This window comes from Lates calcarifer, linkage group LG19 (genome assembly GCF_001640805.2).
Source record: "Lates calcarifer isolate ASB-BC8 linkage group LG19, TLL_Latcal_v3, whole genome shotgun sequence".
Classification (NCBI taxonomy): Eukaryota; Metazoa; Chordata; class Actinopteri; family Centropomidae; genus Lates; species Lates calcarifer.
Window position 1 is genome coordinate 18,089,747 of NC_066851.1, and position 72,089 is coordinate 18,161,835.

The 72,089-nt window shown below is 39.7% G+C and overlaps 2 protein-coding genes across 3 annotated transcripts; both read left to right on the forward strand.

Moving 5' to 3' along the window:
• The first annotated feature begins 580 nt into the window (after window positions 1-580).
• On the forward strand, window positions 581-44,581 carry mta1 (metastasis associated 1). Of its 2 annotated transcripts, none has more exons than XM_018663427.2 (18): window positions 581-748; window positions 12,195-12,262; window positions 16,075-16,168; window positions 26,921-27,047; window positions 29,288-29,351; window positions 29,685-29,802; window positions 31,583-31,685; window positions 32,556-32,655; window positions 33,103-33,291; window positions 35,381-35,455; window positions 35,958-36,016; window positions 36,358-36,494; window positions 37,996-38,147; window positions 38,973-39,162; window positions 39,304-39,393; window positions 39,988-40,143; window positions 42,984-43,133; window positions 43,926-44,581. In XM_018663427.2, exons 1-17 carry the CDS (start codon window positions 721-723, stop codon window positions 43,091-43,093), a joined length of 1,860 nt encoding a protein of 619 aa, XP_018518943.2. In that variant the 5' UTR covers window positions 581-720; the 3' UTR covers window positions 43,094-43,133; window positions 43,926-44,581. The 2 variants fall into 2 exon arrangements, with proteins under 2 accessions (XP_018518943.2, XP_018518942.2); XM_018663426.2 differs by having other exon boundaries at window positions 43,929-44,581.
• A 3,412-nt stretch (window positions 44,582-47,993) lies between these two features.
• tmem229b (transmembrane protein 229B) lies at window positions 47,994-59,780 on the forward strand. Its single transcript, XM_018663728.2, has 2 exons — window positions 47,994-48,959; window positions 58,285-59,780. The coding sequence occupies exon 2, from the start codon at window positions 58,336-58,338 to the stop codon at window positions 58,930-58,932; it is 597 nt and encodes a 198-aa protein (XP_018519244.1). The 5' UTR covers window positions 47,994-48,959; window positions 58,285-58,335; the 3' UTR covers window positions 58,933-59,780.
• The last annotated feature ends 12,309 nt before the right edge of the window (window positions 59,781-72,089 follow it).

Consider the following 72,089-nt stretch of genomic DNA (forward strand, 5'->3'; position numbering starts at 1 on the left):
AATAATAATAAATCAGCCAAATAACTGACAACACTTGTGTGGGTATCCAGGACCTTTAAATCTATAATAATGCATTGTACTTGAAAAGTTGATTATATGTTCAAGATCAAACTGCAGCTTAAATGTAATTAAGTAACAAATGCAATATTTGCCTCTGAATTGTGGTAATGCTGTAGTATAAGGTAGTATTAAATGGAGATACTCAAGTAAAGTGCAAGTACCTGAAAATTATACTTAGTTACTTTTAACATAGTTGGATTTACCTTCTATGGGGGCCCTATTTTTCTTCATTTGTCATTTGAACCAGCTATTACACGAGAAAAAACAACTAGTTAACTAACTAGGTAATGTTAACTGAGAAAGTTAATGGCATAACGGTTGACTTCTGACGTGCCAGTAGCAGCAAACAATAGCGTCGTTAGATTTTGAAAACGCTAGTTATCAGTTAACGGTTATTACCGTTAACCATTAATTTAATTCTGCTAATTTGGTTAAATTAGCTGAATTAACGACTTCAGTTTTTAAATACTGCCGCCAAATTTCAGGGTGAAGCCATAAAGTGTACTGTCTCTTTAAGGTCTCTCGGCTAGTCTGTTTCGTATTGATCAATCCACCATTTTCCAACACACAGCGGCGGCAGTGCTAACACAGCTCCGGCAGCGAGCGAGAGAAGAGAGCCACCCCTCTACCTGGAGAGGAAGCCAGGGACCGGGGGCAGTCATGGCAGCGAACATGTACCGGGTTGGAGGTAAGGTGGTGCGGGGGGACAACATTTTAGGAGCTTCCCGTATTTTGTTTTATGGCGGACTCGCCATGGTTCGCCGCGGGTCTTTTATGTATTTACAGAGCGTGGTCCGTCTTTTCCTTCCCTTCTTTTATTTCCCTAAAGCTAAACAGCCTTGTGCTTCACAGATGATGATGGTGACTGTGTGAAGAGGAGGATGGTGATGAAGAGTAGTGGTTCGCTTACCGAACTGTTCCCGGTTTCCCCTCGTTTCTTTTGTGTATTTTTCGTAACTTAGCATAAACAAAAACAACTACTTCAATGTAAAGATGCATCTAAAGTAACGTGCATTGTGTTTCTGTGAATTTAAGGTAACTAATGCGAACATATCCTAAAAAGTTTTGCGTGCCATTCAACTATTGCCCGGGCTACTCTTTCATAATAATAAGTAACATTATTAGTATTTCACTTATAAACCTTCAGAAACCCCTAAGACTTGCAGGGAAGCAGAAAAGAGTGGATGCTTTTGCAGAGAAAGTCCAGGGATGAAAAAGTTAAAGGTTACTTCTTACCTCAATGAGCTGAGAAGGGGAGCATTGGAATAAAAAAATTTAAGCAATGCATGTATCCTTCCACATCTTTAACCAAGATTTGTGTAAGCAACTCCAGTTAAAACCTAATTAAGATTCCTGTTTTCCCCTCCCACTCATTTTCTGCCTATGTTGTTCTGATTCACATCCTGTAGGTACAGTGTAAAAATAGTACATTTAAGTTACTGCAGCTATAACTGAGATTAAATGATGTAGGGGCTAATTTTGGGGGTGGAGGTGTGGGGGGTTGGTTTCCCTGGATTAGTGAATATTAGAAATAAAGAAGAACTGGGAAAGTCTCAGGTTCCCAACGCTAAAACATAGATGCTGCAGAATTTTCACTCAACATGAGGTTTTGTTGGGATACTGCTAAAATGTTCACCGCCAAAAAGTGTCAGAAAGGCTATATTAAGTGTCCCCTGACAGGCATACTGTGTATGACAGGTGTAGCCATTCAGCAGCTAGTTTATTTTTTCATGTGCGCTGGTCAGTCTGTTTTTTATCAGCCTGATTTCTTTCATTCACGTTCCTTTTTTATGATCTCAGTCGGTAGCCTTCAGCTCCTGTTGAACTGTACCCAAGCGTATGTATGTAAAAGTGAGAGGGAGGGAATGTGAGAGTGATTGATTATGTTTCAAAGATATATTTACATGCGATGACTGACAATTGTCTAGTGAAGTAGGAATGCTGTGACTCTCCTTGGCTCTGTACCTGCATCAAAAATAGCCTGTAGTGAACGTCACAGCCCTCTTATTTAGTCAAATAAAACAAGGCCTACCTTAGTGAGAACAGGATTATGTTCAGAGCAGGGCAGGAAGTTAACGCTTCACCAGCCAAATGTTGCTGAATTTGTTATGTCCCTTTACTCTGTCAGCCTCTTATACTGAGATACCAACCAGCTTAGCTTGTTTGTCTTGTCTGTAGAAAACTTACTTGCTTGCAGAACAGTAACAATGAGTGATTTATTCTATTTTCCTGCCTTGGAGCTTTAAGATGGTGCATGCTGACCACAATACTGCAACACCCTGCAGTGTGAAATGAAACCTAATTAATCAAAATAATTAATTAAAGACATTAACATAGTTCTTTTTGATCACGATCATCATCCAAGTTATTGTTTGCCCTTGGAAGGCAAAATTGAAACATTACAAACAGGCCTCATTGTGTAATAACCTAAACTAATCTGAGAAAAAACAAAGCATGAAAATAAAATTACTGAATAAACCTACTATTAATTTGTCTTTCCACAGTCACACTAATAATTTAGATCAAAAACAAGCACAAGTTAGGCCAAAAATAAGCCTCATAATTGACTGAATCTTCTCTCGAGACCAATTCAGCCCACCATCAGAACAAAGCAGAACCCTTGGAAAGATGGCTGCTACTTTGCAAGACAATGCAGGATCATCTTGGAAAAGCAATGACTTCCCTTGTGAATGAACCCTGGACAAAAGCTGGCTTTGTAGGCCTTGATGTCTTTGTTTTTACCGTGCAGGCCACAAGCCACTCTTCCGGTGCCTGCAGCGCTTCTTCCTCCTACTTTATCCCATTCACAGGAAAGTATTGGTGACTAAGTATGGACTAAACCATAAGTCTTAAGATCTTAGTGGTGGGAAGGGAAGAGGAACTAGCTGAGAGTTTCTGTGAACAGGCAGCAGAAGTTTAAAAGACTAAACCTGTACAGTACGACCAAGATTTGCTGCAGATTTATTGCCCGGTCAAAATGACTCTCTCCTGAGACAATGTGAAAGGAAATAGTTTTAAGATTAAAGATCTCACAATAGTTGAATAGTCTGATCTCCATATGAGCATTGAAACAGGTTTTGCTCGCTGTAATTATTCCTCCTGTTCAGACTGGCCATTAAACAATCTCTCCCCAATTCACTTCCAATTTGCAGTTGTTGTTCGTGCAGATATGTATTTTTAAGTTTATCCAAAGCTATGATCAGGCTTCAGCAGGCATTGAGACTCGAAGTCAGCCCGTGTTAAAACAACGCAGGGGGCTGAGCTGGTGGGGGCGTGTTGCTTCAGGTACCTGTGAGATGTGAAATATGATCCAGGAGGTCCAGTTTGAGCAACAGATCTGTGAATTCTCAGATGGCTTCTCAGATGCCAAAACACTGCATAGAGTTTTGTAGTATGGTGAGACAGAATTTTACAAACTGTACTGTAAAGTTTTTATGGTGGCAGTTGTTTTTATTGTACATGCTTTGTATCGATGATCAGGAGGAACATGGTGACCATAACTTACCTTGCATGTATTTGGTTAGTAAATGCAGCGCTTTGTTGGATGACATTGTGTTGCGTTGCTTTTTGCTGGACGACCCTGTGTGTGTGTGTGTGTGTGTGTGTGTGTGTGTGTGTGTGTGTGTGTGTGTGTGTGTGTGTGTGTGTTTTTTTTTTTTTTTTTTTTTTTTTTTTTTTTTTGCTAGAGCCCTCTGCATTGGCACCTCAGCTGTACCAATGGCTTTTATTTCCCCAGTGAAGCTGCAATGGAGGACGGTGGAGGGAATTTTCTAAGAAAGACTATAACTTGGAAGATCTACTTTAAAGAGACTGTTATAGCTTGTTATAAGCTTCAGATGGATTTGCTAATGTACTTGTGTTCCCCATCATTTACACTGAAAGCACATAAGGAAAGGATCTCTCAATAGTCCGTAAAGGCAGGAGGAATGATTACAGCAAGCACTTTTTAAGTTTGACTTGAAAATTTGTGCACCTGTCCTTTAAATGAAAACTTGTACTGAGGCTGTTTTGGTGTGAAAGCTCTTGTGTAGAATGTGCTAAATGTATTGTAGTGTTTACTAACTCGAAAAGAGACAAACTTTGGTGTCAGTGCCCACATTTCTTTTGGCCGGTTCCTGGCGAGGATTTTCTCCACGCTGCCAGTTATGATTCAGAACCGGCTTAAAGGTGTTGCAGTGTTTACTAATCTACAAACTGACTAACTTACAAACTTTGACAGTGCCCACACTTTGTTTGGCTGGTGGCTGGTGTTAATTGCCCACGCTGGCAGTCGCCTCTCTCGCAGGTCTGGTGGGTGTACTCGCAGAGTGAAGATCTGAGGCTTGTTTCGCTGCCACGCTGCCAAATACAGGACAGCCAGTTGAACGGGTACATGACAGCTATTAGATTAATTCAACAAAGTGTCCCTATCATCACCAAACTGCACAGTGCACATACATCCATCACAATAAAATGGAATTTGCTATGAGCTAGCTGCCTTGTGGCATCTTGTGTAGGACCACAGTTATTTGGAATTGGTCTAAATTGCTCTAAAATAGTCACTTTTAGAGAGGAGTTTTGTGTAAAAACAACACACGTTTGCTGATTAATCACATTTAAACAAGAACAGGCAGCAGTGGTTGCTGCAGCGCAAGTTGCAAGACAGATGTGTGATGGGAATTAAGTTGCTGCTACTTTTTATTAGCACAAATCCCTCGCTGCTTAAACGTCATTAAACAGAACGTTAAACAGAGCAAACTGACATTTATGAAAAAGGCGTTTTTTATGTTTTACATTCTGGTGCCGCAGTAGATGTTCACTTTCTTTGTGCAGGAATGACAAGTGGAATTGGAAGGTTAGATAGAGAAATGCTTCAGTCTTACCCTGAACAGATGTGAGCAGCTGTTTCTGCGTTTGATCAGTGAATGTAAGTTGAAATCACCTGCCATTACCATAGGAACATCCATCTGAGCCATAATCTCCTCCTTGCTGCTCATGATGACAGACACACCTCTCATGTGAGAGTGTGTGAGTGTGTGAGTAAGCATTGGATGGGGTGTGGGCTGTCAAGGTCTTGTGCGCGTGGACAAGCGTAGGCGGATGTTCACGTTCTCCATTTCCTGCCTCTCTGTCTCCCTCCCCTCTTCTCTCTAGCCCAGCCCTCTTCATTACTGTCATATACAGTACACTGTTTATAGACACCACCTCTGTACTCACTAAAGCTGCATAACAAGCTTTGATAGTTTTTGAATCTCAAATTATTGTCTGTGTATTAAAAAAAATGTCACATGTATAAAATTGCCACTGAAAATTCTGATATGAATCTTAATTTTGTAGTGTAATACAGTATTTTATTTAGGCAAAGTTCTTTTTTTGTATCAAGATGACTGTAAACGCTGATGCATTTGGAAGGTTTGGCTTTATTTGGTGAGGTTTTTTTGGTAACAAAAAATGCTTATATCAACAAAATGAGGCAACCTAAAACTATTTTTGTACTAGTAACAAAGTCAGGTATTATAGTGGCAGCTGTAGGGAACCATTTCAAACCATACCCATTCTTAGTACTTACATTCTTAGTTTGATTCTGTTAGGGATGCTACATGTCTCTAGCACTGTGTGGTTTGGCAGCAAAGGTGGGTAAAACTGCTTTAATGAAGCCAGCAGCAGAAACTGTTGATTCTCTATCAGGTGATCAACAAATGTTGACAGATGCTGTAGCAGAGCTGCTTCTTGAGGATATACTGCATGGCTGCAACTGAAAACGATTTTCTTTATCAAGTTCTAGCTCTTCTAGTCATTTTCTCAGTTAGTTATTTTGTCAATAAAATGTCAGAAAACAGTGAAAAATCCATCACATCTTCCCCAGAGCCCAAGATGACGTCTTGAAATGTCTTTTTGTTCTAGCAACAGTTTAAAGCCCAAAAATGTTCAGTTTACAAAGATGTAAAACAGAGAGGAGCAGCAAATCCTCACAGAGGAGAAGCTACAAACAGAAATCAGCAGTAAAAACAATGACTAAAGTGATTAATCACTTATCAAGGTAGTTGCCAGTCTATTTTCCTTTGATTGACTGATTGATTAATCATAAAACAAATCTAATACACTATGTAAGATACAGTATAGTACACTAATGCACATTTTCCCAAGCATTTTGGTTTGTTGTACCTGCTCCAAACCCGTTATCACAGGTTATATATGTATATGAGCTATGAAAGTGATGCTCCTTTCTCAAACCATTTTTTAGAGTCATGAAGAGAACTCGTCAACATTTCACAAAAAAGCTGAACTTTGAGAGGAGTAAGAAAAAAATAAGCATTTTTGTATCCCGTGACTCGTTAGGGGATGGCTGACCACAAGGTTAGAAGCCACTGCATTGAGATGCAGTAGAAAAATGGAAATATCAGTATCAGCTATGACAACATATTAAACATGTTAAACCACAGTCTGTCAGGCAGTGAATCATTCAGACCAGACTTTAAATGAATCTTTAAACGACTTTCAAGTTTTGCCAGAGACAGAGTTTTCATGCTGGGCCATACAAAGATGTTTGTCTTAACAGCCTCTGCTGTTGTTTGTACATCGGGTACTGGTAGGCACAGGTGTCATGTACTGTTTTCTGTGCTGAATATAAATACTCTGGCAAAATGCTAGTTTGGTTTTTGAAAGCGCACTCTGTAATGTTGATCATTTTTAAACATTTTATGAACTGATGACATCTCAGATTACCCTAAATTGGGAAGTCAACACAGATAACATCACAACAAACTAATTAATGTATGAATCAGGTCAGTTTTACTGATAAGCTAAGTAGTTAAGATAGGAATCCATAATTAGGGTATGAGTATGTACCATGGCAGCAGGGCTGCAATCACAGATTGTTTCCCTTTATAATTTTGTCTGAAAAATGTCAGAAAATTGTGAAAAGTCCCCAAAATGGTGTATTCAAATTACTAGTTTTTAGAAGCCTGAAAATAGTCAGTTTACATTCATGTATGACAAAGACAAGCAGCAAATTATCTCATATTAAAAGCAAATGTTCTGGACTTTCTTTTGAAAAAATTGCAAAAAGTTGCAGACTAATTTTCTGGTTGGTATGATTTTCCAATCAGTCCTCCACTTCAGTGTTAATTAATATACCTTTCTTATTCTTTCGTTTCATTTTTACCCTTATTTGAAGTGTTTGCACGCTCCCATCTCTATTGGGCTGTGCACTTATCTGATAGCCTCCAGTCTCTCTTTCTGTCCATACCCAGACTCCATCAGTTATCTCATGTTTTCCCCTCTCTCATCATTGCGTCTCTCCGACTGTCTGTCTCTCTCTCTCCCTCTCTCTCTGGCCTGGTTTGAATCAGCCCAGCAGACTCTCTCTTTTGGGGCTCAGTAACATGCCTCGATTGGCTTGCACTAAATTCGACTGCACTGTGACATCATAGGCGCCGGAGACAGCCGATTGGCCGGCGCTGGGAGCGGGGGATGGAGAGCATGAGGGGTTGGGGGGGGTTATACGCGGGTTGAGGCGGCGGGAGGGCTGATGGGAAATGGAGAAACTGAGTGACGCTGTTCAGTGCCTACAGGCCCTCTCTCTTCTCTCTCTGTTGCTCTCATTTTGAGTTCCTCTCCAGCTCGCTCTCTACCAGGCTTCAGCTCCTCACATGGTGGAAACTCCAACACTCAAACCTCCCACTCCTCGCTGTCACTTAACCGTTTTCTTCCCGCTTTTTCTTGCTGGAGGGGACATGGGTTGAACTTTAAAGTGATTCCATTCTTGGTAACTTAAGTTCCCGAGCCAGGAAAAAGGAAGACGGAGATCTGTGCCCAATATCCCACCTTCACAGTGGCTCTTAAATGTACTGGGAGACATGTGCCATCATGAAACTCCCCCCACCAAAAAAAGTGTCTTAATGCGTGATGGCAATTCACACCCAATACCACACCAAAACTTGAATGTTCGACATGTGGTTCTGCTTCAGTTTGAAATGGTCATGACGCGTTTTGGCACTCGATAAATGGGTCCCTCAGAGCTGGCAAACGTTGAAGGCCGCAGTTAAACGTCAGCATGTCTCTCCGTGGTTTGTCATGAGACCCGTCCCTGTTTTTGGAGCTTTTTGATCAGGGACTCTTCTGAACGTTGACAGTTTTATTTACCTTTACGTCTCCAGGGAATGTTTTCTCTTTGAGCAGGCAAGTTTAAATAGAGCATCCCAGTATCCCAGGTACTGTACATGCAGTGCTGTTGATGTTGAATTAAAGCCCAAACTATTTTTATAATCGATCAACCATTGAAGTCATTTATCAAGTAAGTATTGTGCTGGTTCCAGCTTCTCAAATATAAGGATTTACTTTTCTTTGTGTGCATATCAATGTATATTGAATTAATTTGGATTTTGGATTTTGTCAGACAAAACGAGCAACAAAGACATCAGCATGAGCTCTGGGAACTTGTCACAGGCATTTTTCACACATATTATAGGCTGAATAATTACTTAAGTTTGAAGACAGCTTGGCTTTACCTTATAAGCCTGCTGTTTCCTATTAATTTCTTGAAACTTTCCTGGAAAGAACCAGATAATTTGACGCAAATTACAGGAAAAGGAGACAAAGTTCTGAATTTAAAAAAAAAAAATGTAGTTTAATTAATCGTGTTGAGTTTATCATTGAGATTAATTACCATAAAAAAATGCTAAATTTTAATCCCAGTGAATATTTATTTTGCTTGTTCTTTTATTAATTGAAAATGTATTCTTCATTTATTCTGCATTTTATGTTTGTAGACATATTTCATGTCTTACATGTGCAACTTAAGCTGTCCTTCTGATTAAAAGTCTTAAGGTTTTGCCGTTAAGCAGTTAGGAATAATTGGAATCATCTCAAACAATGTACCACTCTGTTTTACCTATAATAGGTATCACACTACATGGTTCTTTCCAGGAAACCTCCTACGTGATTATTTTGAAATAAATGGGAACCTATGAACTTGTAAAATAAGCGTTACCAACATCTCTTTGAACTTTGGAAAATTGTCATAGTTGGTTTTTGCTATTTTCAGACATCTTTCAGACTTAATTCAGAGGTAACCTGTGCAATATCTTTTACTCTGAGCCAGCAAGAGTTACTTTTAGGTCTGCTAAATGATTTCTTTCATTATCAGTTTAATTTATTCATTACTTGATCAATTGTTTGATTTGTAAAACATATGAGAATAATTTAAAATGTATATCATGTGACATTTTCATATTGCTTCTTCTGTAACTGTCCAAAACCCAAAGATACTCAATTTTCTAGCATTTTTGATCAAGAAAAGCAGCAAAATCTCATATTTGTAAAGCTAGAAGCATCAAAAATGTCACATTTTTGCTTGAAAACTGACAAACAAGTAAATATTTATTGAAATAGTTGCTGATTTGTTTGATCATTTCTGCTTATTAAACTGCCAAATTACAACCTGTGTGTTTGTTTTAAGATAAAACAAGAAAAAGAAAATTGCAGATTAATTATTTGGTGATTGACTTATCAATTAATCAGCTAATTATTTAGCTCTAAACCAGTTTGTTGCTTGAGGATGAGTCAACCTTGCTCAAGAAAAGGAGTCCGTCTCACTCACTCCTCGTCCACACTTTTCACAACTAGTCACAAGCCTGTCTCTTTAACCTCTGACCTCCAGGCTGCTGCCTCCCCTACACGTCAGAAAATGAGCAAGTCAGATGTCTTGTCTTCATTTTCTGTCTCAGCGCCGCTCAATTTCAAGTTGGCCTATTTGATATTCAGCAGCAGGACGAAGATGTCACAGTGGCAGTGGAGTCTAGTAACAAGCTGTTACGGGGTGAACAGTAGACAGGCACGACGTGATGATCTCTCCCCATCTCATAGCGATGTTGAGTTGTGAATGTGTTTCTGTGGTTGCCAGAAGAAGCTGTCATAGAAATTACACTCTACATGCTTTCTGAACTGCTGCTGCCGCTGCTGCTTTGGTTAACCCACAAGAGGAAGTGTTAAGTTCTTACGTCTTCATACGCATGATCATTCAGTGCATACAAAGTATTCAGGAATTAGTTCATTGAATTTACTTCTTACTGTGCCTACCTACTGTCAGCCTTAGCTGCTTCAAACAGCAGGGCATCTGCAGGTCTTGAAAAAGGGCCTTAGAAGGTTTTAAAAGTCTTGACTTTGACTCGCAAAGGCCTTGAATAGTTTTTCTTGCCCATTGTAGACAGGCACTGCACTTAATAAACAATTGTAGGCTTCACTTTTCCCACTGGTTTCACCATGAAACGAGCATTAAATGTCATCACATATAGTATTAAAATGGTCCTAAAAAGTCTTAAATTTATCTTGTTAAACACTGCAGAAGTCCTAAATGAGAGATTTTTTACATGTACAGTATCATTTGGAAAGCTCTAGAGAGGGGGTGTGAAGCTGTTTTTCAGTAGAAGTCAAAGGTGTGCCCCTTTACTCATCACCAAATCTCGTAGCTGCTTCGCATTATGATGTGTTTCAGATCAGTGTGGGCGGAGAGGTTAGTATATCTCCCTCCTCTGTCTCTGAGATACCAGATTGCTTGTTGTTTGACTCTCAAACTTATGTGCAGAATGTAGATGTCAACAGACATAACTTTTACTTGCTATTGTTTGGATGTGAAAGTAATTCAGCTATAAGAATATATTGTAATTAATGATAATGTCATGTGATGACCTTTTCTTGGATTAATTGTTTAGTCTAAAATGTTAAGAAATTGTAAAAAAAAAAAAAAAAAAGCCCACATGGTGCTTTATTTTTACAACAGGGCCGAAGTCAAGAAGTAGTCAAGAACACTTGAGTCAAGTCAAGAGACGAGTCCAAGCAATTTAGCGACAGTCAAGACCAAGTGCATAGAAGCTCCAACCAATCAATCAAGACAATCAGTTGATTAACCAAAAAAATAATCTGCAGCTTCTTAGACAATGAAAATAATTGTTAGTTGCAACCCTTATTGAAACTGATACCAGACTTGAGTGCTGTAGCCATGTCCACAAACTCAAAGATACTCCATCAATGATAAGAAAATCAGAAACACTTTGTTTGACAAGCTATCAAAAAAGCTGTCACAATAGTTCTATTAATTTCCTACCAAGTTTGTGAATTCTCTACTTGTTTTGATGTTATTTTATTATTCCCAGATGTATCAGTGTTTATATTCTGGAGCTGTCTGTGCCCAAAAGATACTCAGCCAAAAATACAAGATACATGACAGATAGATGCTGAAACAATGTTTAACAAAGAGTTTGTAGGTGGATCTTTCCTTTAACTCTGGCAGTGATAGAAATGCAAGATAGATTTGGATGTCAGTGCAGATCCTGGGTGTGCTAACATGATGGGTGCATGCCTAAACCAGTTAGTGTTGGACACAGGAGGTGGAGGAAATAAAAACAAGAGGCTTAGTTGGTCAAGAAGATGGGGGCCTGGGGGAGTGTGGGGGGATGGGAGGAGGGAGGGTTCAGGGTGAAGGGAGGATAGCTGTGGCTCCAGGCAGCCTACCAAGTGTGGGGTATAATCTGACAGCACTCAGCCAAGACACATGCAGGGCTAAGACCAGGCACCCTACCAAGACTGGGCCCTGTGGGGATATCCTGGTGAGAGCTAAACCTCCAATGGGCCTGGAGCGGCGCCAGGAACCACACACACACACACACACACACACACACACATATGCATAGTAAAGTCACACATGCGTGGTACATCTTGTGCAGTTTCTCCCACCCACACAAATACAAACACACCGTGTATGCAAACAACAACACACACACGCGGGGGGTGGGGGTTGGAACAAGACAAAGAAAGCGTGAGGGCCGAGGAAGTACAACACTGTAGACCGAATGGAGAGTTTGAAGAGCCAGATCTGGCGTGTGTGTGTGTGTGTTGGTCAGACCTCCCAACTACAACTGGATCTCCTGTGTATGAAATTAGCCTAATCGAATTAATTCAACATTTTGTGGATGTCTCTGTTGCACTTTTCCTGTTGACTAATTAAGCTGTCACAGAGTGGTCCAACTGGAAATCACCCTGAATATTTGGATGACCTTGTGATGCTGACTGACATTTATTTTCATTTTTCCCCTCTCCACTCTCTCTTTCTCCTCCTCCTCCTCCTCCTCCTCCTCCTCCTTGCTGTTCCTCTGCAGATTATGTTTATTTCGAGAACTCGTCCAGTAACCCTTTGCTGATCAGGAGGATAGAGGAGTTGAACAAGGTGAGTGTGAGGTCGAGTGTGTGCCCTTGCATGCAGCACAGATCTGACCACTGCACATTGGATTTCATGTCTCTGTCCCAAAGCTACAAACTCACCCTTCTTCAGTGTGATTTGTCAGATTGAACAGATGAAGTCAGTTTTATTCTTGATATTCATATAAATCTGATTACATCTATAAAGCAGAAATCTAAATTATCTTGTGGTGTAGAATAATTGCATCCTTTCTGTAGAATATTCTTATTTGTCAAATCTGTTTTCTCACATTTTTGGGTTGGTATCTGTGACAATTGGAGCCTTCTTTATGCTTTGTACACCATGGGTCGTTCAATAAAAAACCCTCTCTGTTGATGTAAAGGGGATTAGTGGATTTAAGTTATTTCAATTGAAGAAAATATCAATTTTCTTTAAAAATATGTTTATATAAATGGAAAATTTCTGGTTGAAATTTAAAATTCCGCTTTGTGTTTAGAAACATTCTGAATTTCGTCCAGCACAGGTCTAAAAAAGTTGATTAAATTATTTGTCAATTAAAGGCAATTAATAGGCAGCTATTTTGATAATCACTAATCATTTTAGTTGTTTTTGAGCAAAAATGCCAAAGAGTTGCTGGTTTCAGCTTTTGAAATGTCTCAAATCTTTGTCATATGTGATAGTAAACTAAATATCTTGAACACATCAGTTTGGGCTGTTTCAAATTATAATGGGGATTTGTTGTTTCCTTCTGTTTTAGATCATCGTAAACTGAATATATTTGGCTTTTGTACTGTTAGTTGGACAAAACGGACATTTGAAGGTGTGACCAAGAAAAACAGAAACAATTAATCAACATAAACATGGCTTGCAACTATTTTGCAGCTGCAACTAATTAGTAAAATCAATTAATTCTTTGTAATTTTTTAAGCAATAATACCAAAACTTCTGTGTTCCAGCTTCTGAAATGTTACGATTTGAAGATTTAATTCAGCCTATATGACAGTAAATGGGACATCATTTGGTTTTAGACAGTTGGTCTCACTGAAAAAGAAAAACCTTGGTTTTTATTAAATATTTTCTTTTCTGATGAGTTTATATACGGGAAAATAAGAATTAATAAAAATGAAATACACCATTTTAAATATATTGCTCTGAAAGCACTTAAAACAGTATTGTATTATCATGTCACAAATATGATGATAAAGTTATTGTGGAAGGTGTTGGGTAAATCCTAGCCTGCCATCTTGTACATTGTTCAGTCAAATAAGCAGAAAAAGAGTCCTGTCTCTGCAGACTGGTTACAGGTGCCCGCTGTCTGTCTCCTGTCCCAGTCCTGTGCTGGATAATATGGAGGCTGTTTAACATGATTGGCACAGAGCTCAGAGTGAGCCCTCTATTCTGCCTGTCACTGTCAGTCTCCCTGCTCCTCAGGGATCTTTGGATTTCTCTAACATAAGGTTTGAGATGCATGTCTAGAAAGTATAGAACAGTGTGGGAGAAAATCATGACAACCACCAGCTGCTCAAAAGTTTGGAGAAACACAGAAAATTAACAGTTTGGCTGAGTTGACAGTGCTCAATAGCCTGTGTATGTAATGCCAAGTAGTCTGAATTGTGTGACTTAGAAATCAGTGTCTTTCATTTATTGTTTAAAACTGAAATGTGCACAAATGATTTTATGTAAAAGTTAACAATTCTTTAAGAGAGCAAGATGATGGTCACAAATTATTTATTTTGTCCAACCAACATTTCAAGTTTATTATTATGTTAGACAAAGAAGAGCTTAAAATACTCACACTTGAGAAAGCAGGACTAGAAAATATTAGGATTATTTGGTTATCAAAATAATCTTTTAATCGATTGAAAGAAAAATGCAAAACATGTGACCTTAACTTACTTAAAATAGATCAGGAAATTGTTCATAGAAATAGAATTTCAGTCATTCTTCTCTCTTATCGTCCTCTGTTGTGCTGTTTCAGTTGGGCTGTGGACTGAGTTAGGTTTACGGTTTTAACTTGCACGAACATATAAATATTTATGAATTTATAATGGAAATGCTTAAAGGAATTATAACCTTAATCCTACTTTGCTTTGTCAGATCGCCTTGTGTTACTTAAAATCTCATCAGAATCAGCCGATGTAGTCAGCGTATCTATAGCCTGTGGAAAATCTTAAAAGGCATAGATTTCAGCTTCCTCAAAAAAGGTATTTGAAGGCATTAAGAAGTCTTAAAAATTAATTTACATGCCTGCCATAGACAGTAATGTTTGTGGTAAAAATGTTAATATATGTGATTTTTAGCAAAAACTGAAAACTGGAAAATCTCCTGTACTATATTCCAGCTCTCTGACCTCATGTAAAAATCACATGATATTTAAATGGTCCATCCATCCATTTTCTGCTGACTGTCCAGGTCATGTGTAATGATTAATTAATGATATTATTAGGAGTTATTGTTCCACTATGCTGAGACACACTGGCAAAAATGTGAGCTAACTGTAAGTGCTAATTCTTGGCCTCACCATTGCTCTTAGTTTTAATTGCTTGGGCTTAGGCCAGCGTGACTATAAAATGGGTAAGTTGCATTCAATGTAGTATTAAAAAGGTCTTAAATATAACTTTGTGAACACAGGAGAAACCCTGGTGTTGTTTGAGAAGATGTAAAGTTTATTTAAGTTTTTCATTTTGCTGCTTTGTTGCCATGTGTCTAGATTGTACCTTGATACTTCCTTATGATTGTATATTTCCTATATCCATACTCATCTCATAGGGCTGACTGTTAAATCTGTTTACCCCTCTCACTCTTATTATCCTCTGCTATGTTCTACTTCACTTTGCCTGTAGAGCAAGTAAGGTTTATTGTGGTTCCACACACAAAGAAATGCTAGAAGAATCTTAATTTTACACGTCCAGATTAGCTGCAACAAAAGAGCAAAAATCTAAACAGAAATTGGGAGCACAGGTCACTGTGGGAGTCCACCACATTTCATTAAAAACATGCTTCATTTGTTAAGAAAAGTGTTCATAGTTTTCTCTCTAAAACAATAAAAAACGAGCAAGTTATCTTTTTTTCTGTTCTGCAGCCTTTTTTCAAATATAGAACTGTGGGAAATTGGATTTTAATTATTTGATGATTGGCAAAGTAGCACGCCTGAAATAAGTGTCTGCAGATTGCGAAGAAAGAAATATGATGTGTTCACTCTGTTTGCTTATTCTCCATCATCTCTCCATTCATCTTCCTTTCACATTATACCTCACTGGGAGGATTCATGAGAGAGTTCCTAATCCAATATCTTTGGCCTATAATAGGGTACAAATGTGATTGTCAATGATATGTAACACTTTAAAGAATCAGAGTTTATCAATATTGTAATTTATACTCTGTTATGCCCTTTTCTTTTATGTGTGTGGAGTTAAAAAGCTACAAATCAATCTCTAAATGAGGCTTACTGTTTTCAGACTTGAAGATATTTTACAGAGTGGTCATTTTCCTTTTCCAGGTAGGACTCGATAAAAAAAAAAACGTTGTCATGCAGCTCCTAATTTAAAAACAGTGTTGCATCAACATACCAATGTAATATTACAGAGAGGCAAATGAATCTTAGGACTGCACAGGCAACCCCCAACATGCCTTTCCTGTCCTGATAACTGCAACACTTATTGTGATTTTGGAGAACTGCTGTAGTCTCACACTGCGTTTTCAGCCAAAGTTAAAAAACTAGCCTCATCTATTGGCTTTTTGTGTGTGTGTCTGTGTGTCTGTGTGTGCGTGCATGTGTGGGTGCTCTGTGTGCGGCACCACTTGTTGCCGTGGTAACGCCGATTGTCTCTGGTTTGCAGACAGCCAATGGGAACGTGGAGGCCAAAGTGGTGTGTTTTTACCGGCGTAGGGACATCTCCAGCACACTCATCGCCCTGGCAGACAAACATGCAAGTGAGTGACCGACCATAACCCATCCAGCAAACATCAGGCACGAAAAAACATGACAGCCAGGATTTAAAACACTACTTTTTGGCAATCCTCTGCAGTTACTTTCCACTGCAAAGTTGTAGTGCCTTCACATCCAATCGAAGAAGATCCCCCTGAACTGGAAAATACAACTCTATTTGTTATGAGGCTTGATTGTAAGGCTTGTTTGCACACCAGATTTTTATCAAAGGGTGATACAAAATTGAGTTGGTGTGCTCCTACCAAGCTGAGAGAAACGGCCCAGACTGCAGCCCCTCCTCTGATAGATCTGATTTCAGACAGCATTCGATCTGGTGGATGTATCAATATGACGACACCTATGTGTCTCTGTGTGTGCATGTGTGTGTGCCCATGCGTGTGCGCTTTTCCCGTTAAAAGCGTGGGTGTATAGCATGTATCTGAATCTGATGCTGTTCTCAAGAGCTTGGAGCGAGCCCTGCAGTATCTGGAACAGCTGGCAGACTTTGAATGGGCTCGAGCAGCATTGTGTGGCCTTTCAGTGTTCCGGGTACCAGGATGTTTTTCAGGGAGAAAGACAGTGAAACAATGGTTTAAAAAATGGTCATTAGAAAGAAAGAGAGGGGAAATACAGAGGCCAAGAGAGACTGAGATGGTCAGTTTAAAACGGTTAGTAGTTAAACAAAAAAGGGGAAGAGGACTGACTTGCAGGTAAGCAAGTGTGTCACTTAAAGATCAGGGCCATTCTCGACTGCCGGGGTTGCCTCCCTGGTGGTCAGTTGGAAATGATGCCTTCAGGGTACTGCTCCGGGTGTCTGAATTCAAAGAGCAAAGAGGCAGGGAGGGACGTTTTGTTTTATTCCCACTGTAGGATATTCATTTTCTCTTGAACATGAAGAAATTGTCTCTTTGACAGTTTAAAAAGTGTCTGTTTTGACACTGACCTCTCAATTCCTCTCAGCTGAAATTTGTTCACGTGGATGGTTGTAAGCATCATCTGCCAGCCAGACATGCATTAGAAGTTAATACAGCTTCTGAAATGAATGTATTTTAACATAAATTGATTCATTGTGGTTTAACTGTTGGATTTTCTTAGTGGGAAAATACCACCACCTACCACAGACATGGTGGCTGATTAGTTATTAAGTTAGTCATTCTTACCAGACACTTTTAATTTTTTTTTCTTTTTTTATCATTTTGAAAACCAAAAAAGAAGAGAAGAGAAAAGATAACAACCCTAGAGTGAATCCCGTCCTGAGTCTTTCATAACGCTTCATGATTTCCACTCTTCACAGACTCTCTTGTGTGCACGTCGAACTAAAAATAATGAATAATGGGTGTATTTAAATGTGTTGGATGACCTCTTACGTGTGGTGGGCATAGAATGTTTTCAGATCACTGGCAGATTTTTCCACTCGCTTTAAGGAAAAACATGAGTCAGTTCAAGACTGAAGGATTGTATAGGTGGATATTTTTTGGCAGTTTAGAGGCTAAGATGGTGAATTTCACTTTAAAATTGAATTGCTTGGTGTTGTGAGAATAAAGTTGAGGGTATCTTGAAGAGGAAGTAGTTTGAACAAAGTGTCTTGTGACCACGTCCAAAGGCAGAAGTGTTTTATTCCTGTTCTGATTGGCCACATTTTGAGGTAGTTTGAAAATAAGTGTCGTCACACAGAAGGGCAAGATGCAATGAATGGTACAAATGGGATTTATGGTGCTCACTTTCAAATGGTCTCTCCTGAAAGGCATTTATGGCACTGCACTTGCAGTTCTACACACAAAAAGTGGCATAAGTAGCTGTGTAGAAAATGAAAAAAGAGAGCTACAGAGAGCAGTTAAACTCTGTATTACTTCCTTTCTGCACACCTGGTCAGTCACTGTGTATACTGGGTGTGATTGTAACATTGCTGGTTTTAAAAAGTTGCAAATATCGTCAAACGCAAACACTTCATTTGAGGCTTTAACGGGACACATGAGCCACTGAACATGTTGATTTCTGTTTTACTTCCTTACATGGGGAGTGTTAAAAGACCACAGGTGCAAAAAGAAATAAGGCCTTTTAATTCGAGTTCACAGTGACACAATGGCGTGGACTGCGTCTTTTCCGCATCTGGTCTGAGATGACCTCCATGTCTCTTTCTCTGTCTGAGATGTGGTGCAGCATGAGTGATGTCAACAGTACCGGCAGACACAGTTTATGGTCATGTGGGCTTAAAGGGCACTTTTAAAAAGCGTGGTTAATCATGACTTCCTACCTGTGCACCTGTTGTCAGGAGTAGACTCACTCCCTGACACTTGACATTAACCATACGTACAAGCTTAATGACGGATCAATCAAATAAAGAATTGGTTAGTTTCAGCTCATTCTGATGAAACACTCTCCACTGGTCGTAGCAGCAGAGTTATCATACCAGAGCAGAAACACTGTCATCTTGTAGTTCAGGCTAGCAAACCAGCCACTGGACTTTGACTGGGTGTGGCCCGCTACATGTTGGCTCTTGGGGTGTGAAAGTGTGTGTGTGTGTGTGAGAGAGAGAGAGAGAGAGCTACCAAGTGTCCTGTTTGAATCTGTGTGTGTGTGTGTGTGTGTGTTTGAGTGTGTGTTTGACTCTTAACCACAAAGTCCACAGAGGTTGCCTGGGGGGGTGTATCCGTGGCAGAAGGGGATTGTTTGTTCTGTTGGACCACACAGCATCAGTTTCCCTGTGTGAGTGTGTGTGTGTGTCCCTTAAGAAAGTCTAAGCAGCTTTTGTGTTCGTGCACACATATGCTGTTTTATCTGCACGACTAAAAATTTTTTATTACAGGTTTTTGGGTTATTCTGCAGATTACAACCTCCCTTGGTTTGTCTGCTAAAAGAATGAAGCATTAGGACTTTTTAAAGACCCAATCATCAACTGAAATTTTTAAAGAAAACACATTAAGTGTTAGTAAACATGAATGTATCACCTTTAACCAAGGTTGCTTAACCAGATCTGCTTTTTGTTGCATTTGTGGTTAAACAAATGCAGATACAAAAACCCCAGCAGCATCATGATAGTATTGGCACACTGATAGATGTAGCAAGGCATTGTTTCTGAAACCTGGAGTAATGTTTGTGTTGGCTGTTCCTATGCAGGTTTCTTAGTTTTGGCTGCGATCTGCAAAGCTGCAGTTTGGTGAGGGGCTTCCAGACATTTGCAATATGTAAAAAATGCATGGCAGGAATGGCTGCACACCGCATGGGTGTGGGCTATATCCTGTCTGCATTTCTGTAGCTGCAGCCTCTTTGTGCCTTTCTCTGCGTATGTGTGTAGATGTGTTCCTATATGCATGATGGACTTGAGTTCTTAGCTCTGGGCCCTGTCACGGGAATTGCTGGAGGGGCACATTTAATTCAGTTTTGTTATGGATCAGTGGAGAATGGCAGTCGTGTGTGTGTGTGCGTGTATGAGGCTGTGTCTTTATGTGTGTCTGCTGTGAGTCATTGATCAAATATTTTTCTTGCTGAGATTCTGAGCACTCCCTCAATGGGGCCTCCAACTCCACTGTTAGCCCCTCCCCTGTGAGCGAAAGCAGCCTCCTGAGTGGTCAGCTTCTGTGGCGGACTTGGCATTTTACCTCCCTGGCCCCTCCCTTCAGATGTTTGAATTTGCCATGACTCAAACATTTTTCTATTTTTGAGATGTGGCTCCTAGTTCCCATAAACAATAGACAACAATGTTGTCAGTGAACTGATGCACAGAAGTAGAACCAGTTCAGCTGAAGTCAAGTTGGTTGTGGGCCTATGTGCAGTGTATTACAGCCACTGGTTTCTTTTTGCTCGGTCCTCAAAGTGGATCATGAACCTATGTTACTTGTGAGTTCGAGTTACACATCCGCTCTCTATTTGACAGCAGTCATGATATCTAATAATGGGACTAGGTCTTAACAGCGAGAGAACAAATTTCTCATTTGCATCCCTGGCTGCAGAGCTTTATGAGCCGTGGCCTTATCAGCTATAATGTGACAGCAGCATCCTCACCTCGTGACGCTTCACGTCACCTCCTGTTTTGAGTTGCTGTCCCTGTTACACATGGAGCACATGTAGATTTCATGTTGTAGTTAATAAACGTTAAGCAGCTAACATCTTGTTAGTTTTCAGTCTATAAGAATTGAATCAGGTGTTCAGTTTGTCAGGGAGGAAAGGGGAAAATTATGCCGAAAAAATACCTTTGTGTGCTGCATTTGTTGTTTGCAAACCATGAGAAAATTATGTTAAAAAATACCCTGGTGTGCTGCATACTGTACAGAGTGCTCAGCAATTAGGCCGTTCCGGCAGTTTTCAGCTTGTAAACTAAACTGCTGTTGCTTTTAATGACTAGCTATCTGTCTTATGGTTTTGACTACGTTTATGTGCACTTAAGAAACAAGATTACTGGGAGAAATCAGTAAATCTGACATCATGTTCACGCGCACTGCAGCAACCTGACTACTCTAAAACTCTTGTTTAGACTCCTCTACTTCCTAACACATTTTTCAACACTGACATGTGTGAAATTTATCAGTGATATGACGTGCCTAAGCACTCACACTGTCGCAGGGAACATGCTTTTAGATATTTTTATAGAGGGCACATATTCCCAATTTTTAATAAAATCTAGCTCTTGCTTCTACATGGTTTGATTGCACTTATAGTAAGTTGCTCTGGACAAAAGTGTCTGCCAAACTGATGTTATGTAATGCCCTAGGTCACACACACTATTGTAAAAGCCCGTTAGAAACCAGGTTAGATGTACACATAACAAAAGCCCTTACCCCACATTAGGAATTACCAGTTTTATAACTGAACGACACACTGGGAAGCTCTCTCTCCTCTGTGAATGCAGACCAGACTTGAGGTCCCGTTGTAGTCACATTAGGATAGACAAAATAAATGATCAGCACCACAGCACTACATTGTCCTGTTGCACTGTTGTTGTTTTCTCCTGACTGTGCTGGTCTTGTTCTTACTCTTGTCTGGAATGCGCTGAGAATGAAGAAAAACTGTTCAGGATGCTCTAGTGAGGTGGAATGACATTAAAATTGAAATACTTTTTCACACTTGTCCTTGACTGGGCAAACATGTAGTCTAGTCTACCTTATTTAATACAAGAGTTGGAGTCAGGCAGTATTAACGAAACCGGTATATCAATATTGATTATGTGGTGGTGGTTTTGGGTATGACTGTGGGTAATTTCAGATGCTTATTTTTTAATAGGTGTGGGTAATTTAGAGGAGAAAATAGTGCGAGTAATGGACGATGAGCTCATAAAATTGTATCACTTCACTGTAATGCAGCCTTAAAGACAAGGTTAAGACAATATTTATATTGTGTCATAATGTTGCCGTAACCGAAACCACATCACAATATTGATTTTATATTGATTGATCTCCCCTCTTTAGTGGGAATTATTAGTAAAAGCAGTTATTTTCCTTCTGACCAAGGATTTTTAAGCTACACATCTGTAGCTGTCTGCTTCTGTCTGCAGTCCCTCTACCACCATCTCAACAGCCACTGTATCATAGAGGTGTAGTCAGTTTGTTACGGTAATAACCGTCCACTGTGCTCTTCTCACTCACCTCCTCCTCTTCGCCCTCAGGCATGCTCTTTCCACTGCTTTCCCTCCCCTCGCTGTCTCTCAGCCCAGTAAGGCGACCCATTCATCAATAATTGATAATTGGCTGGGACAGGTGAGATGGAGAGGCAATTTGTAGAGAGTATGGTGTGGGTGCACTGCCAGGAGATTGGCTCGGAGGAGGAGAGGAGAGGGACTGAGGTTGGGGAGTTGACTTGCTACTCAAGGACGCACAGCCAGGGGCCGGTTGGAAGAGGCCAGACCACTGATGGACCACTACATAATCCTGCTTGTGTGTGTGTGTCTGTGTGTGTGCAAACAGATGCAGAGTATATTCAAGCACATTTTGAGGCATCTGACTCTCTCCCTCTGAGATAAAGTCAGTTTTTTAAACATCCCAAAATTGCAAATCACATTTTTACCTCAAAAGGCTTTACAGTTTGTTCAATACTTACCTCTATCCTTCAACTTTCAATTTGGATAAATAAAAAATCCACAAAAAAATCCTTTTAAATGTTAAAAAGGAAGAAACCTCAGGGTGAGCAACAGAGAGGTCTCCCTTCCAGAATCAGTATACATGCAATAGATGTCATATATGTAGACTGTCTCCAACAGAACATGTGCTTTGTTATTTTTTTTGAGGGCTAAAAATGAATTTCCTCGAGAGCAGCTGGTATACTGAATCATATCTCCTTTCATGTATCTTTCATCTCCTTGCTCTCTAATAAGGTCTTTTCTGGAAGTTAGACTAATATCCCTTCATCTCTCCAGCTTCAATTTGTCTCATTTTATGCAAGAGCACCTCACTCATATGGTCATTCAGAGGCTCATGTATATTTTCGGGGCTTGTTTGAACTATTGAACTGATGACCAGGTCACCTGCAGTGCGATGTAGTGTGGGCTCGTTGCATTGCCTGTAAAAAAAAAAAAAAAAAAGCACCTTATTACATTTTTATGAAATCTAATATTAGGCTTGTTAAGCTTCAGGTATAACGAGCAGAGGTGCTACATCAAACGGCAAAGGCCACATTTTTAATGAGTGAGCCAATTGTTTGATCTGTAATCTAGTGTGGTGGTTACAGCGCCAAGGGCAACATCACAAATTAGCATCTGAATGTCAAATCTTTACTATCAGCCGTCCAATAAAGACATGAAATACCCCCAGAAAACAAAATGTAGTCTTGTAGTTACATAAATATCGAGATGAGATGTCTGTAATTAGCTCAGCAGATGAGTGACTCATTTACCACATTAGAGCTGCAACTATTCATCTATTGTTTAGTTGATGGAAAGAAAATTAACCTGCAACTGTGTAATAATAGATTTATTGTTTCAGCCGCTTTCAAGCAAAAATGTCAAATCTTAGCAGAATTTGCTGCTTTTCTTTGAGATACGATAGTTTATGAAATATCTTGACTACTGAACTAATGGACAAATCAGTCACCTTGGACTGTCGAGGTTTGAATGCTACTTGTTGATATTTCATAGGCTGAATGAAAGACTAAACAATTAAAAAACTAGACTAAACTCCATTAACTGTGATAATCGGCAGATTAATCAATAAGAAAAATAATAGTTGATTAGTTGCAGCCCTAGGTCACATTATACATGTGTTAATTAATCAGAGCAGCGTGTTTCAGTGACGGAGAAGGAAAAAAAACCTTTGTTTTTACAGGCAGGGACAAGTAGAAACAAAGAGCCTAATCAGTCTTAATCAGGTGCTGATGTGTGAGAAAAAAGTGGGCAGCACTTACACACTGTCTGCTAACCAGTTTCCTGGGGGAAACCCTCAGTGACTGTCAGTGATGTATGAAAGTCTTTGCCCCGCAATTGCATATGTGTCCATGCGGTTTGCTTGGGAGCCTTTGTGGAAATTGTTTTTAAAAATTAACACAAACAGCTTCTCTTCTAGGACTAGACAGATAAATGGGCTGATATAAGCTTAACACAGATATATTAGAATCTGTGTGTACGCTGGCTTGTAAGTAACAAAAAATGCTGAACTAGGTTTGAGGTAATTTAGAAACAGAGTCATTGTTACAGTTTGTCCAACGGAGAACTCTTAACAAGTTGACTTTTTCTCTGGAAAAGGTCCAGCTTATTATCTTTCTTGGTTGCAGTTTTGTAAAAACAAATGTAAAGAATCTGCATCAAGACTGGTTATGTTATGTGTTTGTTCATTATTCTTTATATTATAAAATATTATCAGCCAATGTATGGTTTAGATTTGTGTCAGATTTGTCTCAAAAATCCAGTCAGGAGGGTTGTTACCTTCAAACGCACATCATGCCGTTATTCTTCTAAGGCACTTCTTGTAATTCTTCTCCTGCATAATTTACGCATTGTTGTCATTCATTTTTCTTGAAGTTCATTTTCCTTCTTTTATCCTTTCAACCCACCTGCTGTGAAAAAAGTGCAGAAAAATATTCACATCTTGGTTTAGATGAATTCTTGTTTTGCAGTGAGTCTTGTATATGACACATGCCTTTTTCTCTCCCTCACAGTAAAAGCAAGTTTTGTCAAAACTAATACACTCCTTGTGTAATTAAAATTTGATTCAGTATAGCTATTGTTATACATTTTTATGCTAATGTAGGGGAAACACTACCAGCACTACCGGTCTTGAGCTCATTATGAGCTGCCTGGCTGAATACTATAACTACTGGAACATCAGTAAAAGTAAAATGTAAAGTAAATGTAAAACATATGTACATGGCACACCACGTAGGGATGAGGTACCCACAAAACACATGTTCTAGTCATGTTAACACATGCGTCATATAGTAACACACACACCACAGTCGATGTTCACACACATTTTACCTCCTCGCTTACCTTCCTACAAGTTCTCACCTTGTTTCTTATTCCCTTTAAACTTGTTTTTCTTTTATTAATAATCTCAGTCTATATTTTGTTGCTTTTATGTGGCAGAAGATGGAGCGAGGCTCATGCTGTGTGTGTGTGTATGTGTGTGTGTGCGTATGCGTATGCTCCGCCTGGGCACTGAGAGTGTGTCTGCTGGGTGCTGAGTGCTGGGCAGAGTGAGGGAGTGAAGGAGTACTTATTGATTTTGGCCACACATCTCTTCTCCTGAAAATCCCTTGATTGCTTTTGTTCTGCTCCCCGTCTCCCTCTTTCTGTCTCGCTTCCTCTAATGAAACTCCAAATGAATTGGAGCACGTACTGACTGCTCTCTCCCTCTCTCTCCCTCTGCCCATTTAACTTCTGTTCTCCCATTGTCCTCTTTACTCTCTCCACCACTTTCTCTCTCTCTCTGCCTGTCTTTGTCTCCCTTTTGCCTAGCTCTCCCTGCTGATTTCTCTATTGCTCCCCTTCCTCCTCTCCCTCTCTCTTCCTCGCTGTCTTTGCGTCTCTCTGTCCTCATCTCATGCTCCCTTGCTCTTTATCACTTTTGTCACACTTTCCTCCCTTCTGTGCTCTTCTTGCCTATTTTATCTGTCTCTCAGTTTATCTATTTTCCTGTCCATCTCACCTTTATTTCTTCCTTATCTACAGATGAGGGAGCGCATGTGGAGTGGAGGTGTTGCAAACCAGCAGCAGCTAAATCTGTTCTTATAGGATGACTCAGGCACATGACCTACTCAAATGGGCTGATGGCCCCTCAGTTGCTCTGTTGATTTGTTCTTAGACTGTTTTTCACCCTGGTGCTTTGAATTCTTGCCTCTTCTGGGCGTAATCTATGTGTTTGTGTTTGTGTGTGTGTAGTTCAGGGAATCTCCCAAGATTTTCCTTTTAATCCACGGCGCCAGGAGCCTGCGAGGTTAGACGTAAGATTAAACTCTGACCGCTCTGTAGAGTGCGGTACCTGCAGAAGGTGACTCGAGAGATATTAGCTCAATCAACAACACAAGCCGAAAGTGAAACTCCACCACTTTTGCACATAAAGGTCAGTTTACTAGTCAAGTGGTGTTCTACTCAGGCTGCGAAAACAGCTGTATAATGTCTTCTGTGGTTCTGGAGGCACTTTGTCAAGTCTTGAGAAAATAACCCCAATGATGTTTTCATTATGGCACAAGGCCTGCGTTACAATACCTGTGTATGGAGTTTTAAAGACACAGCTGTTTAACAGGCAGGGAGGGTCTAACAAAAAGATCATTTTGGAAATGAAGGATCCAGTATTTTTAGAGCTAGGCTTGTACTAGGAGTCAGGATATCTCTATATCACACACTAATGACAATTCTCTCAATTAGTTGATTAGCTGTTATGCCTATAAAATATTAAAAAAAAATAATCAAAAATGCCTGTCATGGTTTCCCAGAGCCAAAGTCTTCAAATTTCAAAATTTCAAATGTCCAAACAGCATTCCAAATCCAAAACACATTCACTTTGCATTTGCATGAGACAAAAAAAACTTGAAACTAGTGAATTTTTGGCATTTTTATTCTCAACTCAGTTGAATTGACCATGGCGGCACGGTGGTGCCTCACAGCAAAAAGGTTCTGGGTTTGAACCCTGGTTTGAGCCTGGGGCTTTTCTGTGTGGAGTTTGTATGTTCTCCCTGTACCTGCGTGGGTTCTCTCAGAGTACAGCTTCCTCCCAGGTGTGAATGTGAGTGTGATGGGTTGTTTGTCTGTATGTGTTGGCCCTGTGATGGACTGGTGATCGTAGAGGGTGTAGCCCGCCTCTTGCCCAATGTCAGCTTGGATTGATAATGAATGAATGAATGAATAAATTGATCATCAAAATAGTCGATACTTAATTTTCTGGCAGTCGACTCATCGGTTTATTAACTGATCGAGGAGTGTGAACCACTGTGATACTTTTGTAATAAGGGTTGAAACACAGATTTGGAGGACAGATCAGCCTGGTGTAGTTGGATTCACACTACATGCTCTACATATACAGTATAATCAGTAAGATTTTATGTGTGTGTGTGTTTGTGTGTGTGTATATGCAAGTCCCCCTCTCTCTGGGGACTTCATTGTTCTGGCTCATCAAGTTTGCATCCTCGCGCTTTATGACCGCTTGTTGTGCACCTCAGTGTGTGTGTGTGTGTGTGTGTGGTGTGTGTGTGTGTGTGTGGTGTGTGTGGTGTGTGTGTGTGTGTGTGTGTGTGGCTGCAGCCAATACGTTTGCCAGTTTTCCCTGTGGACGCCATTGTTCCGCCTCATCTGATGTGCGTATGTTTGACCTTTGCCCTCTTTTTTTCTCCCCACCCAGGGGAGCTGGAGGAGGAGATGGAGAATCCAGAGATGGCGGACCTCCCTGAGAAACAGAAACACCAGCTCAGACACAGAGAGCTTTTCTTGTCCCGCCAACTGGAGTCTTTACCTGCCACACACATCAGGTACGCTGCCATTCACCTCACAGGTCTTACACCACTAAATGATGTGTTGAAGTTTTTAGTCTTTCCTTTTATTTCAGCTTCTGTGCGAGGATAGAGAAGGATATACCACACAACAAAGGTGCCTGGCTGAATTATGTGATATGCACCTTGACCACTCAGCTATCAAGATGCCTGAGTGAATAGTTCTAAAACAGAGAACAACCAATCAACCTTACCTTGTTTTAATAAAGAAGTCAGTGAAAAATAATTGCACACAATGCGACTAGTTTTCCACACGACAGCAGGGCACAGTGAAAGGAGTTAGTTACCCTGCTGAGGAGTTGGAGGTGTGCAGCCTGTTGCCTGAAACTCATCTAACAGCTCACTGTGGCTGCTCCTTCTTGTTCCATGACTCCCCTGCAAAAATTAAAAAATTAAAAGTGACATTTTTTTCTTGCTTTGTAGAATTTTTGGTGAGCCATCATAGTCAGCGCTAACCGAGGTGACAAACATACTGCACATGATAAAGCTGCTTCACAATAAAAGCTACTCTATATTTTAATGTGAAGTAGCATGAGGAAATGTTCTGTTTACAATCGCAGTAAGTAAATACTGATAAGATATAAACAGTAAATACTAAACAGTGAGGCTGGTATCAGATGAAATTGAGATGTATTATGTGCTACATTGTTTCCTGTGAGGTTTACAAAGGCAATGCGATAAAACTCTGTGCACATTGAATGACTATTACAGAAATGCAGACGATAAATAATATCAGTTATATAACAGTTGAATTTAATTTCTTTAAAATGTTAAAAATTACACCTGAATGCAATCCAATACAACAGCCTTGTCATAACATCCATTTCCACAAAGCTCATAATATCACACTGTCACTATTTTAGTGACATTGTCAAAATGTCTGAACTCAATTATGTATTTATTATTGAGGTCATGGTGGTTAAAGGTGAGCTACATTATACTGAGAGGTGTTTTCAGTTTTTTGTCTTTTCAATTTACTTATTTACACACATACATAATATTAGAAATACCCCTGAATATAATGGAGTCCTGCACAACACCATCACTATGAACTAAATCACTATTATAACACTCTGTCAGTTTCAACAAAAATTGAACATTAAAACTGAAAATTACAGACATAAAAGTAATCTTTTTTAGAAGAACAGTTGTAATAGATTGCATTAGAATGTATGGATGTACCTAACAAAGTGAATAGCTTTGACCCAAGATATTTAAGGTGCATCTAAAATTGCAGCGTTTCACATCTAATAAACGTAGACTTATTCAAATGCTGTGACTAAGTAACCCTTTAACCCACCTTCAGTTTTACAGAGCTAATTTCTACCTCTTGGATTCTGTACATGTGGCTGTAAAAACTAGTTTCCTGACTAATTTGGTGAATGACGACAGAGTGATCATTTATTAATTCCTTCACCCTCAGCATCTGCTGCACATGACGGCTGAAACATGGTTTGAAGCAGCCATCTCTCAGGAATCAGCTTTCACTTGGTTTCAACAACTCAGACATAAAACAACCTGCTCATATCCAGTGTGCACATCAAGCACTAAATGTCAACAGAAAGCTGTTTCTACATATAGAACTACCTTTTGCTCATCAGTAAGCTCCAGGCAAACCCACCTAATCATTACCACATTATTACTTGACATTTCAGAAGAGTCGCAAGGAAGAGGAAACTGACAACTGCTCAAATAAAAATACCCTGATGAGTTGTTTGTTTTAGCGAGAATTCAAGCTCAGCGAAGTTTTCTAACTTAACATCAGTGAGTAGCGAGGTTACACGAGGTGGTTGAGTTTATAACTGCCAGGTTGTATTTGCTTCATGCTAGAGAGGTTTGAGTAATTAGCTGGTAAATAATTAGAAATCAGACAGTAGCAGATAAGGGACGGAGAGAAGGTGCTGGACCGTGATTTGTCAAATAAAAGGCAGCGCCAACTGGAACTAAATCAATATCACGGTTTTGAGATGCTCTCACATCAAAGTATCCTCTTAGACAGTTTCCCTTGCAGAGGGGAGTTTGGTCCAGGCTTGCAGCTTTCATCTTCCACTTATGTAACCAGTTATCCCATGGACTTTAATGCATGTCTGTTATTCTCTTTCACGTTAAATATTCCCTCTTTCTGGCCTCCTCTGTGTCCTCTTCCTCCAGTGTTTCCTTCTTAACTTCTTACCAATCATTTGTCCTCTTCTCCTTTCTTTTTTTTCACTGGACTCCAGGGGGAAGTGCTGTGTGACACTGCTGAATGAAACAGAAGCCCTGAAGTCCTACCTGGACAGAGAGGTATTTACTCAAGCTCTTAATGTCGTAACAGCGTGATGTGGTCTCCTAAACTGTGATTAGGTGTGTTAGACTTCAGGATGCGTGTAAGACAATGTGTGTGTGAGACTTATGAGTTTAGAGATTCTTGTTTCCAGATGAATTATTCAGCGTGTTGACCCAGAATGTTCTCCTCACATACAGTAATGAGGAGACGAGAGACTAGCAGAGGGGAAACACACACACACACACACACGCAGAGACACATACACTCCTCTTTTGCCTCTCCGTTTGCCCGTCTCGCTTCCTGTTCCTTTCATTGCATCCTCATGCTTTCCTGCCATCTGTATTTCCCAGGATGCCTTCTTCTACTCGCTGGTGTATGACCCTCAGCAAAAGACTCTCCTGGCTGATAAGGGGGAGATCCGCGTCGGGAACAAGTACCAGGCCGACATCACCGACCTCCTGAAAGAAGGTACATCGTACTTCAGTCTTGTTTTAATTGATACAGTTTTCAAGAGACATGTATTCTCAGAGTAGCACTTGAAAGTTTTCCTACAGGGGACTTTTTACTTTTCTTTAAAACAATTTTTTAGCATTAATAGGGCAGTCAGAGCCATAATAAACTATTTAACTTTTCATGTTTTTGTCAGTGCTCAATTCTCAGGAACACGTTATGAACCTTAAACAGGGTTTTTCCACCCCGAGCCAGAGGTTACTTTTGTTTTTTACAAGTAAAGTTATAAAAAAAAAAAAAAAAACTAACCAAAGTTTCCATGGCAGTCATAGTGTGGCAGCATGATTATACATAATCAGAGCATTTAAAATAAAAGATTACTGTCTATGTCCTGCACAACTGATGATTTAACAGTCACCCAGAGAGTATGGAAAGAATGAGGTGCATGATGTTACTTGACAAGAATTTAGTTTTAATGTTCAATGTGTTCGGCCATGTTCACAACACAGTATGACAACGAAGCTTCCTGTTTCTTGACAATAAAATCTCACATTTCCACCAAAAACAGGATCAAATGTAAAGTAGCATACAGGCGGTAATTTGAGCGACTGAATATAATGTGAACTGTACAAAAATAATGTAAGCATATGTCTTTATGTATGAATAAATATACACCTAACAGTTGTTTAGTTTCTGTCCAAACCAAGAAATGTGGCCCTTATTTTAAAGGATAGGGCTGGTATTTTTCTCATTGCCAACAATTCTAATAAAACAGACCAAATCCAATAATGTGTTGGTCCATCTCTCAATACTTTAAGACTTTGCTACACATTATATGGCACTCATTTGATCCTAAAGTAGACATAACTCTTCAAAAATGGGTCACGAATACATACTGTCATTTTAAAAAAAGATGAAATAATTTCCTGAAACAGCAGGGCACTGTAGTGTTTAGCAAACATCACTCAAACAGGAGGAAATAGATCCTCTGTTGGGAACTATTTTCAGTGCTCTAATTCATGGTAGTGGAAGCTACAGTGCCCAGGTTCACTGTAATGCAGGAGCATGTCAACCATGTGGCTCACTGACATGTTTTTAATGATTTTTGGACATCGCTGGAGGCCGGTGGCAAGAGGATCAAGTTATGTCAGACTTCGGCTACACAGACGATATTTGTTAGTGGGATCAGTTGTTTGTTTGTTTTTCGTGGTATTTGTTGACAATAAGACAAATATGAAATATCACCAGACTTGTCCTGTAAACTCTCTTAATGTCAGCGTACACACTATACATTGCACAGAGGTTTGTTTTTACTTCACAGCTCATCTATAATATTAAAAGCCAGGATTGTTTTCATTCAAGCACTCTGAATGATATTTCTCAGACATTTTATGACCATATTTTGTGCCTATATTCAGTACAAATGTGACTATTTTTCTGCCAGATTTCAGCTTCAGTGTTTTGCCAGAATTTTATTCTTAGCAGGTGGGAGAGCCTCTGAAACTCCAATTAGGGCACCATGGGATGCTAAGCTCTCTAATTAAACCCATGTTAATGAAATTCTTTTACATGTGTTAGAAGCTCAGGCAGGTTGGCTGGTTGGTTGCAGGCAGACTGCACCTTTTCAACTCTGGATTTCATTAAGGCTTCACATGAGGGAGTTATTTTACAAAAGAAAAATCAGGAAGAAAATCAAATTTGATTGTGGATTTAACAAAATGTTCACAACTGGGAACCACATTTGGATGACTTAAGAAAATGAAATGATTGCATCTGTGGAACTTCTGGGTCCATGTAGGTGAGGAGGATGGCAGAGACTTGGAGAAACTAGAGGAGAAGGTCTGGGACCCCAACAGCTTACTGACGGAGAAACAGATCGACCAGTTCTTAGTAGTAGCTCGGTAAGTCAACACAGAAAACATACAAATATTAAAAAATAAAAAATATTTAATATTTAAAGGAACAGTTTGGCATTTTGGGAAATTTGCTTTTTTGCTTTCTTGACAAGAGTTAGTTCTTGAAGATTGATATGTCTCTCTGGTAAATATGAATTATATGAATTCAGACAGGAATGTACATATACCAACATATATTGCATGTATATATGAACACACTCTTGCCTACGTCTACTCAGATTTACATGAATCTAACGTAAACAGACACATGCACAAGAGAGGTAGGAAGCAAAATGTTAAATGCTAAAAACTCAAGCCAAGATGAACAGAATTACATTGAATAAAAAAAATTAAAAGAACGTGTATTGCTGAGCTTTAGGGGTGCTGGTGGGTGTCCAGAGCCAGGCTAGCTGTTTCACTTGTTTCCAGTCTTTATGCTAAGCAAAGCTAACCATGTCCTAGCTCTTGCTTCATATTTAATGGACAGTCACAGGAGTGGTATTGTGCTATTTGACTAATTCTCAGCACAAGAGCGAATATGTGTATTCACTAGTCAAACTTTCCCTAACATCTGGCAATTCTAGTATTTTTTGGAGAGCTTTTTTTCTAGAGCTGTTATTGCGTAGCAGTTTTGCCTTTGTGCTAACTGGCTGGAGGTGTATCATAGCAAAGCTACATTACTGAATATTTTATCAGGAAGCAGTGGATTTTGGACTTCAGCTGAATCGTCTTTCAATTCTTTTGTGAATAAATAGTTTAGAAAAAGACCAGATGGAACTATATCAAACACCAACGCCCAGTTGGTTCCCAAGTTTGTCTCCTCTCTCTTCATATATATTTTACCTTCATCTTTTGCATCATGTTTGTGTTTCATAGGTCAGTAGGTACATTTGCCAGAGCCCTGGACTGCAGTAGTTCTGTCCGGCAGCCCAGTCTTCACATGAGCGCTGCTGCAGCCTCCAGAGACATCACCTTGGTGAGATAAACACATATGCACACACATGAAAGCAGCCTTGGGTTAAATCAGCATCACTCCATAGGTGAAAAGTGTAGGAGAGAAGCAAGGCTGTTAATCAAAGAAAATGCCTGTTGTGCACATGTGAGTGTGTGTTTGTGTGTCTGTTTGTGATTGTTGAGGTCTGTGTCTGGTTATCCTTAACAAGCACTTGGCCCCAGAAGCCTGGTGTGGGTCTATTCTGCCCTAGATCTTATCCTCATATATAAAACATAGACGAGAGGCCTTCTAGCTAGCCACATGCACACACAAACACACACACACAAACATCGCCCAAAGCCTTGCACAAGGGGCTGCACACTGTGGACTGAACAAATAAAAGTGTGTCATCCCAAGAAGTCAGCAGAATATTGCAGAACTTCATCATATGATTAGTCCAGATTCACGTGTTTCTATTTTATGTTTTAGTTTCACGCCATGGACACCCTCCACACCACGGGCTATGACATGACTCGAGCCATCGCAGCGCTGGTGCCTCAGGGTGGGCCCGTCCTCTGCAGGGATGAAATGGAGGAGTGGAGTGCCTCCGAGGCCAACCTGTTCGAGGAGGCTCTAGAGAAATATGGCAAAGATTTCACCGATATCCAGCAGGATTTTGTGAGTAACAAAACCCGTAAAAAAAAAGAGCTTAGTTAGGCTTAGATGAGAGGATTGATACCACTCTCATTTCTGTCTGTTAGCCAAGGGACAGTTAGCTTAGCATAAAGAGTAGAGAGAAACACTGAAGCCTTCTGTTAAGTAGAAAAATACACCCATACGCGCTTTTATCTGGTAACTTTTAAAGAGTCCAGGGTTTCACATTGTGTCATTTTTACACTTTGGCTCTTCACAAATTAAACAAATGAGACACATTGTGTTAATTAGTGAGCTTTAAAGGTGCTACTATGCATATTTTCCTTCATGAAATCTCATTAATAATTTAAAAATCTCATATCCGAATTACCCATTAATTAGTTAGTTGCTTGATAAGATATGTTGAGGAAGATCTTTCATTACCGTTTTTTTTTTTCATCTTATATTTTGCCCATTTTTAACTACAACAGACATTTTAATTTAATCAGATGAAATGTTTTCTAAGTGTTTTACTATTTTAAGAGAATAGCAGAAGAGTGGTATCAATTTCAAGAAATTTGAATAAGCACATTTCCAACACGTCAAACTACTCCTTTAATTGTGGAGAGGTGTCACGACATATTTTATAGCTTATATCTCTGTGCGGTTTGGGTTTTTAAAAAAAAAAAAATTCAAAGATATTTCTGCTGAATTAAATAGTATAGCAAAGTTATACATGGAGAACATCCTGAGCACTTGGTATGCTGGTCATCAGCCACCCTGCTTGTATGTGGGATGCCTGAAATCTAATTTAGAGATGTGTACAGTAAGTATTCAGTGTGCACCCATAATTGCTGCTTGTGAGTGCAGAAACCACAGAATTAGAGCTGAACTTCTGCAGACATTTGGGCTTCATTTAGGCATTTAGCTGATGTAGCTTTTATACAACGTTTAAGCACAGTAGTAGTCTTGTAAGGTAATGCTGCAACCAGCTCGTACTTCAGAGTGGAAATGCTAAAGCTGAGAACAATGATCATTTATCCCCTAAAAGCATTCCAGAGGAATATTTATTTATTTATTTATTTATTTTAAAACTAGGCGTGAGTGTTAGTTAAAAACCAGGAGAAAGCTGCCTCTCTGCTGTAGCTCCTCGCCGTCCTCTGGTGTTTTCAGCTTGAGAAGAATGGTGCTGCCGTTTGTGTGGACCTTTTCTACTTCACACTGTGCTCGGCTCTCACTGTGTGCATCACTCCACCACCTGGTGGCTGGCTGCTGTCGGTGCCGCTCGCTCTTGTTTCCACCCAGGCCTTCTCTCAAACAACAGGACTACACCACCATTATGGGTGGGGCCACCACTTGACAGCTCATTTTCCTTTCAAACTTCTTAGAGGGAAGTTTACAGAGCAACTCCAGTAGGTTTTGTGGCCACTTGTGTTGTTTTTGTCGTATATACAAAGAATCTGTATTCATGCCTATAATTTCTAAAAACGTTTAAAACACCACCAGACTGGAACAATCTGTTACTTCTTTGCTTTTTTACCTCAAATGTTCTTGTTCTTGTTTTCGTCTCCAGTTTATAGGTAGGCTCTGTGCTGTTGACATAGTGTTATTTAGTCTGGTAGTACGAGTTTGTTTTACTTGTTAGTTCTGTGCAGATGATGCTTGTAACAGAGATGTAGTGTTGTGGTTTGGGATTGTGGGAGAGCCTTTATGTGTGTGTTTCTGATGTTATTATTATTATTTATTGACTTATCAGTTGTCTGTTTCCTTAAAATTGTTTTGAAATAACCATTCTCTTGGTACAAAGTGTATTTTTGTCACAGACGAGTAGTCAGTTTAATTCATTTATGCCCAATTCTGTAAAGTTCACACAAAGTTTAGTTACGAAACACACTTTTTGAAGGTTTTAGGGTGGTCACAGTGCTGTTGAAAACTTCCCAGCTGCCTTGAAAAATGTTACAGCTCTTTATTGTCAAGCGTGTGTAGCAAATATTTTGTGCTGTTTCAAATAATTTTTTTTGAACCAGCTGGTAGTCTGGAGATTGAAACCCGGTGACCTGTCAGTGATCTCTGCTGCCACCACTTTAACTGAAATAATAATAAATCATATTTTGTCCTCTCTCTGCTCCTATAGTTGCCCTGGAAGTCCCTGACGAGTATTATTGAGTATTACTACATGTGGAAGACCACAGACAGATATGTTCAGCAGGTAAAAACATCCAGTATACATCAGGGAATTAAATTAAAGTTTCCTAATGTCATTTAACACTGGCTGTATTTTTTTTCACGATAACATTACTTTCCAATATCTGTAACAAATTGATCTTTTTATGAAGGCTTGATCAGATTTACTGCACATCCTGAGTTAATAACCAAAATATTGTTGCTCTCCATTGATTTGTTTATACTTGATCTCCTTTTCTGTCAGATGATGAGCCCAAACATCAGCCTGTCCCTTTTTTTTTCTTTTGTTCTCCTTTTTCTACATTTGGGTCAGTGTTAGTTTGACTAAAGTACACATTTACATTCTCTTTTCAAAAACACTCTGTAATTTAAAATAAGAAATATCATGCTAAAAATCATCCCAAACGTATTTATTCTTATTGAAAATGGCAATATATCTGTCTTATTCCATGATCCTTTTTCAAATCAAGTAGTTTAATGACTTTTTTTTTCTCCTCCTGCCTCCTCTGCCTCTGTCTCTGCTCCAGAAACGATTAAAAGCAGCCGAGGCAGAAAGCAAGTTGAAGCAGGTCTACATCCCTAACTAGTGAGTATTTTGAAGCCAGTTTCTGTGTGGAATATTGGGTTTAATCATATTCATCAAAGGTCATTTGTGCAGCACTCTCTTCATACAACTACACTGAGATATGAAAAGTTTGGAGATGTTCTGACCTTCTTAGCATCATTTCAAAGCTGGAAATCTGCTGCTGTTGTCAGAGCACAGACCCTTCTTTCTCTCCATTAGTATTCATGTCAGCTCTCAGTACAGTATCAGTGTCTGTGGCAGTGGGCTGATGAATGTGATCTATTCTCTCAGTGACTGTACACTGAGCAGGCCTGTCTTATCTTTGTTGCTCTGACCCTGTCTCTGTTTCTGTGCCCCAACAGTAACAAGCCAAACCCTAACCAGCTGAGTAACAATGTAAAGCCAGCTCTGGTGAATGGAGCAGCGGGTGCAGGGGTCCCGGGACCTCCGGGCTCGGGACAGACCCCCGGCCTGGGCAGGGCCTGTGAAAGCTGCTACAGTAAGTCACTCTTGAAACAAGAAGTCATCTAGTATTGACCAGATTCAATAAAATATCATTCAGTCTTGCTCAATTGTACAGGATGAACTTGGAGTAATTGCTTTGACCTACAACAAAGCTGTTGTGTGTTTAATATGCTTTTGACTTAAGATGTCATACATTTAAATGCCTCTTTCAGAGTCATTTCATTGATCAGTTTATCAATTCTCAAGCCTCCTCTTCACCCTGAGGCCCAGTCTAAGATGCAAAGGTGTTCAGACAGCAAGAAAGCAAAGGCAATTCTGTGGCATCTTGTGGCCTAATTGTTAAGGCGTGTACCACATAAGTGCAGTGTCCACGGTTCAACTCCCAGCTAGAGCTGTCAACTGTTAAAGAAAGGCAAAGAAAACAGTGAATTTTTAACTTTGCCTTATTTGACCACTGAACCATTTGTGTTTATTTGCCCCCAACAGCCAGTGCACTGCATTAACTGTACAACCATTAGCTGTAAGCTGCTTAACAATGGACGCATTGACTATGCCTATGGGAATGTGTCTCTCTGTTATTTCCCTCCGGTCTGTCCCTTTTTCCTCTCATCTCTGTACTTGTATGAAGCAGATTCATAAAGCCCCAGGAAAGGCATGAATTTTCTGATCAAGCTGAAACATTTTCAACTTATTCAGACCTGCCTTAGCATCGATTTGCAACAACCTCAATGAATTCACTTCTAATTGTGTTGACTTAGTATGCAGTCATGCTGCCTCTGAAATTCACTCCATGTTCCTCATTCTAGGCTTATTTCATTGTTTGGCAATAGCTCAGTTTCCCATGTACACACTAAAACATAAGCCACTAAGCCATATGTATCCACTATGGAAGCCATTTTTGGAAACGTGTAGTATTTAGATGAGAAAATCTCTGGCTTAGTGTATATGAAAGGCTGAAACAGGGAATAATGTGGACGTACTCTACTACTGAATTATTAATGTGATAATCTGGTGCTGTTCAAGGTTTGTTTGCATCATTAAAAACAAGAATAAAACAGGCTTAGATCTTAAGTGCTATGTGTATTTGTGATTTAGTATACATCACAACAGTATCCTTTTGTACTGATTTTACTCTTGTGTCATTGTAAGATCTCAGCTAACAACAAACTTTAAAATCTGTGTTTTTATCAACACATCTCTGCAGAAAACCACTCACTAACTCACTAAGAGCTCAAGTCAACCCTGCTGTCTCTATGTGGCACACATTCGATATTTGATTTACAAAATGGAGAGGAGAGATAATAGCGTTACTTGCCCTCCAGCAAAGTATTGTTTGAGTTATTTTAGTGGTTGTAGTTAATTTGGTGATGAATGATTAAAGGTTGTGCTCTCGCTCGCACGCACATGAGAATGTCTTCATGGTTATATGTGGATTATGAATCACAATGTGCACGTGTGTGTGTGTGTGTGTGTGTGTGTGTGTGTGTGTGTGTGTGTGTGTGTGTGTGTGTGTGTGTGTGTGTGTGTGTGTGTAGCCAGCAGCTCCTACCAGTGGTACTCGTGGGGACCTCCCAACATGCAGTGTCGCCTGTGCGCCTCCTGCTGGACCTACTGGAAGAAGTATGGAGGGCTGAAGATGCCCACAAGACTGGATGGAGAAAGGCCTGGACCCAACCGCAACAACATGGTACACACTAACTATTATTTTCTTGACTGATCAGTTGATTATTTTGCCTGTGATAGTGCAAAATAATAAGGTGACTTCTTGAACTGCTTGAAAACCCAAAGATTTTCAGTTTACTATCATATATGACATTTAAGAAGCTGGAAGCAGCGGATATTTTGTATTTTTGCCATTAAAAGTAGCCAAAACAATTAATTTATCATCAAAGTAGTTGAAGGTAAATTTTCTGTTGATCCACATGCAAATTAAATGAAAAATCCTTTCAGTTCTAATGTACATAAAATTGGATATTTTATGTTACAGAAAAAAAAAAGTAAAGAAAAAAACTGCAAAAAATGACCATGATTCAGACACCTTAAACAGGGTAATCCAAATGTTTGTAATCTCTGCCTGAAATGTCTCTATAATCCCTGACTGTGACTCAAAACTATACTTTTCAAAGTAAGTGTATACTAATGTCCAAATACTTTAAACGTGTGTATTATGTCGATATATCAGGTTAGTTACCACATACACAGGATATTTGCCAACTTAATGAAGTGCACATATAGTTCCACAGTGAATTCAACTAAGTATAAATAGCTGTTAAATAACTTTGGTTGTCTGCATTAGCTGGGCCCATGTGTTAAATGGATGGTACATTTTGGGAAGCATCCATTTAGCCAGCCTTTATCAATACATCCAAGTGATTAAATCCAATTCAACGATTTGCTCCAAATGTTTTCTTTGCCATCAGTCAGGTGATAATTTGACCTGTCTGTAGTCCAAGTGTAAACTGTATGTTAATTTAATCTAACAGAGATATTGTTGTGCTGTTTGTACCTCCAGAGCCCCCACAGCCTGCCCCTGCGGCACAGCGGCAGCCCCAAGTTCGCAGTGAAGACACGACAGGCTTTTTACCTGCAGACCACTGGGCTGACACGGATGACCCGCCGCCTCTGCCAGGACATCATCAGGCCACGATATCTGGCCAGGCACCCCTACCTCCCTGTCAACACAGCAGCCATCAAGGCAGAATGTAAGGACCCTGTCACCCTCACTGTACATTCTGAAACAGCTTGAACACTGCAGCAATGACAGGTTTTCTTTTTCCTCTCAGCTCTACTGCATCACCCATTAAGCTTTTATTGAACTTTATTCTTGTGATGAATTTCTACAGGTGCCCTGCGGCTGCCAGATAGGCCGAAAAAGCCTTTGCCACTGAAACCTGTGGAACGTAAACCTCTGGAGTCTGTGGTTCGATATTTAGGTGAGAAGAACCTGGAACTTAGTTCAGTTGTTTTTTTTCCCGTCAGTCAGGTTTAACTGCTTTGCTTTTGGTTGCTTTTATATTATGACACTTTGTTCCTGAAATGGATACACATTACTTTGCAGAAAAGTATTATGTTTTCTCTTATAAAAGAAGTAAAGTTATAGTTAACCCACCATATTTTAGCAGCCTTTAGCATCCAGACATGTTTACAGTTGTTGAGAATCTTGTGTTCATGTTGAATCATTTATTACGTTAACACTGTCTCAGTGTCTGCTGCTTGCAAATCACCGATAAATTTGTAGGACTTTCTGCTGCTCATGCATGGTCACAAATATGGCGTTTGTTTTTATTCATAAAAATGTCAGCAACAAATCAGCATCAGAGGCAGTGATTTCATGTCATAAAACACTGCTTTCATGTGCAAATTTGCTGAAAATCTCACCTCGTTTCAGGTAAACAGTTGAAAATAATGTTGACTCTATTCTGTTTTTGAATTCCTCTATTGCTCTTTGTTGTCCTCTCTACTTAAAAACCTGTTTTCTGCCTCTCGTCTTCTCTCCCTCCATCCCTCCATGTCTCTTAACATTTCAGAAGCGCATCCCTGTCCAGCCAAGCCTGACCCGCCAGCTCGCGGAGGGTCCATCTCTACAGGCAGCCTGACGCCCATAAAATCCTCTCCCATCCTCAACAATGGCTCACCCACCATCCTGGGAAAACGCACCTATGAACAGCACAACGGACTGGATGGTGAGTAGACAGCAGCAGACGCTCAACACAGTCTCTGTGTGTGTGTTTGTGTCTGGATTTGTATCTTTGTGTCTGTGTTTGCTTTGTCATTGGACTCCTTATGTTAAAGGAGCACTCCCCCAATTTTACACACAAAGTTGAATAACATCCTTTGTGGCACTGGAGGAGGCTTTCCAGCGTAATCTCTGTCATGTCATCAGGGTTATGTTGGCTTGGGACAGAAAACCTGCATTAAAAACCAGATTATTGGAGATGCAGGAACCAGTATTTTGACCTATAATTTAACCCCCCAAAAGACCTCAAACATTATTGAAGGGAGATGCTAAATTGCTGGAGTACTGGTTTAAAACTACATCATTATTTGCATTATGATCGCAGAGCTTTTTGGCTGCTAGTATCTTGTAAATCATTGCAGATATTCACAAACATTAAACTTGATCAAATATGCACTGTAATTTAAAGTGAACATGATATAAGATGTAAAATGACAGTTTTCCTCTTCAAATCTGATGATCATGATCACCTAACCAAATTTACAAATTATTTGGTAGATTTAATGTGAGACTTTTAATGAGATGTGAGACTTTATGAAGGAAATAACTTGAATTAGCCCCAGTAGTGTCAGTTTATGTGCAAATGTGGCTCTGAAAGCAGATCCTTGTATGTACAACATTATTAGGATAGAGTAATGCTGCCATCGTTACCGTTTAAACTCATTTAGATGGCATTCTTTTAATTATTACAGCAAAATTTTAATTGTTTTAACTGTATTGACAAAAACTAAACTATGTCTTATGTTAAACATAAATGTTGAAGCTTTAATATCTCTGCTAGACAGTGGTAATTTTAATGTTTAGGAGAGTGTAAAGGTACATCTGAGCTCTGTGGCTGCAACGCACAGTTAAGATCCATTGCCGACGGGTTAAGAGTTTGTGTGGGGCTCTTATTTTTTTGGGTTATGTCCCACTTTCCTGCTCCCCTGTGAAACGAGACAGGGGAAGAGACAGACTGAGAGATCAAGAGAGTGAGAGTATGCCAGAGGAAGACAGAGAGAAGAGGGAGAGGGAGAGAGAGAGGGAGGGAGATTTCGAGAGGATCGCATCGGCCTTGCTGCTTTAGCTGGAGGCTATGGTCTATGTTGTCATGGTAACAGCGGAGAGGAGGAGGAGGAGGAGGAGGGCTTGGTAAGTGTATCCTGAGGGAGAGCATCTCCACTGGTCTGTGATCCCACCTCAGGCCCAGGCTGGGATAACACACCAGGAGGAGATTTGGGTTGGAAATGAGCCAGGCTCCAGGATTAGGGATTAGTTTTTTTATTTTTTTTATTTTAACACAAACTTATCAACTTAGTCTTTCATATTATGGTAATTTGACAGAGGGTGAAAACGTTGCTGCAAGCATATTTATTTTTCACAAACTGTTAATCATAACAATCTTGCATTATTTCCTTTGTTTTAGTTGGTAAGTCAGATGTTACATTGTTGTTTCACTAAGCTGCGCAGAGCTGCAACTAACGATTAGTTTCATCACTGTTAATCAGATTATTAAGTGTTTGGCCTATATAACGTCAGAAAACACAGAAAAAGGGCTGAAGGTGATGCTATCAAAAGTCTGAAACCCTGAACAAAACCCCAAAATATTAATTTTATATTCAATTTACCAGGCAGCTCTCGCCTTTGAGAGCCTGAAAAATAATTTTTTTTTGGCATTATTGCTTGAAAAATTACTTTAAGGAACACCAAAATAGTTGCAGATTTGTTTTATGTATAGAGTAATATGTATAAGAGTACATTCACAAGTATCAATGCCAGTCTCCTTTTATTTTCTTATTCATTTAGATTTTGATCAATCTTATTTATACTAATTCTGCTGGGCAAAGGCTGAAAGTTAAAGGAATCATTCCATATTTTGGGAAATATGTTCATTTGCTTTCTTTGTCAGTTACTTAAAGAATGATTCGCATATCTGTTAGCTTAGCTTAGCATAAATACTGGAAGCAGGGGGAAACAGCTAGCCTGGCTTTGTCCAGAGTTCAGAAATCCACTGACTAGTACCTCTATAGTTAATACAACGTTATCTTGTTTATTTAATCTGTTCAAAAACAGAAATATTAAAAACGCCAGTTTGTGGTTTTACAGTGAGTTTTTTGTTCTAATGATTCTACTTTTTAAATGTTGACCTTCACCTTTAAGTTGAAGATTTGGCCCTGGAACATTCAATCACTGTTATTTATGAATCTATCTTTGTAATTTGACATTTGTGTAGCAAAGCTCACAGTGGTTTACACAGCAGACCTCACTGAACTTTGAGAAATATTACTTAAATACATTACTAAAATTCTTGGTTTGAGTCAGATTGTCAACAATATGATAATGAATATTTATGAGAATTATTTGCTGAATATTTTATTCTTAACTGGTATTTGACAAATACAGGCTGCTGTTTGTTCCTGTAGAAAACAAGTGAAAGACAGAGCGTATTTACTGTTTGAGCTGTTGATAATGGACCATTGAGGGGAGTGTGGGAATTGGGTGAAGGTTACAAGACAAATTTTACATCAGTTGAATTTGTGCTTATTTCTATGAATCACATATTACTTTTTTTGTTTTTTTCAAATAACACAGCACCAGAGTGAATGTAAAAGAAGTGCAGATCCATAGATACTAATAAAGTATTTAATGTAGCCACTAGAGGGCAGAAGATTTTATCCTTAATATCTGGTAGTAGCAGTGGACTGAGTTTCTGTGTGTGTGTGTGTGTGTGTGTGTGTGTGTGTGTGTGTGTGTGTGTGTGTGTATGTGTGTATGTGTGTGTCTTGTGCTCTTCTTCCTCCTCTGTAGGCTCTAAGTCCAAAGCCCTGGCTCCACAGTGGGACATCATGGCCAAACGGATGAGCGAGGCGGCGCGACCCTCGGCCTCCCTGCAGGACGAGGTACATGAACTGGACTGAGTGCTCTGTGGGAACAACCTCTACTGCGAACCCCAGTGAGGTGAGACATTGACACTGCAGGGCTGTATGAAGACAATCTTTGTCAGGTTTATAAATCTGACAGCAGTTAGTAGTTAGTTTTTTTTTTCACTTTTTCTTTGTCATCATTTTATTTTACATAGGAAAATGTGCCTTTTTTATTTTTGATTGATTGATTATTATTTATTCACTGCTTGTTTTGATCAAGCAACCGTTAACAGTTAAAAACATTCAATTTACAATGATGTAAAACAGATATACAGTATATAATCACAATGGAAGAGCAGGAACCAGTGACCTTTTACACCACAAACAAACCAAACTAGAACTTCCTTGGAAGTCGACCTGTCCAGTTGTTTAGTTCTCACACTAGCCTAAAAATCCACAGACAAACAGAGCAGAGTTTCTTTTATAGCTACAACAATTAGTTAATTAATCAATTAGTGAATTGAAAGAAGATTAAACTGCAACTATTTTGATAATCAATTATTCATTTAAGGTCTTTTTGTCAAAAACACCCCAAGTTTGATGCTTTAAGATTTTCAGATGTGAGAATTTGCTTTTTGTTTTACATCATATTAAACTGAATATCTTTGAGTTTTGTGTTGGTCAAACAAAACAAGATATTTAATGATGTCTCAGGGACATATGATGGGTATTTTTCACAGTTTTTTTTATATTTACTTTATAGAAATTATGAAATACAGTAGATATCACGTGTAGAGTAGCTGTGAGTTGGATATTACACTGACAGAAATGAAAACCCTGAACAATGTTGTTTGATGAACTCTTCATAATCACATCTCCTTCACAGCAGAGGGGGATGAAATGGAAAAGGCGTTTTCCAATAATCCACAGTCGAGGGCAGCTGAGGGAGAATGAAGCTGAGCGGAGACGACAAAATTGGCCACCTTTCTTCAGTCAGTACGGGTCTGTCAGGCGGCTGAAGACCAATCGATAATCGATCAGTTTGGCTGTGGTCAATCAGAAGACTGACTGTACAGGACTGTGTTTATTACTTACATTTCTTGTCATTACTGTCATTGTAATTATTGTTATTGTTATTATAATTTTTTTTACCAACTATAACTCAGCTTATTGTTTGTCGATCAAACGATGGAACTTTTGAAGTTTCATAAAAAATGCTTGCAAAACCCTGTGGAAAAGGGTGGAAGGACTGTAACATAAGCCACTTGCATCTTCTATGTTTGTTTTGTTTTGGTTTTTTTTTTTTAACAAGTTAAATTCAACAAGGAGACGCACTTTTATTTCAGCGACACGAGTTAACTCCTTGTCTTCTGTTTCAATGAATTCGAATGCTTTACGGGAAATCTTCTGTTTTGTGAGCCGGCCCCGCTCTTCGGCCAGAGAGGTTTAACTTATTGAGAAAGACTTGCTGTTTTTTCTACCTTTTTCACAAGTAATGCATCTATGCTTCGATAATGTAATTAAAAAAGACAATTGATTTTCCCTCTTCTTTTGGTGTCTCTGCACAGAGGTCAGCGGTGTCAAAACTTGCACTCTGTGTTCTTTTTCTAGCTGGTGTTGACTCATTTTTCTGACTCACACGGGTTATGCAAACAGGGTATATGCAAAATGACTGAAGATCTTCATTCCTAATTATATATATATATATATATATTGTGCCTAAAAAATATCAGTATTAGAAAAGATTTAATGCACAAACAAACATACTTTATAAGGAAAGGAATGTACTTATCCAGTCATTTTGTGAATGTGTTTATTCTGTGTTCACCACTAGCTTTGTGTTTACTGCACAACTCTTCAGTTGCACGACTGATAACAAACATCAGTCACAATGGATCCATCAGTTTTTATGAGAAAATATACCAATATCCAACACATCTGCTGCTGACAGTTATTTTTGTTTTATCCATTTCAGTGCATTTAGATGTTGAGTTTAATAGTTTGTTCTTGATCTTAGAAACAGCAGTTATAAATGAAAAATCATGATAATATATAAAGCTTTTTTTAATGGTTACAAAGTGCTTTACGTGAGAAAGTCAAGATAAAACAATTTGGCACAATAAATTCAATACAGTAAGAGCATTAAAAGAAAGAATGAAATGATAAAGATAAAAAGGATGAAAGATACAAAAAAAAACAAAAAAACAAATCAGTAAAACAAAAAGTAAAACCAGTGGATTTTTAAGAATGAAATATGATTTGAAAGACATTACTGAAATTAAACAACAAAACAAAGTTTTCTAGACATTTTGCCCGTTTTGGCTGAGAGACGTGTCGGTGCATATCAGAGGTTAAAAACCCTGTAATCTACTGGCCCCAGTTTTAAGACCAGTGTCTTAGTTCAGAGCAGTGGTTGGAGTATTTTCATTACGCAACATGTCGGCTTTTGGGTGGGAGACAGCTGCTCTAACATCTGTGTGAGATGGACTTATAGTTCTTGAGGAGTTTTATCAGCTTAGTATCATTCCTGTGTCTTATAAAAGCAGAAAGTCCAGGCTTGAACTCCAGTTTGATCTTTGGGGTCATTGTGCTCTTCACCTCTGCCTGAAGTCATTTGTGCACTGGAGAAACTCAATATTTATCGTCTCTTCAAGTTCACCCCCCTACTTATCATAGAGGAATGGTCTGTTCCAGTCCACTCATCTGTGGGACGAGGTCAATGCTGATTGCCAGCGTGAGCGCCCGTCTTGTGTTTACGAGGCCTTGTGGAAAGTGGAGTCTGTATGGTATTTTAGTATCTGACATTAATGTCCAATTGAAATCATATCTGGTTTGTGATACAGCCTGAGCAAACAGATAACGTCATTACAGCGCTCTTAAAGTCACTGAGTGAACGTTCGTGTCTTGATGTGGACATTTCCCTTTAGAGTACCATTTGAAACTGGAAGGAATTGATGCAGTTATTAGAGTTTATTTCAGTTACATCCTGAGTTACATTATCATATGTCACCAGGTTTAATGATTTTACACAATATGCCCTTTACTGCTGCATACTGTATCAAAATGGGGAGAGCTGTTGTTACTGGAAATCCACCATCTACTGCACAGAAACCACTACAGCTCTGTGCTGTTATCAAACCTTTAGTATTGTAATTTACCTTATTTTGACAAAATCATGTACAGCTGATGATCCTTGGACAGTGAACAGTTTGTCTTAAACTTGAGTTAAATCCACCTCTAACTTCCTCCACAAAACAAACACAACCATGCTCGACACTGCTCAGAAAATATTGCCCTTCTCCCGACTCTTTGCCCCCTGGAGCAGTGTTTCCCAATTTCCCAAGTATGTGTACCGTAGGGGGTACTTCTCCAGTTGCCGGGGGTACATGGAAATATTGTGGGGTGGCTCAGTTATTATGAAAAATAGAGATTAAAAATCTTTAGTATGTTTGTCACAATAACCAACCTCATGTTAAAAAAAGGAAAAAATAAAAAGCTCTACAGCTAAGTAAAATCAGGCAAATAACAGTTAAGAATGAAACAGAAACCGAATAAATAAAATATACACAACAATAAAATGAGATAAAAAGGAGTGAAATAAAACCGGTAAGACGTTAGAACTTGAAAAATAAAACTTTAAATTGCTGGCAAGTCCTAACCTAAGTACTAGTTGTGGGCGATCACAGCAGCTACATCTTGTCATGTGACTGAACCACCTGACCTTACTTTACTGAAGGAGGTAGTTTAAGAGTAAATTACAGTGATGTCAAGAAGTGTATGACAATAACAATGGTGTATGGGTTTCAGCCTGTTACACACCCAACAAACACCACTCCTGACTCTTTCTAAAAACAAACACACAGAGAAAGAGACTTTACTATTGGTGTGTGAGAGGGTTCACACCTCTTCAAACTCCTAAAATATTCATTCCGCTGGAAGCCCAGAGTGAAAAAGCAAGGTAACTACAAAGATCTAACAGTGTGGGAAAACAACAGGACCAAGTCTTTGAAACTTTTAGAACAAAAGTCTGAACAGGAATGAGGAACAATGGATGTTCGGACATGATGCACATGTTTGTGTATTCTGAGTTTTCTGAGAATTACATGTATTTTAGCTGGAAACCCAGGTTCAGCTACCTGGAAAGTGTGGCACACTGGCTTCACAAACTGTGGGAATGAGAGTAGCAATTACCTCACCTTACAGGAAAATGTGTTTGAACTAAGATACGTGAAGTTGTGTTTCAGTTAATCTGAAGAGGTACGTACACAAGAGGTTACTGCTAAAATAGGCTAATCCCGTGTTAGCGGTACTATTTTGGCTGTTTCCACTCGCCATAACTGACATATCTTATTTACATGGGATACCTAACTAAATTACTAAGATGAGAGTTTATCATCATCAATATATTTTCATGACAGGAAACGCCTAGGGGGTGAAGTAAGTAAATGTATCTTTAGCCAAGGGTAGCTGTGGCTAACTCAAACTCCCTTTAACTGGATTTGTCTCTCGTGCGTTGACTCTGGTTTGGTTTTTAGCTTTGCAGTGAGTTAAATTGCCGTTTTTACACTTCGGGTTTTAAACAAATGATACAACTAAAGAACTAAAGATACAACGATTTCTAAAATCTAAACACAACTTTGCTGGTTTTGGACTGAACTAAGCTAACTTAGCCTTTTATTTTGAGCTAAAATAACTTAGCTAGCATCACATAATCATCAAAGGATAGATCGTTGTTTCTTCTCATCTAATTTTACTTGGCTGTAGGACATCAAACTTAATTACCAAGATGTTCGTTCATCATCTTTGACATATATCAATTACAGGGAACAACTAGGAAGGAAGTAGGTAAACTTTAGCCAAGGCTAGCTGTGGCTATCTCACCAGCTAGCCTTTATTTGGCTTACTTTACTCTTGTTTTAACTTGGTTTTTAGCTAATGTTTCCCGTAATTGCAAGTATAACGTTCCATTTTCTTTGATTAATATAGAATCAGACATATGTATTAGATGAGAAAATCAGTTGGTTGAGGAAAATGGTAATACTGTCTCATCTGTGTGCTTGATATGAAGCTACTGTCATCAGCCCATTAGCTTAGCTGGGAGACCTCCGGTTGCCTAGCAACCCTACCAAGACGAAATTAACCGCCTGTGTCCCATTAGCTGTCATAAAACCACCAATTGTTATTTCTACATAATTAGTTTTGTACATAATAAACAGAGGAGATATGACATTGTAATCATTAAGCCTTGAACATGCTACTAGGCAGATTCTGTAACTTTTGGACAGACACTGCTTTTTTCAACTAGGCTAGCAGTTTCCTCTGTTTCCAGTCTTTATGCTAAGCTAACCGGCTACTGTCTATAGCTCAATATTTAGATAATCTTCGCATCTGGATAACTCGTGACAATCTTACAATTAATAATTAATGTCATCATATCTGCCTACAGCCAAATTCTAGTGTGTGCATTAAGAGCATACTGCATGTAAATGATGAATGGGAGTGTTTAGTGTCATGCATTCTCCACTAGGCGCACAGTATAATGGTTTGGGATGACCTCTGCGTTTAAATATTAACGACTGTAAGCCTGTTTACATCCTGCGGATCCACACAGGCTGACTGAGGAGACTTCCACTCCAGTAACTATCCGTCCGGCGATCTGAACTCTGAGCTGCGGTGCAGAAATGGTTAACCAGAGATGCAAGAACTGCGCGAGTCTGTCTGAGCATGTGCTGCCGCTGCTGCTGCAGTGAAGTAAAATGGTCAATTTCCATCCGAGAGCAGAGACACCGTGGAGAAGAAGCCGGGGACAACAGACAAGCAGCTGACGGCGAACCGAGACATCCTGGACAACCTGACTCGCTGTTGAATTTGATCGGCTGGTCTGTGTGCTGAGGGAGACACCGCAGAGCCCTATCTGAGGGTAAGAGAAAAAAAAACCTGCACTGAGGATGATTCATGTCCGTCTGCAGGAGCCGACTGCTCAGCGACATGTAGTCAACATGTTAGGCTATAGGAAGCATGTCTGTTTATGATAAGAACATATGTGTTTGTGAAGCTTCTGAGTGATTTAATTTTGTCGGTTTTCTTAATGTACCCAGCCTTTGACTGGGGGCTGCGTACGGCTATCCTTAATGAGTGTTTGCTTGCAAGTTGGCAGCTGTGCAAGCGTGTTTTTTTTTAACTGTGTCCCAAATTTAATGCAGTGTAACTTATGCGAAGAAGCCAGCTGGGCATTTTGTTTTAAAATAAGATGTATTCCCCTTCATTCGGCATGTGTCTATGCACAGTTGGGCACCTGTTAAAATATGGATAACTTGCGATGTAATCTTTGATGAGGACACTAGCAGCAGCCTATGTATCTAACTGAGTCTTGTGGATTTCAGTGATGCTTTATGGGGGATTTGAAAGTGTTTTAGCGTCCTCTACGTTAGATTTTATGGGGGTATTTTTATTATTATTTGTAGAGCATAAGCGTACCGCACTGCTCAGCGGGAAGGAGGCGTGATGCTGCAGCGGAGTCCCAGCAGCCGGGCCTGCGCACTGGCCCGTAGTTTCCAGGGACAAAATAAGATGACTTTGGCCATCCAGTGTAATTACATCCCGTAAAAAAGTATCTACAGAACCGATTCATCGCTGTCATTATGTCACTTCTGCAATGTGGACACATCCGTTGATGCTTTTTGCAGAGAGATGGGGCTTCATGGGGACTGGGGGGGCTGGATTTCCAAAATCCCTCATCGATTTATTCCATATAAGGCCTGCACTTCACTATCATTTGGGGTGAGATAATCCCTGCTGCTGCCTTTGTAGCCTATATTACTCCTCAGCCTTACACTGACTGTATTGACATTTTGGACCTATTTATAACCCTTGCACCAGCCTTCACAGCAAGGAATTCCAGAATGACCCATGACAGAAACACTGGTTAAAATAACATTCAGGCCACCTCAGCTGTGTGGACACTTGGTCCACGATGGACTTAAACAGGTTTTACAGCTCCTGCTTTATGTTTTAGAAGACATACAGCACAGTGCCTGTAAAAAGCATTTATCCGCCTTGGAAGAGTTCATGTTTTATTCCTACAACACTCAATTAAAGTAGATTTAATGTGGCTTTTTAGACAATAATCATCAAAGAGAGTTGTTCTTTATATTCATTTTGAGTGTCCTTGCTAGACCAAAGATTTTCCCTGTGTTTAAAGATATTGATTCCAGTCACAGTTCTGACGAAACTTTAATTCTGTACTTCTGCACTGCTCCTACGCATCTGAACAATGACACATTCAAGACAGACATTGAGAAATCTGCAAAATACACAGTGCACAGTTTGAATGCTATCACAGATATAGTATATCTGTGCTGGCATGTATGTTTGCTGATTACCACCAAGAATTTTAAGTATGGACACAAGTTTTAGATAATTTCCAGTATCAGTCCGATAAGTACTTTGATCTAAGTGTGTTTAAGTGAGTTTGTGTTCTGATTTAGGCAACTTCCTAAAAGCCCGTTTTAGTTTGCGTTAACACTCAAACAGAAATGCAAAATAGCATGCTAAGTGTTTGTTAAAAGCAGGTGACAGTTTAGTTTCAAACCTCTTTTGTTTTTCAAAGATCTTTGCCCTAAAACCTTTGCACAGCAGCCAGCATCAATTATGCATTGTCAACGATTGATTATAAAGCTTCTTTGTCTGATAACAGATTAACATGCACATGCATCCCCCCATTAGAGGCATTACTCATCACAGCACCATGATGACCAGTAAATCTCCTGCTTTCTCTGTAGCTGCTCCAAGATTTCTAATCTACAGGGTATGACCCACATGCTATTCAGGACAGAGGGCTTAGCTCCCATGTCTTAGGGTCTCTCATTAAACTGCAAAGAGCTCAAGAGCTGTAATGAGTCTGTGGGGGAGAAGGGGTGAGGGGAAAGAGAGAGAGAGTGAGTGAGACACTTGGAGAGAAGTCTGGTCAGTACAGGTCAGTGTAAAAAAGGTAATTTTAGGGATATTTATTGGGTGATTCAGAGACAGGCAGAGAGAATGTAAGTTACAGAGAAGAAGAGGAACAACTGAAGAACTCTCTCCAGGAGCTTTGATAGCTCAAAAGGATAGATTAAAGGTCAGAGTAGATCGAAACTCAAGTGTGCTCAGGGTCCCAAAGATAAGGCATCATACTGAAGATTAAACAGACTCTACACCTACTGATGTTACACACTAACAAAAAGTAAAACCTAACACTTACAAAAGAGTTTGAGATGCACCAGACACACTTCATCTTTCGATCCCAGTACTGATAGTCAGGATACTGGCAAATGCTGAGAACTGATCCCGTACGTGGAGCTGATCAATCATCTGTTTTTATTTCTTCTTTGTCTTGTATTCATATACTAAACAATGCACACTTCTGTTTTTTTTGTGTGATTTTTATACCTTGGTTAAGAGAGAAACAATATTTAATTTCAGCAGCATTTTTATGGTTTAAATGACAAAATAAAACCTGAAACTTGAACTGTGTTTTATGCCATTTCATTGGCAAATTTGAATTAAATTTTTTTAAAATGTTTATAAAATTGGACTGAATGGGGGGGTGATATGGACAAAATCTTTGTATTATATTGTAGTTATTTAATTGTGTATCATGATAGTGATATGTCTCAGAGTTTTTATTGATAAAAATAAGGAGATGGTAATTAGCACTGTGCAGTGTTAAGAACTCAAATATTGTGATATTTACATATTGTTGTCAATACACAAGCAAAAACATTTAAATAAGTTAAAATATTCTGTCACTTAACTGTAACACAGCCTTAAGACATTTAACACATATTTTGAAATTATAGCTAAAGCTCAGGAGATTTTGAATCTTTTATCGGAGTATTGATAATAAATTGATTTATGATCTATAGTTCTAAGTCACTATCCTTACTCTGATCCAGTATATTGGTGCGTCACTAAAAGTGACCTGGTTATCAGGATATATAAAAACTTTACACACACATATTCTACACTATCTTGGAGACAAAGAGTTAAGAAACTCAGGTGATTTTATTTCTTCCCAGTCAGTAGACCCTTTTGGATGAACCCTTCAAAGTGCAGCTCCTGACACTCTGTTTACAGAGAGCCCCCTCCCCCTCCACTCTGCCTGCTCTGTTCAGGCTTTCACCTTGCGGATATAGAAAGGATGCCTACTATAAAGTTATATGAGCCTCTGTTGGCTGTGCTGCGTCGAGGCTTTTAGTCTCAGCCCTCATGGCGTCTCTCCAGCTCTATCAGAAGCCGAAACTTGTTTGTGATACTCAGATACTTTATGTATCCCTGGGAGAATCTCTGGATTTAGGAGGGGTGGGTGGTGGGGAGGGGGGAGGGAGAAGTGTGCCAGTTTGAAACCCTGCGCTGGCCGAGAATGCTGTTGTAGAAATGAAATAAGTGAAATACACAAATTGCTTCTTAGTCCACAAAATATTTATGGTCTTTGGCCATGTTATATTCTTTGTTTAAGTTTGTAATCTTATCCCTGCAAGTTATTCCCATGAGTGTCAATCAATTAGCTATCCCTCTGTGCATCATATCTTTCCAGATCAAGCCTTTGAGTTTGTGTTGAAAATGAATGAAAATTATAGTTTTGTTGTAGCCCTATCATAAAACATAATGCCCCCTGTGTCACGTCACTTTTGACACACTTTCACTCCCAACAGTTGGCCATAATGTCCAGTAGACATCTTGGCAGAGAATGGAGATCATCAAGGTTTGGCCCCACTTCCAAGAAGGTAACATAATATCATGAATTGTTGTGAGTCTCTTCTGCAGTAAAGCTGCACTATAAATAAATATCAACACAGTGCCTACTCCCACATGCCATAGTGATGCTAATGCATACTATACTGGACCAGTGGAAAAAAATTTTTACTACAATATTTGACAAAGAAAAGCAACAAATCCTCATTTGAGAAGCTGGAATCTGAGAATGTATGACATTTTTTTCATTAGTTTTACTTGAAAAATGAAACAATTGATTATTGAAATAGTTCCTTATTATTTTATTGTTGATCAATCAGTCGGTTCATTTTTTCAGCTCTAGACAACTCTAGGCACTTTGTATGAGCTAGTTTATTTCAACCATACCCTAGCCTTAAAGAGTATTACAACCCCTATTTGCCTAAGGCCTGCTCCAGGTGGACAATGGAGACACATGATGCTGTTTAGAGTGAGAGCCAGCTTGCTATTTCAGGGGTAATTGACCTGCCTTTGCAATTGATCGGGATCCGTTTATTTTGTGCTGCCTCGGAAGGTTCTCCCACACCCCCATTCCTAGTCCTGTCCATTTTTCTTACTTTCCCCCTCTACCTTGACAGACGCCTCTCATCATTCACTCAATCACTTGCTTATCAGGTTTTGCTCAGGATAAATTAGTGGTGACGCAAGAGGCCATAGACCTGTCTTACTGTATGTGCAGCAGTCAGCAAAGTAGAGTTGCATCTCGGGTATTTTCAACGTTGATTAATTTGTCAGTTATTTTCTCCATTTATCAATTAACTGTTTAATCTATGAACTGATAAAGGAATAGTTATTTGCTTGTATTGACTGATTAACAGAATTGTCAGTGATTAGTCATCTGTCAATCAACTCATTGATAAAATCACTGAACTGTCCTGTCAGCTCAACAGTATCCTGGCTTGGCTGCACAACGGAAATAAAATTTAATCTACTGTATTTTCATGATGACAGATGCAACTACAAGGGCATGTTTCTCACAGCTGCTGTTTCCATCACTGGTATTGAAGCGGTGCTCAGGTCACCTTGGTCACTGGCGCTTAACTGCATCGGATACTGCTGGTTTCTATACACTACACCGCAGCCTCCCAAAGTGACCTTCCAAAAGTCTGCATAGGCCTGGGATCTGTGCCACAGTCAAAGCCAGAGAGCCACAGTACATGAACAGGGATTATATTGTGATGTGAGGTCACCAATGTGTTAGGTTTCTGATTAAATCTCAGTGTCAGAGTTCACAGCTGTCAGCATGCTGTCGTCACAGCGAAGGCGCCTCTTTGTTTTTTTCTGTTTTGTTTTTTTTAAATCAACCTTGGCTGCCTCCCGTATCAGTGTGTTTTCTTCATGCTTGTCTTTGTTTACCTACTGTCAGAGGAGTGTCTCACTGACAGACCTGTCAGCCTTGTTTTCATCCAGAGCCTTTAGTTGGAAGCTTGTTCTTGCTCACTCCCTTTCTTCATCTTGCTCTTTCCCTTTGTGTTTCGTTTAAAAGCTCACACACACGGTTGATGTCTTCCCTCTGTGTCCTCAGACAAACTCCTGGCGCTGCATGCTTAGACTTCCCTCCCTTTTAGTTCAGACAGCACCCCACCTGCGTTGTGTCTCCCAGTGGTCATGATGAGGTTTACAAAGCAGGCAGGCTCTATCACATCTGCCATTCTGATCACCATCACACTGTGATGTCCCGTAGCAGGGTTCAATAGAGTGCAATGGCGAAGCGGGTTGCCGCAGCAAGAGCTGGCAGGAACCTTGCCGATCAATATATTGGGCTGATGAGAGAGCCAGTGGGGCGGTGGGCTGGTGGGCGATATTCTACAACAGCTGCAACAACAACAACAGCAGTGGAATCAAATAGCACCCAGTATGTGAACTGTGTCATACTGAGGCAACAAGTCAATAGATGCCTAAATACACACAGAAAGGGTAAGCGGGGGGTGTTCTAGAAGCTTTGGGTTTTAAGATGAGTCCAGCCAGGGAACTTTTTTTGTATGTCATTCCCAATCTCTGTTCCCTAATTTCCTGTCAGCTTCCTACTGTCTATAGAAACGCTCAAAATACCTTAATGAGAGGACATGCAGTAAAAAAGGTTCTGTAAGGAGTGCTCATTGTAAACATTCAGTGACTTTTACAGTCAATTCAGGATTAAAACTTACACCATCATATCATATCATCATATTGTACAGAAAAACACTTTTTTTCATGTCAGCCTCTTACTAGTTATTCCAAGTCAGATATATTAGGAATTTATGACAGCTGTGTTACCTAACAACAAACAACCAGTGTCCACAAACCAGCTGCAAAATGGCTTCACCGCCATTGTTGGCAGTTATTCAAAGGAAATCCAATATTAACACTATACAGTTGATTTAACTACTTAAACACAAGGTATATACTGTTCGTATCTGTTTTCTTCTTGTTAACGAACTGCTGCAAAAAGTACCACAATTTAAAATAGCTTATCTAAGCTCAAATTTATCTCTATCTGCTGTGACTACAAAGCTAGGCTACATAGTGTTTTCTCATTTTGTCAACTTGAGCCACTTAGGAGCTATGCTAGCCACTTAGTAACCATAAACATACAACCATGCCACTCATCCAGCGACTATTGTGACCATCACAAGGAGTTAGAGACTATGATAGCCACCTAGCAACCATAGTCTGGTAACTGCTTGCGACTGTTACTAGCTTTTCACAGTCCACTACAGTTAGCAGCTAAGCTACAAGCCAGTAGCAGCTTGATGCCACAATTTGTTAGCATTTAGCCTAGCTCTGGCTTGCCAAGCAGCAACTATATTCACAGTTACAGTGTCCATATCTCTTGAAACTGTCTTAACTGTAAACTAACAGCCTGATAATGCTCTGTAAATCTACATGTGACATGATGATATAAGGCTTTACTTTTACTTCAGTTAATCCCAGCTGCTAACATGAGTTAAAATAAAAATAAAAGTAACATGTAAAAACACAAAATCAGTCAATTGTAAACATCACAATATGGTGACATTGGTTCTAATAACATGATAAATGGTTGAGATTATTAATAGGTTCTGTTTCAGCCTAGTTTCATTGATTGTTCTTGCAGCAGAGGAAGTTGCTCTTTGGTTTCAAGTTCCCCTTTCCACCTGAATAAATGTGGTAAGTGCCCATTCACTCCTTCTATCTGCCGTAGCAAGAACTTCAAAAACCTGTTTGTTCTGTTACAACACTGTTCTCTTCCTGTTTTGTGGCATAAACAAATTTGCTTTTGTTTAGTGAACAATCTAAGGGATTTCCAGTGACCTGTGTGTTTATAAAGTGCAGTTTAAAGACCAAAAGATGCCGCCAAAGTCATTATAATAATCCATATGTCATATACTCAGGAGGCACTGAGGCTATGAGACAGTGTATTATGGGTACCGAACATTAGTAAAAACCTAAAACTTTACACACCAAAAAAAATATGGGCATGTAGGAGATGAAGAAATCTCCCCCACTTTGCCAATACTTGCTTGAGAAATTATTTCTCACTATTTAAAGCTTCTAAAATTTCAAGTTGACCTGGCTTTACCTCTCCTGAAATAGCAATTCACCATGCACGTGTATTGTCCAGACCGATTTTTAAACATACAAATCACATTAAGATTCGGTGAAATGTGGATTTTTAAGTACAGTGAATGAGTTGGTACCTTGCCACAATTCTTCTCAAATCTCTTCTCCCACCTTTATGAGTATATATAGGCCGTTTGGCAGGAGGTTGAGTGTTACACGGCTGAATATTGCATTCCAAATTTTTCATCATTAGCGGCTTAGTGGGCATGTGAGTGCTGAACAAATGGTGTCTGTGCAGGCGGTTGGGAAGGGAGGCGAATGGAAAGAGAGCAGGGGGGGATCTGAATTGTGAAAGAGGGAGAGAAAAGTGTGTGGGGAGAATGAAGGCATGTGATCCTTGGGTGAGAGATGAGAGGGGAAAAAAACGCAAGGTGGCAAATAAAGAGTGCATGGATCCATGACAGGAGTACTTTGATACAGAACAAATATTATTTAGACGTTAGGTTAAGGATATAGTTTGATGTTTTTGGAAATATGCTTTTTTCTTTGTTGGTGAGAGTTAGATGAGATGATATCACTTTAAAGGTAAATATGAGGCTACAACTGGCAGCAAGTTAGCTTATCTTAGCATAAAGACTCGAAACAAGTGTAAACAGCTAGCCTGACTTTGTCTAATGGTATCAGTAAATTCTCACACATTACATCTCATTTGTTTAAATTGTACAAAAAACTGAAGTGTAAAAGTGGTAGGTTGTGGTTTTACAGGGGGTTATATTTGGCCTATTTTGTGAGTTCCTGAGGTTTTGTGTATGTAAAATGTAGTGTGTGTAAAACTTCCATTCTTTTTCAAAATACTGTTTGACCTAAACTTGTCTGGATAGATGAGAAAGGAAAGGGAGAGTTTCCCAGGCAGGCAGTGAAAAGATGGTATAAAGGTTTAGGGAGGTCAGTTGGTCCATCGCTGTGGCCCAGTTCCTCACATGAAACCCTTGTTCCTTGTTTGGGAGAAATGTGCTAATCCCCATGGGCCCATTCTGGGCCCCAGCCAGCCTTTGAAGACAAAAAGAGCCCAAAAAAATCGGCTTTTGTTCTTCAGACAAGCTTTTGTACTCCTAACCTCTCTCTGAGCTTGTATTTTACAGAGTGGTTATGATCCATTGTATAATGGTTGCTGTTATGACAGTTTCCTCTGGAGGCATTGTATAGTAGATGCTGTACACTGAGTGGCCTTCTCAGCTATGTGGTCTTTGAACTCCTCGGTATGACGCTGTTTGCCTTCAGTGTTTTTTATTGGACATGCGGTGTGATAAATAGAGTAGAGGAAGGATCCAACCTTGCGTGGGCCTCCTGACACATGATACCAGAAGACTGTGTGCGGATTTGGAAAAAGAGCACATGATGTAGGCAGTCAGATGTTAAAGCTATACCTTACATAAGAAACCCCCTCAGTCAGTAAATAGCATCAACTGAGCCAGGGCTGTGGAGTTTAAGTGCTCTGTAGCCCTGCAGTCTCTAATTTAATCTCTCTGATGTCAGTCGAGTGTTTCATTGACTTGTCCTTAATTGAAATTTGGCTTGGCACCTTTGGCAATAAAAGTTGTAATCTTTAAGATTTGGCAACACCATGGTTTCTGAAGATAACAGAAAGTGTGGTTTAATGCTACACATCCCTTACTGATATATCTGTATATCCTACTGGTATATACGCTGGCTTCTTCATAATAAAAGACACCCTGTATTGGCCAGTTCAAGGCTTTTATTGTGAAACAGCAGCAGTAGGAGATGTTGTCATTAGCAGTAACAGTGAATGGTGAGGATGTTATTAATGAGAATCCAGCGAATCTCATGTGCATAAAGTTTCAAAAATTGTTTCTTAAGTTTGATGGAGTTGATATATTGTAGCATGTTTCCTGTACCTCACTTTCTTACATCTTTCTTTTTCCTCCCCTTAGACCTGCATCTCATTACCACAGAGGGAGAATTTGAAAGCGAGAGGAGGAAGGATGGTAACCTTGGAAACCCCAGAGGCTCCAGTGCCTCTGACGGCGCTGTCACGTTGGTACCTCTACGCCATCCACGGCTACTTCTGCGAGGTCATGTTCACGGCCGCCTGGGAGTTTGTGGTGAACTGCAACTGGAAGTTCCCTGGCGTGACCAGCGTGTGGGCGCTCTTCATCTATGGCACCTGCATCCTCATCGTGGAGCGGATGTACCTGAAGCTGCGCGGCCGCTGCCCCGTGCTGCTGCGCTGCATCATCTACACTTTATGGACGTACCTGTGGGAGTTCGGCACGGGGCTGCTGCTGCGCCAGTTCAACGCCTGCCCCTGGGACTACTCTGAGTTCCGCTACAACTTCATGGGATTGATCACGGCTGAGTACGCCGTGCCCTGGTTCTGCGCCTCCTTCATTGTGGAGCGCCTGGTCATCCGCAAAACACTGCGGCTGCGCTTCCATGAGGGGCCTGAAGATGGCTGGTCAAACCATCGGTCGGATGCTGGGGGTGGAGGAGGGGTAGGAGGAACTTTGGGGGGTGGGAGGAGGAGAGAGAGGAGCAGAGGGATGGGAAATAATGCTAACGGCTACCTTAAAGGGGAATGAATCAAGGTATAGAAGGAAGGACACAATCTGAAACCAGCCCAAACGCTCTGCTACACCTTTTCTGCCCTCCTCAGCCACTTTCATAAGCAGCCCTCCACATTATCTGTGTGGGGTTAAGACAAACAGACAGCTACATAGACTGGGCTGGTGTGCAGAGGTGTACAGAGCCAGAAAACAAAACCTAACTGGGGCTTAAAAACGCCCATATCACTCACTGTGCCCTCTACTGTCAACAGAGGCACGATAACTCCATGCTGCTGTGTTTGCTGCATCTCATAACACACCCACCCATCTCCATGTGGGGGTGACCTTAAGGAGGTCAGGGTCTTGAATGACCAGGACTACACTCTCAGTCTCTACTGTCCCATAGACTGCAAAGAACAAGAGATAAAAACAAATATTTGTGTCGTCGTCGTGAGGCGGGAACAACATGACAACATATATTTGTGTTTCAAGGGCACATCAGTCAATCTGAAAGCAGAATGCTTGCTGCATAGAAAACATAATAAAAAAGTAGCTGCAGTCGTAACATGTCCTTTTTAAAATGTACATACTGTCCTTTAGTATTATTCAAAGTACTGTAGTAATGTAGCTACAAAAGGCTCTTTAAGAACATAATGTCCACCCTGAAGCTGTCTGCTTACGTCATGATGAATGTTCTCTGCAGTTAGTGATTACCCACAATGCCTGGAAAAAAAATGCATGAAAAAAAGTTGTCTTCCAATATAATATACATTTTTACAGCGCTCACTCAGCAGTCATACTGTACGTCTCTGTTGATGAGTGCTGCTGCTGCTTGTGTGCGTGGAGGGGGGGAGGATGGTGACATGTCCTTTAGCAAGACACCGAATGCTCTCGCGAGCAGGTCGTGCATGGTGACTTGTCCGCTATCACTGTATGAATGGATGTGCGTGTGCAGGGCTAATATGAGGCTAAATAAATGCAGTCTATCCATCATAATAGCAGGGATGCCTTTCTGTTGATGGTAATAGTTATGAGTCATGACCATCAGCATAAAGCACCTCTTGCTAATTTCCTTTTTACAGTTTTCCAGAAAGCTTTTTCATGACTCACTGTCTGCATGTTCACTTCTATATGCTTTAATGTCGTCTCAGATCTGCCAGGGCCACTTAAGGCTCATGTCTCATTTCTCATTCACTGGAAGCCAATATTCATTCCTGTCAAATCACACAATTAACCTGTGAGACATGTTTTTTTTTTCATCATGGGCTGTGAAAGGAAACGCATGATCAAAAAGTATTTGTTCATTGATAAAATACTGTTGAATTTCCTATAAGTGTGACAGCAATAGTCAAATATGAGTAACCTGAGATGGTGTATGTGTGATGTCAAACTTAACATTCACAAGGCATATTTTGTCCATGAGAGCATGTTTTCAACAGGTTTTTGATGGTCAGGTGCTCACCCTTGTTCATTTATTTGTAGTTTTACAGTATTTTTGAAGTGAACAGGAAGAAATACGCAGCAACTTTTAGTGATTATTTAATGAGGAAACCTTCACATATCAACTGATAATAACAAGTAACAGAATTTGCTGCTCGGTTGCATGATTTGTGCAGCGACAATTGATTTGGTTTCCTTGGTGAATAATGATCTTTGTTGTATTTTACTGGACTTTTACTCTGTCAGAGAGAGGCTGCACTGTAGGCAGATTTCAGGGTGCATACAATCCATGGGAACAACTGTTTAACTATATTAACTTAACAGCATCATGTCTTACATGGTAACATTCAGACATTTGGTATTTCAAGCTGGTGAAAACGCACAGATTCACACTCAGTTCTTCTGCTGTTGTTACTCTCCATGTGGATCCTGAGACTCTTTCTACTCTGGAAGTAGAAGGATCGAGGACTGCACGCTCACCTCCATGCATACGGGAACTGACAGTAATGTTTTTAGCCTCAGTCGGTGTATCTGGTGCTACTGGTTCAAGTATAAAACACATTGGACTTTTCCATCCTTACAGTGATTACAAGGTACCAGGGGAGTGGCAGCATGCATGAGATGAAAACATGATAATTGAAACGTATTCCTCAGGAGGACCATTTCTGTTCACAGTCAACATTTTGTGCTGACAGTAGATGAACTCAGCTTTTCATCATTTAAATGTTAATAGGAAAAAATGCAAAAAAAATCAGATTCAACAACACTACTCGATTAAGTGAAAGTGTGACCTTCATCAGTGTGGCTGCAGTGCCATGCAGTGTTTTCCCCTGACTGAGCCCGGAGGGTGGATGGCAGGACTTTTCAGCCATCACAGATGAAGTGCTGCCGCCCAGTGGACAATTTGTAAACTGCAACTTGAAACCTATTCATGCTTGGACTAAAAAGAAATAAGAAGTGTACACAAACACATGGAGATCAAGAAACAAGGTGGTTGTTTTTGTGTTGCCTATCACGTTTTTATTTGAATTTAATGTTCGGTATACATATTTTTTTCATACAAGAACAAACAGGCTTAAAAGCAATAGAGGCTTCTGACCCAACAATGATTATTCAGCTCAAGGCCGTTTTCTCTTAAAAACCTACTAAACTACATTATGAGAACTAATATGCAGCTAATATCTTTATCCAATTCTACTGCTTTGATGAGACAAATCACAAGAACATGCAAAATGAAGTGTATTTGTTCTCTGCAATATGTGAGTGGAGGAATTTTAGGTGAGTGTGTATAGTGTGTTGTGCAGAGACATTGTCTCTGTATGTGTATGTGCATGTACAGTATGTTAAAAATGAACTGAATCTCTGGTATTTTTACCTTGAGGCTGCATGTCCAAAAGTTTTCAATTTCTCCTCCAAACTCTGACTTTATTCAAGTAGTTACTATCCCCATGTACTGTAATGATTGCTTATTTTTTAAATAAAAATGTACAGGTTTTTAGTGAAATGACTGTACTGTATATCACTCACTTTGATTATGTTCATGTATGATTTATCAAACTTTGAGATTAAATGTATTTATTTGATCATAACATCTGTGCGTTTTGGAAACATTTTCATTTCTGTCTGCTGACACAGCATACCCTTATGCAAAGATAAATAGACAGAGAGATAGTTACAGTCTTTATTAATCCCAAGTTGTGGTGTAAAAGTGAAACTAAATTATATAGAATACCTAAACAGATAAGATAATCCTTTATCAGGCCCACAGCAGGGATCTAAAAAACATCTCAACAATATGAACAATATAAAAAGGACCATATATACAAACAAACTGGATTTGAAGTGAGTCTGTCCATGTGAGTGTGTGGTCTATGAATAGACTAGATAAATATCTGAAATATACAGGATAATAGGTATCAATAGATAAAGGGATGACCTCAGAAAAACTGGTATCACTAAATTAACTGCAGGTACGTGAAGGGGTCTTCACGACTATCCAGCCCTGTTTGTTTTCTGCACATACTACTACTACTACTACTACTACTTCTACTTCTACTACTGCTACTGCTACCACTATTACCACTACTACCAGCAATAATAGTAGACCTTCAGCCGCTGCCCAGGTTGCTTCTTTGTTAACGAATCAAAACAGAGATGGCCGCCGTCAGCTACCTGGATAGCAAACAGAGTCGTGCCTTGGGAAGAGAGTCAAAAATGATTTTATCGTGTAGCGGACTATTTTTTTTTTTAAATCCAGGTGGATAGAAAAGTCTCTGAGGATTTTGACTCTACCTCCAGAACAGCGGTGAGTACTTTTAAACGAACTTGTAGGTTGTTCAAACATTAGAGAAACGCAGTTAGCTCACATCTGTAACTAAGCTGGAGATAGCTAGTGGATGATGAACGGTTGCCTTACGTTAAATACTTGTGATAACGCTGATGAAACATTCAAATTAGTATTATTATTTTATCTAAATGAAACAAGACGGAGAGTTTACAGCCACCTCTCCTCAAAGGAAACGGACAATTCTCTCAACTGTAAATATTAGCCTGCTTGTGGTACTGGAAGTCAAGTCAGGGGGTCACCTAACACTGCGATTCATCCTCTTGGGACCGTGAATGCGCCAAATTTTATCCAGTAGTTGAGATATTTCAGCCTTGACCAAACTAGTGGACTGATTCATTGTCATCCATAAAAATATTGATTGAATACAGGTAATTTTTGGAAAAGTGTAAGTTGCAGTGACTTACAGTGTGCATCATTTGTTAAATATTCTGTCCTGTGAGTGTTTCTGGGCAACAGGATGTTTGTGTCTTAGTAACTTTTTTAAAATTTTAATTAATGTGCTTGGATTGCTCAATGCAAGCTTCTCAAGCCACATCTTTCTCTGTACAAGTTATATGAAGACAAACGCCAACACCTTATGGGATAAGGACATTAGAGGCCTACTTGCCTGGTATAAGGGACTAAATCAATCTTTTTAGTCCAACCTGTTCAAGGCTGCAGTGCATATATTTGGCCACATGATGGCTCTTTTTCACCAGGAAAGACCAACCAGCTGTGTTCACAGGTCGATCCTGAGTCATCAGTCTGCATTTAAAGATTAGTTTGTCGAGGAAGCTTGTTTTTATGACTGGACTTTCCAAAGAGTGGGTCAGAGATTGGTTTAAAATATAACTTGGTATTCTGGACAGTTGTAAGGTTTTACATGAACTGACGTGCCCTCGTCATTTCAGTTAATATGGAGAGTTCTCACCTCTTTGTTTTTAACCTGTCATGTGTTTATGGCAGGCTGTTAGCTCAGCATTGTATTTGCATATTAAAAAAATCAAATTCATTTATTTAAGTAATGCTGCGATGACAGATTTCAGTTTGTTTTCAATAGAGGCCTCAAGCAAACCTTTTCATCTCCTCCCTCAGTTGCTGCCACACCTTGGGCCAGGTAGTGAGATTCTGGGTCACTAACGTGTCTTGGCAACTCCTTTAATTGGCTGTGAGTCCCTTGCGGCCCCTGGGGCCCTCCACTAAAGCAATGCCTACCTGCCTGTACGAGGGTGTGTCCACTTCACACATTCTGTGAACCTGCTGTGGCCCTACCTCATTTGAGACTGTCAACATGTGGCTTCATCACGTCTCCTCCAATCAGTCACTCGCACTCCAAATATGGAGATTTGCAACCTGTAATCAGTGCGGCGCAGATGACAAGTGTCCTCCCTGAGGCAGATTTTAAGGCCTGTTATGTGAGTGTGTTTTGTGCTCACATGTGTGTGTACTGTAATGTGTGCTAAGCTTAAGTTTCACTGGGCTTTTCTTGTGTGACTTCATTGTTCTCAGTGTCAGGTTTCCAGTCTACTTAACATGATGAATGAAGGGATGAAAGTTCAGAAGTTAAAATCCTCATTATCGTAAGAATTGTGTCATGAACTGTTTCACGTAATGGAGGTAGCACATTATATTAGAACTGACTGAGAAGAGTGTGTGACAGGCATGAGGACTGAGGCCAGATTAGATTTTCATGGTAAAGAACAGGGAAACAGTGAGACGGGCCAAAAGTCTTTATTTATGTGTTTTAACTGGCGTCTACACTTCACATTCTTCCTCATGAACTCATTATCAGGTCACACAATCACAAAAATAACAAGATCCAATTTCCACAGTCCATTTGTGTTTTCTTGGTCTTCGTATACAAATGAAAAGAAAATATTAACTGCACCACAAAAACATTTCCAGATAGGCTGTGATTAGCATAATGCTAGCAACATATGAATACAATGGGAAACCCCATAAGAAAAACAGTACAGCTAACAAGAGTTAGCATTATACCAACAAACTTGAAACAAATGCTAAATATGCACAACTAACAGCATTTCAGAACACATACTTAACTAAAAGGTTTTTAAGGTATAACAGGAACCTTATGAAGTGAACAACATGACATGACAAACATGAAGTACAGGTAATACCTCCATGTGCTAAGCTACCTAGCACTGGCTCAGCTGTAGCATTCTGACTGTGTTACTTATTTGTTTGTTTGCACAACATCAAAAGAAGATAAAAAGACATTAAAAATTAAACAGGCTCAGACAGAACAAAATAGTCATACAGTCACAAGAGCCAAAAGGCCAAAAGGCTTATCGTGTGGTTTCCCCAGAAGAGTATCACATTTCATCATCACAACAACAATGTGTTTCAGGAGCAGAACTACTGTGAACATTCATGTGCTCATCTGTGCTGAAGCAGAATCTACAAGATTGTTCAAAATGGAGAGGTACTAAAGACAACATTTACATATACATTGCAACATATTTGTGATTTTAACAATGATTTACTTTTTAAGAGCAGGCAAATAATGAGACAGGCAAATAATGTGATTACTTATCTCGCTGCAGACCACGCTGAGTGGTCTAATCAAGGAGGCCCTCTTGTGGTGAAAATCACTGTTCAGCTCAAAATATATCTGTACAGAAAACAACATAAGTGCACCAACAAAAGTATACACATGGAAACTATATATAATACAGCCTACATAGTACAATAACATAATGTGGTTGCTCGTACTGGTCAGAAAATGGAAGATATTTGAAGCTGACAATTTGGACAATTTGTCAGTAGATGAATTTGAAGCAGATGAATCCATACAGAAAATAATCAGTAGCTGTAGCCTAGAGCTCAAACCCTTTATTCATTCTCCATCTGCTGTATGCAAATAGAGCCTGTGTTGAAGATGATAAAGAGATAAGGTAATGAGTCACCTGACCAATGCACTGGCATTCTGAATGATAGACATGTCATATTATGTTTGCAGGCTCATGAAATCTGAGTGGAATTATGCAAATAATCTTTGTACGGTAGGCATAGACGAGACAGTTATGTTGGAAACTGACCATGTTGTTGGGTAATTCTATTCAAGTGTTGACAGAAGTGTGTTGTCTGTGACATATGTTTTAATTTGATTGTGTAGAGTAATTCTACACATTTATATTGCCATATTTAGGTCAGTAAACTAAACTAAGCTAACTGCAGGTGTGCAGGGGTGACATTGTATTATTAAGTCTGTTGGACGGCTGAATGTCAGGTTGGCATTGGAGAGTGGTGGGGCGAGTGACAGCGTCATGGTGCGCTGACAAAACGAATAGTTCCATCAAATCAGGGCAAGACTTTAACATTTGCATTTCCACTGAATCAGAGCCCGGTGGAGAAAGAGCCCTCCATTGAGGGGAAACTTGTTTGACGTGTGAATGAGCGAATGCGTCAGGCGTTTGCTGAAGCACATTCATGCCTTCACAGCTTTGGACAGAGTCTGCGTCTTTTGCTTAGATCCTGCTGGAAAACTCAAACTCACTTTTTTAGTCACTTTTTCCCTCCATGTAGGCTGGCTTGGCAGTCAGGCCCTCCTGCAGTCAGGGTTGGGCAAGCATCGGAGGGAGAACGGCTCGTTGATCAAGCTCTCTTCTTCCTCTCGACCTTACTGTACCATACGTCTTCACGCTGCTCTGGTTCGGCCAAACAAATCTTCTGAAATGATTTGTTGAAGTTTTTTCGCTTATTCGCCTGACATAAGATGGAAATTCATGCCAGGCCTACACCAAACTAAGCAGCACCAAACCAATATGATATGAACTCAGCTGTCAGTTTATTAAGAACACCTGGCAAAAAGCAGTGCAGTCTAATACAACAGTCCTGTAATAAATCCTCCCTTTATGCAGGTTTCAATGCTCACTTTTTGTTGAAATGGTGTCAAAGAGGTGTTAATGATCATTCTGGAGGCTGAAATCTGTGCTGCTGTTGAACTGTGTTGTCTTGTGTGGACAGGCGTTCCTGTTATTTTCTGCTCCCCATTCAAATCAGTGACAGACACACCTCTACCTATAATATGATACAGTTTAACGGCAGCACAAATTGCAGCCTCCAATGTGATCAGACAGTTGACTCAGTGCCTCTTTAACATGGTTTTAACACAAAATGAACATTATAACCTTCATGAAGTTATAGGTTTATTACAGGACTGCATTAGTTTAGGAAGGTGTTCCTAATAAACTGACAACTGAGTCTCTCTCCGTTTGGAAACTGTGTGTTCACTTGGATGTTTGACTTTTACTGTGCATGATGTCTGTGCAGAGATTTTCCAAAGAAGGCTGTTTTCACATTCACTTGCTGAACAGGTGAAGTTTCTCTGTGCTCACTTTAAACCCGGGTTTAAGAGGTTTTGTAACATCATTTTGAAACCATCCGGCCCACGCACTGTGAATTAACCTTTCAGTGAGGCAGGAGACATTAAAGAAGATTAAAGTTTTGAGATGAGGAATAATAACATACTCATAGATTGTGGATTTCAATGAGGAAAGATGTAGATGTAATTTAATGTCATTTTAAGTTATTCTTAACCAGGTAATTTAAGTTTTTTGGGGGAAAACAATCAAGCAGACTATTTTTATATGTTTCAAATCATGTTTTGAGAGTTTTTTTGCTTTATAATGGCTTATATTTGTACTTTTATCAATATTATTCTGTTTTTTTTTGCTTTTATTTGACAGTGACAGCAGAGAGATGGATGAAAAACATGCTACAGAGGACCAGGTCCTGCAGGATGTTCTGTGTGCTGGTAAGTCTGTAATGTGATCCACGTGTTGTACATCACCAAAGCTTTCACAGCACAGGAATATACTCCAGGCAGTGACACAGTACCTGCAGGTTTGTTCAACAGGAACAAGAGTACAGTACAGAAGTCTTTGGAGACACTAGAAATAAACAGAAATTTTTTTCTGAAATGTTTTATTCGATCAAGCTGCTTTTTCTAAGGCCCTCTGCGTTGCTTGAATTACAGCTGATTTGAGTTTTTACAAAGTTAGATAGCCTTCCTTCTGCCCAGGTGTATTCCCCGAGGTAAGTCTTAAAACACGGCTGCTCACTATCCATTTCCTGTCTTGAGGCATATGAAATGAGACACTGTGAGTCCTGGAGATGGGCTTAAGAGTGCTACGAGATGACAGATCCTGAATGAAAACGGTCCATATTTGGGATAGTCTCACAACCCGCCAGTTAGTAAAATTACGGCTCATATCTGGCAGGCCTCCTGTGTAAAGCCACAACAGGCAGGCAACAGGTTTGTGCATATTTTCTGTTGACAGTTTGAACCTGTGGCCAGCTGTAGGGCTCTAGGAACCTGCTGTTTTGTTAACGGTCACGGCTTATCTCCTGTGAGGCTTTGCATAACGAGAAAGAACAGCACTTTCCCACGCTGCTTTACATGTATTTAATTTCAGGCGTAATTGTTTGAAATGGAAGTGTGCTGAGGAGGAGCTATCACTGCTGCCTTAATGTAGTATAAATCTGTAGGTTAACTACTGAAGATGAAGTGTTGTTACCAAACCCTCGACCAAAGTACGACTGGATATTAGGTTAAACTCTGATTCAGAGGAGTTAGGAGGGCTGGTGGAGGGATCTACAACATAAACAACTTCAGAGCTACAAAGCCTTTTGTTGAACTTGTTGCAGGCTATCCAATTTGCGCAACATATCAGTGGGGAAAAGTGCTTTCATAACGAGGCAGCATTCAAGCGTAACAGTTCTAGGCCTGAGGTCAATGGAGAACCTGCCAAGAAGAAGAAATGTTCCATTGCCCTGCCCATTTTTTCTGCTCACTGTTTTTTTAATTTTCAAACTCACATTGTTTGCACTGTAAATAATCGATTTATAACACCCCGGATGTCAGTCTATCAGATAATGGGCAAATATTGTGGTTTCTATGCTTCAATACAAAGCAGCAAGAGCTGTTCTTAAGTATTATTCTTCTTTAGCATTTATTTTTTGTTTATACTCCTACTCCATTTTTATCTGTATTGTACTTTTAACTGTACAGTATTTAGCTGAAAGCTGTAAATTACTTACTTACTCAGATTAACCTTTTATATTAAAAAAAAATAATTAGCTGATTTATTCAATAACTTTAGTTACTAGTTACATTTCAGGTCAAAATTTTACATGTACAACACAAGGGTCTTCTAAAATATGATGCAGTGATTTACTGTAACTAACCAGCATAGAGTAAATTGACTACAACATTAAGTCATAATATCCAATAATACAGTGTATTATTAATGATATAATACTCAGAAGGAGTGTTTCTGTAGGTTGAGACCATTTACTTTTGGTGCTTTAAGAAAGTTTACTTATAATATAGTACTTTTACATAAGTAACATTTTGGTAGCTTTACTAGAGCTAAGAATCTGAGTACTTCTTTAACCACTGGCTGGGAACAGCTGAACTAAACTGTACTTAGTACTTAAAAGTATCACCACCTTGACACTGCTGTATCTATATTAAGACTCTAATAATATAAAAACTAAGTATATGTCAGTCACTGGGGTCAATTTACAGGTCAACTACAAAAAATATTTTGTACTGGAATTGGAATTGCATATAGACAATGCAGGTCTTTTACTTGTAGTAGAGTTTTTTTTTTTTAACTGTTACTTAAGTAGAAGATGTGAGTACTTCTTCCTCCACTGGTTATCCTTCCTGTCCCCTCTCTTGTGCTCCTCTGTTCGAGGTGTCCAGGAACTATTAATGGCAGCTCTGCTTTCCAGGTACGTGGCAGAGCGTGAATTATGTTAATAGCTGCTGGCAGGAGAGAAAATAAGAGCACTTATTTAAATTAATGTGCTTCTGCTCCTCCTGCGATCCGGGGGGTACGGCTGCGGGAGGAGCTTGACCTGGGTTCAGGCGCACAGGGCCCATTCAACATCTATCCTTCCTCTGCTTTGGAGCGCTTCAGTGTGTGTATGTCTTTAATTTGCACGTGTCATCGCTGCTTAATCTCAAGTCCAGCTTCCTTTCCATTTGGCCTTTTCAGATGCAAGTTTTTGGGCACTGATCAGAGTGTCTTATTTGTCCAACGTAGCCAATGCCAGCTTCCCTTCGGGCCAGCAGGCCCAAGGGCCCCAGTCTGCTTTGTGTCTTAACATGGTCCGCTAAGCTTCAAACAGACGCCACACTGTACTGGAGCCCGGGCTCGTCCTCGTTCCCTACTTTGAAGTGGGAATCCTTGCACTTAGCACATTCTAACGTCATCATAGTTTGGTTTTGATGGGATCCAAATGCAGAGGCTGGCTCTGTTATGCTGGCTCCTTCTGAACTACACATTTTATTCCCACTGTTTCTCCCCATAAACATGACCTTAGACACTCATTTGGCCACCAAGGCTGCAGGAACTGGCCGGTGATGCCACCTACCAATGTCTCTTTGTGCCTGTAAATATTTATGAAGTGAGCAGTTCGTACCATTTAATCCTCTGTTGGACAGGTAGGAAGTAACCTTTAACAGTAAAAAACCCACAGCCCAGCAGTTCGGGGTAGTGGAATTAACTGTTTTTTAAGAGTGTAGATATTAAATAACATTCATTGTTTGTGTGTGAATGCGAGAACGTGTCTTAAAGGGTTGCTTAAAATATTGGCACCATTTATGACAAACCAGTCTGTAATCTTTCTTAACTTTTCATTGTGAGTGGGGCAGGAAGTCTCTCTTCTCCTATGCAGTGTTTTATATGTTGTGTATAATTTTATGTTGGAAGTGTGCACTGAAGTGATTAAAACAGTGAGTAATGAAGTGAATGATGACGCTCCCAGTAAAAGACAAAAGTTAAGTTAAAATGAATTATTACCAAATTACTTAGACCTGGCCTTACTGGCTTCAGTGTAACTAAGTATTGAATATACTGGGAATATTGTTACTGGGAGAGATGCTATAATACCATTACCACCATCCACAATTAATTTAGATTTTTTCCAGGTGCAATGCATTGTGGGAGAATAGTGTACATCAACAGTAGAGCTAAAATAATTAGCCCATTAGTCAATTAGTGGATAAACAGAAAAATAATCTGCAACTATTTTCATAATAGATTCATAGTTCAATCGTTTGTCAAGTAAAATGAATTTAAAAAAAGCCAAATATTCTCATATTCCAGCCTCTAAAGTAGGTTGGTTGTTGGTGGAACAAAACAAGACATTCAATGATTCCATCTTTGGCTCTGCATTTTTTCACAATTTCCTGACATTTCATAGACTAAACAAGTCGGTAGATTTATAGATAATGAAAATAATGGTTATCAGTGGTCCTTATCAACAGCACATTGTATGCACATTGAGTGTTTTCAGTATTTTCCTACTGTTTCATACAATGTGAACGCACTACACTTTTGAAATCTCTTTGAAAACTTAGAATGAGTATGGATTTAGAGAGATGAAAAGTTATAAAATACAGAATCAGTCCTGGATTATTTTCCCACTCATTCCTGCTCCTCTGTGTGTAACTGAAGTCCTGCAGGATCACTGGGAGCAGATTAGTTAATTACTTAACTGTATTTAACAGTATTACTGTCACATCACCTGTCTGTTTACACTAACGACAGTTGCGAGTGTGCAAACACTCACGTGTCTGTCTGGATGAACAATATTTCATAATGCAAACAGGCACAGATAAGAATCTAACAGTCTTGCTCAGTGCCCACCACCCCCCCGAGCTGAGCTGCAGGAGCTTCTTGTTGCATAAGCCTCCATAGCCATCATCTGCTCGTCATGTTTTCCGACTCTGAGAGAATGACTTGCCTGTAGAGGGAAGTGTTTGTGTTTTCCATGAGGAGCTTCCAAGCCGCCGGCATTGGCGGCGGTGGCCGAGTCTGACACAGGCCTCTTGAGGAACTCCAGGATGCCATTAGGTTGAGTGACTGGTTGCGGCTGTGTGTTCGTGTGTGTGTGCGTGTGTGTGTGTGTGTGTGTGTGTGTGTGTGTGTGTGTGTGTGTGTGTGTGTGTGTGTGTGTGTGGTCTGTGTCTGTGTCTGTGTTTGCTCTTATTGGCTTCTTGCCTCAGTACCTACCATTTTTTTCATATTTTACCCAGGTGGAGCATCACCTGACAGGGCTTTTGAAACTTCCAGCTGTTTTACTTCAGCTGTGGAGACAGTACTGAGCAGTGGTGGAGATCCCAATTTAGAAATGAAGAATGCAATGTCCTCCTGGAGTAGAGTTGTGCAACATGATGTGATTTGGATGGACTTTTATTGACACTGACAATAACAACCATTGAGATTTTACATAAGACACATAATTAGCTTATAAAACACATTACGTCATTAAAGATTAAACCAGTTTTAACAACGTTTTTGGTTTGTGAACCTCTACAAAAGAGGCTTCTCCTCTAAACTTCTCAGAGGTTTTTATTTAAAAAACTGTTTTACGGCCAAATTATCCAGTA

What these genes read in the sequence shown, in the direction of transcription:
- mta1 (XM_018663427.2), top strand. Translation starts at nt 721, where the DNA reads ATGGCAGCGAACATGTACCGGGTTGGAG. An exon ending in CACCGACCTCCTGAAAGAAG is followed by an intron (nt 29,803 to 31,582) that starts GTACATCGTACT and finishes GGGTCCATGTAG; the next exon opens with GTGAGGAGGATGGCAGAGAC. An exon ending in GTCTGTGGTTCGATATTTAG is followed by an intron (nt 39,394 to 39,987) that starts GTGAGAAGAACC and finishes TTAACATTTCAG; the next exon opens with AAGCGCATCCCTGTCCAGCC.
- tmem229b (XM_018663728.2), top strand. Translation starts at nt 58,336, where the DNA reads ATGGTAACCTTGGAAACCCCAGAGGCTCCAGTGCCTCTGACGGCGCTG.